The following is a 67,031-nucleotide window of genomic DNA, read 5'->3' as shown; positions in this document are numbered from 1 at the left end:
AAACACTAGAAGGAAACACAGTGTCTCTTGGCATGGACACCTCATGACAATGCTCTGGATCCTCCATCGTGCTATTTCATGAGCCACAGCCATAAAAAGTCTTTATCCTTTACTATGTAGCTTTGGGGTCAGACAGTCGTTATGGGTCCTGGTGCCCTCAGATCATCCTGTCTGCTTCTGTATTGCTCATTTGAGGCTGTGAGTAAGCTTTTAGAGCAGAAGCAAGCATGCCTTGCTCCATGGAGCACTTTGACTAGCCCCCAGGCCCCTGCTACCCAATCTGGGCACTGACCTGGGAGGGGGAACAAGGATAAAGCCAAGCGTGACCCCACTTTCCCACCCCACTTTCCCACACCATCAGCTGGGAGACTCCCTTCTCTTGGCGCTCTAGGGAAATGCCAGGCTGACCAGGGATACACAGCCCCTCTGCCTGGGGTGTATTCCACGGGTCTAAAGGCAGAGCCAGGCTTTGTGAAGCGTGGGCGTAGGGGTTCAGGGAAAATCCATAAGTGAATGTGAGCGAGTGGAAGGCACAGTAAGCACAGGAACAGGGGGGTCTGCTCGGGTGGGCTGCCTGCCAGGGAGGAATGCCAGCCTAGGAGGGCTCGGGCAGTAGACAGGCAGGGAACGTGGCTGGTGACATCCTGCAGTAGCAGTTCCAAGCCCAGGAGGCTGGGGAGGGAGTACACGGACTGAGCATGTTCTTGGTGTTTGTCTTTGCCTCTGGCTGGGTCATTTGCCTGTGGTGGGGCATGAGTCGGGAGGCTCACAGGCTCAGAAGGCAGCGGGGTGGGCAGACACGTGGCTCAGCCCCTGAACCCTGTGATTTGGCTCTGAACAAGGCCAGGGCTGTGCACGGGGGGTTAGAAGGAGGGGCCTGGAGAGGCCAAGAGGAAGACCAGGCACCACTCCCCGAGCTGCAGGCCAACCAGTCATTTTTCCAGACTGGCCAAGCAGAACAAAATAAAGGAGAAATAACAAAAAAAGGAGGCTGAGGCTTGTGGGAGAAATGAGGGGAGTGGGCGAGGGTGGGTAACACCTGCTGGAAGAGATAATAATTCTGTTACTTCACTGAAAGCCACAGTCTGTACCAGGCCTCAGGAGAACACCTTTCCAACCCAGTTTAACACCAGAACTAATGTGGGCAAGGACAGAGTCATATCATGTCTTGTTAACATGCACATACACACACACTCACTAGCTCAGAGTCTGCAGATTACCATTCATTCTAAGGGCATTTATCAGGACAGCATAGACAGCGTGAATACTGGAGTCAGGCTGCCTGGGTTCAAATCCCAGCTTCAACACTTACTGTAATACCTTAACACTTACTGACTGTATGATAACACTCTGCTTTAGCTTCCTCACCTGTAAAGTGGGGGTGATAATAATAGCTCCTACTCCTGAGGTTGTTATGAGGATTAAATGAGCTAATGCCCTGTAAAGCACGTGCATGCCACATAGTAAGTGCTCTGTAAGGGCTAGCTATCCTGACCATTATTATTTAATTATTTGCCAGGAGCTGGGTTTCTGCCTTGGAGACCCTTCAATCACATAGGAGGCAGACGTGGAAACAAGAATTAACAGTGCTATGCAGAGCTGTGGCCCAGGGAGGCACAGTCAAGAGTGAGCTCACTCTGCCTGTGGGAACCGAGGAGAGCCACACACAGGAGGTAACATTTGAGTTGGGCCTTGCAGGATGAATAGGAGTTCCCCCAAATGGAGACTAGGAGAAAGAGGGACATCTGAACTCAGATTGGGCAAAGGCATAGAGGCCTAAAAGCCCAGGGAACCAGCCGGGTGTGGTGGCTCATGCCTGTAATCCCAGCATTTAGGAAGGCCGAGGTGGGTGGATCATCTGAGTTCAGGAGTTTGAGACCAGCCTGGCCAACATGGCATAACCCTGTCTCTTCTAAAAATACAAAAAATAGCCAGGCATGGTGGTGTGCACCTATAATCCCAGCTACCTGGGAGGCTGAGGCACGAGAATCGCTTGAACCTGGGAGGTGGAGGTTGCAGTGAGCCAAGATCACGCCACTACAATCCAGCCTTGGCGACAGAACGAGACTGTCTCACAAACAAAACAAAACAAAAAACCCACGGAACCAGGATCCCATGAGTCTGGTTCTCTGGTTCCACAGGAACTATGAAAGGAAATGAGAATGGCAAGGAAGTCAGGTCAGGCTGCAGGGTCTCAAAATGTCATGCCAAGGCATTTGAATTTTATTCTATAAATACCTGAGAGACATTGCAAAATTTTACGCAAGGGAATTACATGATCAGGTTTGTGTTTGGGGAAATAACACACTTGTTCGGTCATGGAAAACAGATTAGAAGATGAGAAGGCTTCAGGAAAAAAATAAAAACAGGAGGATTTTGCAATTACTCAGACAAACACACTAAGAGGAGAAAGTATTCTAGCGCTTCTCGGCTCACTGCCCGATTCCCGCTGGGGCCAGAGTGCAGGATCCTGAGCGCCTACTGTGTGTTAGAACCATGTAGGTCTTGGGACTCCAAGTAGGAATCCGGTTTGGCACAGGCCCACGGGAGCTTGTGGATAAGGCAGACAGGAGAGCAGAGAAGGGCGAGGAAGTGGCACGGTTCCTGGGAGGGCCATCCACTGGGGGACTGCTGCAGCAATCGGAGAGACCAGGGGTCAAAGAGGAGAGTGCTGTCGGGAGAGCATCCTAGAAGATGTAACACCTGGGGGGTAAAGGGCTTTCTTTTTTTCTTTTTTCTTTATTTCTTTATTTCTTTTTTTTTTTTTTTTTTTTTTTTTTTTTTTTTTTTTTGAGATGGAGTCTTACTGTGTCACCCAGGCTGGAGTGCAATGGTGTGGTCTCAGCTCACTGCAACTTCCACCTCCCAGGTTCAAGCCATTCTCCCGTCTCAGCCTCCCGAGTAGCCGGGACTACAGGCACATGCCACCACACCCGGCTAATTTTTGTATTTTTAGTAAAGACAGGGTTTCACTATGTTGATCACGCTGGTCTCGAACTCCTGACCTTGTGATCCACCTGCCTTGGCCTCCCAAAGTGCTGGGATTACAGGTATAAGCGAAGAAGGGCTTTCTACGCAGAAGGAGCAGTGGGCAAAGGCATGCAGAGGTGAAATAGCTTGGAGTACTCTGGCTGCTGTGAGACAGTCACATGCTTGGAATCTAGACTTTGAGAAACAGGGCTGGAAAGGTAAGCAGGAGTCAGACCATGGAGCTTGGACTGCATTCTACAGGTCTAATTATCAGCCAAGGGCACAGATCAGAATCACTCATGACGACAGCCTGGAAAACGCACATGTATTTGAACCAACATCTCTAGGGCTGGGGCCTCAGGCACTTTTTTCAGGAACACTTAGGTGAATCTAACATGTGCTGTGGGCCAAGAACAATGGTCACAGGGACAGGGAACCATGCAAGGTGACCTAGTCAGATCTATGCCTGAGGAAGAGCCAGGTGGAAGGTGTAGGGCAGGGAGACCCATCAGGACACCGTAGCAGTGGGCCAGGGCCTAGAGGAAAACAGTGCCATGACAGGAGAGAGGGGGCCAGCTGTCAGGCCATTGAGGAAATAGAACTGACTGGACTTGGAGAGTCCGGGGTGTAGGGAGCAGCGTGAAGGGAACAGTTGAAAGCAACTCCGTCTTTTAAGAAGGAGTAACTGAAACCTAGATCAGCGGTTCTTAACAGTTTTAAGTGCAAAGATTTCTTTTCAACTTTAAAAAGAAGTATGTGATGATAGTTGGACTTGTATGAATACGTAATGACACAAAGCTACATGAATTTAAAGATGATTTTAAATAATTTGCATTTTATTCATCACAACAGTATTCATACACACAAACAAGAACATCATAGGAAGACGACCTGGGTTCAAATCTTCTCTCTGCCATTACTAGATTTGTGACCTTTGGAATGTAAACCGTCTGTGCTTCAGTCTCTCGCCTGTTAAATGAGTATTATAGCAGTCCCTGCCTCATTGAGCTATGTGAGGACCAAGGAGCTGGTACACACAGTGGGCTAAAAGGGTGCTTTGCCTATCATAATTCTCAAGAGGCATTATTATTGTTACTGTTATTCAATTTAGAGACATTACTTGGTGCACATATGGATGTGGGGACCCCCAAGGTCATGTGTGGGGGTCCCTGGCAGGGCTGCCTTGCTCCTGCCCTCCTAGACCTTGTGACATGGGGCATAACTGACCACACATGTCCACAGACTGGCGGTCGTCACAGGATGCAGTGGGACTGTGTCTGTATGAGGCAGTGTCATTACCCAATAATCTATTACATGGAGCAGGATGGCATTTGGAAGCTTGCTCAGGATGATACCTGGAACCTGGATATTCGACCCAGGTGCTTGTGACTTGCTGTGACTTGTGACTTTTACAACATAAAATTAAATTAGGCTGGGGTTTCAGGGTGATGTGATTGGGAGATCCCAGAACCTAGAAGGACCTCACCTTGGAAGGCAAAATGCCATCACCACTCACGCGAGCCTGGCTTCTGGGAGACCTAGGGAAGCCCAGAGCAGTGCTTACTGAGCAGCCCCTGGCTAGTGCTGTCTGCTAACACCAGCTGACTGTGTAGCCTTTGCACTTACGCCTAAACACCATGTCTACAGCATTCGTGTATCAGCACCCTCATTCCCACCAGGTGTCAACAGCCCTCTCTCTGCAGGACTGCTCAGATGGTCCACAAGCTGACAACCCCTCAACAGGATCACGGACAATTCACACAGAGGGATTTAGGGGTTCTGCAGTCCGGCTGTGCTCACTGTGTGGCCGACGAATAAGTTTTATTTCTTCCTCCGCTGCCTTTGCCCTGTCCCTTCCTCTCATCGAAACAAGCAGATCAGATCTGTGGGGAGGCAGGAAGCAGAAGCCGCCTGCATGTGCCTTTGGCTTCATTTTCCATAAGCCTAGGTTCTTGGGGGCTTCTGGGCATAGACACAATGCCTTGGTCCGAAGAAAGGGGAACATGGAAACTTCTTTCCCCAGAAAAGGAAAGGGCCCCTGGCTTTAATGTGCATGTAAAAGGAGTTGAGCTGGAGGAGAATGAGAGCCCTGAGAGAGGGAATCAGAGAGCCTGCCCCTGGCAGAGTGCCAGGCAGCCAGCATGTTTCCAGAGAGGAAGAAAGTTCCTGCAGAAAGTTCTTGTCCCCTACATGTAGCCTAGGAAGTGTCAGAGGGCTGCTCGGCCAGAAGGGGCCTGGTGGGATGGGGGGTGTGTCCCGCAGCAGCATCAGCAAGGAGCCATGTACGTCCCCTTCCCACAGACACCCTCCATCCCCACTGGGGCTGCCACTGCATAAAACTGCCTCAAGCTGCTGGGTGGCCCCCCATGGGTACCAAGGACTGAGATAGAGTATTTCACAGTCCCGGTGAAATGAGCACTTGGATCCAGAAATTAGAGAAGTGAAATGACAGGATAAAGGTGTATTTCTGTCACTACTGAGCTGATGGACTGCCTTGAATACCTGACACATAAAAGGAGAAAACTGAGGCTCAGGAAGGGCTGCGTAGTTCAATGCCACCCCGTTAGCATGGAGAGGAGGCAGAGCCAGGCCTGCAACCAAGTTTGTGAGACTCCAACTCCAGCACTGCCTACCTTAAAAATGAGGAGGTCTCCATCCTGGCTAATGTGGTGAAACCCCGTCTCTACTAAAAAATACAAAAAATTAGCCAGGTGTGGTGGCGGGCGCCTGTAGTCCCAGCTACTTGGGAGGCTGAGGCAAGAGAATGGCGTGAACCCGGGAGGCGGAGCTTACAGTGAGCCGAGATTGCGCCACTGCACTCCAGCCTGGGCGACAGAGCGAGACTCCATCTCAAAAAAAAAAAGAAATGAGGAGCCCAGGTCGGGTGAGGTGGCTCACTCCTGTAATGCCAGCACTTTGGGAGGCCAAGGTGGGAAGATTACCTGAGGTCAGGAGTTCAAGACCAAGACCAGCCTGGCCAACATGGTGAAACCCCTTCTCTACTAAAAATACAAAAATTAGTTGGGTTTGGTGGCGGGTGCCTGTAATCCCAGCTACTCGGGAGGCTGAGACAGGAGAATCACTTGAACCTGGGAGGCAGAGATTGTAGTGAGCCAAGATCGCACCATTGCACACCAGCCTGGCGACAAGAGGGAGACTCTGTCACAAAAAAAAAAAAGAGGAGCCCAAATGTTCACCAAGGGAGACTGCTCAAATAAATAAATATTGGGAGGTGGGGGGCAGAGAAAGAATCACCAAAAGTACCAATATGATCATCTTCAAAATATACCTGTTCCGCTAAGTGAAAATAAAAGTGCATAGCTGCCTATTTGTTACTAGTATGTGCATTAAATAAATCTGTGAGGACACAAGAGACTGGCGCACGGTCTTCTGGGGGAAAGTGAGCGATAAGGGGACAGGCAAGGGAAAAGACTTTTTCCCTGTGCAAGCTCTTATACCTCTTAGATTTTCAATCAAGAGAATGTATTACCTGTTCAAAAAATAATAACCTTTTTTTTAAAAAAAGAGGGTGACAGAGAATCTCCTTGTTCAACCCTCTTAAATTCAATGAAACAGACCCCTACTGAGCACCCAGGGTGTGCCAAGCCGTTGGTGGGTGCTGTGGGTTATACCATGATGAACAGGATGCTGTCTCTGCCCAGCAGGGGCCCGCTCACCCCAGGCAACCCAGGCCCCCCAGGCTGGAGGGTGGGACAGGCTGCCACAGGACTCACACAGCTTCTCCCCTGTTATGCATTTGCCCAGACCCCACCCACCCTGGACTGGGAGCCTCAACTAGTACAGGGTGAGGGTCCGTCCAGGGCCAGCCTCTGTGGGTCCTGATGACCACTGAACAGTTTGAGCCAAACTCTTCAGGCCCACACTGCTCCTTCCCGGCAATGTCTCAGGACCACCACGGGGGAGGTGGGAAGCTTCAGTACCTCCCTCCTGTACTTCTATGGAAAGAGTATTACACAATTGTGTCCTTTCTTCTCTTGCTTTAAGCACTCACTGCTTGTAACCAAGGCAGCGATTACTGTGAGGGTCAAAGAAATGGTAAGACCCCCAGATGGATTTCAGTCTGGATGGGAAGTGTGGGCAGGTCCCGACTCTGCAAATGCAGCTGAAATCCACCAACTTGGAGAGCCCCCTCCCTCTGCTGCCTGGCCCTCCCTGCATTCTGTCTCCTAACCATGCTGCCCCTAGCCCTCTCCTAGGAGCAGGCAGCAGTAGCAGCAGCAATGTGCATATCTGGACTTCTCACCATATGCCCCAGCATTCACATCATGTGCCTGTGACTGTCCTCTGGCTACACCAGCAAGAGATAAATACCTCCCCTGGGTTGAAGACACACCACTGGTGTCCCCGAGACTCTAGGAGAGTAGAGGAGGCTCTTCCTGGAGGATCCGCATAGTCCCAGGGTGCATGAAGCCAGTGAATCAGAAAATACTCCCCTGCCATTGCTGCCAGTGATCCTCATGTTATCTTGGGTGTACCCTGGGAGGGAGATGGGGCAGATGAGAAAACCAAAGCTCGTGTGCTGAGACCTGCTTGCCAGGTAGCTAGAGAACAGCAGAGTTGACATCTTAATCCAGGTTTCCTAACCCCAAACCTTACACTTTCTCTTCACAGTATTGTTGGAAGAGCACTGAGAGGTCATTTGGTACAACCTCGTGTTTTATAAATGGTAAACTGAGGTCAGAGAGGGAGAGGGACATCTTCAAGGCCACACAGCATGCAACGGGGCAAAGCCAAGTCCCAAGAACCTGGACCCCTGTCTCCCAGGATGGCGACTGTGTTGAACTGGGAAGTGCTTGTCCTGCCTAGAGGTGTTCAAATCCTTTTTTTTTTTAACCAATGCTTCAAAATATACCAGTAGGGTTTGTGGGAGTGGGGGACACAGAAGAAACACGATTGACCATGAGTTGGTAATTGTTGAAGCTAGGTATTAGGTAATGGGGATATTAATACTATCCTGTGTAAATATGTATACGTTTTAAAATTTCCACAAAACTTTTAAAAAATTAACGTGCTGTCAAAAAAAATTAGCTACTCAAGCCATATTAGGTCCAGAAGCCACTGATTAGCAAACTCTATTATGGACACTCCTGAATATCCTGCTGGCCATGTCTATACTTCTTTTCAATTCTCTCTGCATAGTGTGGGATGTGGGCGATAGGAGAGGGAGGAAGGGAGATAACTGGCTTAGGCAGGGCTTGGAAGTTGGCCATCCATTCCCAAGAGCATAGACTCTTGGGATTTGGATGGCTCTCATACAAATGGATACAGGCGACACCTCTGCCCCTGCCCATACTCCACACTCCTTCCAGTCTGTCTATCCCCACAGTCACTCTACCCATCCTCCCTGCACCTCACCGTACTTTGCTCACCTTATTACTTTTTGAGACAGGGTCTTGCTCTGTGACCCAGGCTGGAGGGCATTGGCATAATCATAGCTCATTGCAGCCTTGGTCTCCTGGCCTCAAGTAATCCTCTCACCTCAGTCTCCTAAGTACTGGGACCTCAGTTGCACACCACCACACCCAGCTAATTTTTAAATTATTTGTACAAACGGGGTCCCCCTATATGGCCCAGGCTGGTCTCGAACTCCTGGGCTCAATTGATCTTCTGCCTTGATCTCCCATAGTGCTGGGATTACAGACATGAGTTTCCGTGCCCAGCCAGTCGTTTTTGCCCTCTATCATCTACCACCCACCATACCAAGGGAAACAAGCAAATCTGGGATCTGATGTTCCCGGCCTGCAGAAGATGCCATATCCCATCTGGATGAGAAATGAAGCACATGAGCAGCCTGGCAGAGCCACGCTTAATGTGAACCTGGAGAGGAGCCGTGCTGTCTTCCAGCAAGACCTCACCAGCAGGGTGTGAAGCCATGAGATCTGGGGTGGAAGGGGGTTAGAGAAAGGTCTGGGTTTTATTTTTCCTTCTCCTTTTCTTAGGCTGATTACTATTCACCACAATCCCTTTCCTAAACCCTAATATCTTCCCAGTTTATAAAGTGCTCTCACATTTACAATATTTAATCTTCCCAACTCTGTGAGGTCAATATTATCCACATTTTATAAATGAGGAAACCGAGGGTCCTCATGATCAAGTGATTCACCTAAGACCACATAGCTTGTGAGTGGCTGAGCCCAAGGCTGCAGACCCTAATTTTAATGTTCTGTCCTCTACCCCATATTGGGGAGGGCAGGCAGGCAGTCCGCTGTCATGGGGTTCTGCAGCTCTCCATGGAACCAATGATAGAGAAGAAAATTGCATTGCATTTTCTAAGTAGTCAGCTGGGATGGCAGGATCTTCTGTTGTTGTTGTCATTGTTTTTGAGACAGAGTCACGCTCTTGTTGCCCAGGCTGGAGTGCAGTGGCACGATCTTGGCTCACAGCAAGCTTTGCCTCCCGGGTTCAAGCAATTCTCCTGCCTCAGCCTCCCTAGTAGCTGGGACTACAGGTGCCCACCACCACGCCCAGCTAATTTTTTTGTATTTTTAGTAGAGACAGGGTTTCACCATGTTGGCCAGGTTGGTCTCAAACTCCTGACCTCAGGTGATCCGCCTGCCTCTGCCTCCCGAAGTGCTGGGATTACAGGCATGAGCCACCATGCCTGGCCATGGCAGGAAATTTTGATGGGCATCTACTTACCTGCAAGTGTGTTGTGCTTTCTTAACTGAGGGGCATTGGTAGAGGATTGTTAGAGGTAATTGTGTTACTTGAATGGGCCTTCTGGGGTGTTGATGTGCGCAGGGGAAATTTGGATTTCCCATCACTTTGTGTGATGACCACACAGCCCCTAAATCTCACCTAAGTGCGATATGGAGAAGCTGAAAGAAGCCACTACATTGTCCACATGAGCTAGGAACAGTGACTTTAGGTCTTACATTAAATCTTAATTCTGCCTTAACTTTGCTGTGCAACTCAGGCCAGACTTCTCCCTCTCTGGTTCTCAGAACAGCTCTGGCAGCCAAACCGAAGTTATCTCCTATGCCAGCCTGAGACTCCACTCCCTTTGCAACCTCCTGGAGAAGATAACTTAGGGAAAGACTGTCACTGCTCAGAGGAAGCATCCCAAACCCCTCACTGGTTTAGGAATTTAACACCACGGAGCAACGGCCCCAGAAGGCAAGGCGATTGTTAGGAGGAATTAAACAGGCTAGTGCTGGACCCAGCCATCCAGTCCTGGCTTACACAGAGGTTGCTTTTCATGCCTTTTCCCTCTGTTAATTTGGCTTGTTTTCCAAACATGGGTCAAACAACCCCTCTCCAGAAGCGGCAGCAGCAGAAGGAAATGTTATTAAAAATGAGTCTGTTAGTGGGAATGGTGTGTGGATGAAGTCTTTGGGAGTTTTGGCTGCCAAATAAAGACTTTATTGTCATTCCTCCTTTCCCAAGCTCCCTCCTTCTCTCCTCCCCTCCGCTCCCTCCCTCCTCCCTCCTCTCCTCCCCTCCCTCCCTATGATCTGCCCCTCCCTCCCCCTAAGCTAACCTCCCCACCCCAGTAGGATCTGGTGGAAGAAAAGTCAGGCAAACACAAGCACGCACACACCACTGGGAGATCAGATCTTCTAGCTGGCTCTCTGCTGCCACAGCTCCGCCGAAGGGAGGGGGTGGAAGAGGAGGACTAAACTCAGAGCTGAGAGGAGAGGCAGGTGTGTGCAGGTAAGCCCAGTCGGGAGATGGGCAGGAGACTGGGAAGAATCTTTCATCCAGTAAGTTTCCTCCTGATCTGTCCATTTATTGATCTAGTCTCTATCCTCTCACTCCTTCTTTCCTCCCACCTCTTTCTCCTTTCAAATGAGTTCAACTTTAGTCTTCCTAATTTATTTCCTACAGCCTCTTCCTCTTATTTTCATCTCTCAATACCCCTATATTTGCTTGCTGCAAAAGTTAAGCTTTCCTGCTACAGATGCTTGTTGCAGCACAGAGAGCCACGCTGCACAAAGTGTTTCTACAGATCAGGTGTTTCCATAGAAACTGGACTCCAGAACCCATCTCTTTGCACCTTTTGTGTATTGTCACACATTGTGGAAGTCACACACATCACACGGAGGCTGCACTTTCACTACCACCACCCCACACGATCATACAAAATGAAGACATCCTGTCCATTCACCTCTGCCCTCTGCATCTGACATGCAGAGCTAGATCACATCGTCACCAGATACCAGCAGACACACACACACACACACACGCACACATGTTCCCCGCATCTTGTCTCTTGCCCTCTCACACACCTCCCTAGTTGTAAGAGCAAAGATAAAATACGTTTTCCCACTGAGATGGCAGAAGAAAATCTTGCATCCCAAGTCCAGGCCGAATAGGGAGGAGATAAGCAAGAGCAGGAGCTGGAAGGGTTTCTTCATTATTTAGGGCTTGACTGGGTAGGAGGGAGAGAAAAATGGCTTTTTCCAACCTGCACAGTGTCTTCTCAGCAGCTTTGTATTTCTGTCTCACTGGTCCAAACCACTTGGCTTTTGGAAAGAAAGAAAGAAAGCGACCCAGTTCCCAATCCTTGAAGGTCCTAATTCCCAGCTCTGGAGACAGTTCATTTTTTATTTTTTTTCCTGCAGGCAGCCAGAAAAATATTTTTCTTTAAAGCCGTTCTGAAATTATTCCAACCATTCAGGTTGGCAAAAGGTCCTGTGGCAGAGGAGAAAAAAAAAGGCGGCAGTTCCTTAAGCAGTTGGGGAGGGGAAAACTGAAGGGTGGCCCCTCTCCTGCTCCCCTGCTCATTCCTCTCCATTAATAGACGGTCTGTCCCAAGGCAGGCTGGGTGTAGGGAGATCAGGGGTCCCACACACAGCTGATCTTCACAGTCACCTAAGGGCAGGAGAGGGAGGAGTGTGGAGGGCTTACTAAAAATACAGATGTCAGCTCTCACTACAGATCTACTGAATCAAGACCCAGGAATCTTGTTTTAATACTTCAGGAGATTCTGATGGTCCACCAGGGCTTGAGAATCAGGGGCCTGAGAGAGAGCTTTGCTGTAATTTTTAAGCCCAAGGCTCTGGCAGTGTTAGCTGGGCAGAAGGACCGTGTCCTGGAAAAGGAGCTCCAGAGTGTCCCAAATAGGCCATCTCTCTTTTGGGGAGTGGGAGTAAACAGGGAAGAGCTGTCTCCCTCTCTCCTCCTTGCAAGCACAAGCAGCCATATATACCACAGAGGAACATTCCAGTAAGAAAGTTCCCCCAAGAGGGCTCCACAGAGCTTCTGTTTCCCCTCTCCTGCTAATCTGCCTGCCCCAGGACCCCAGGAGCATGTGCTGGGCCCTTCCCCTGACCCTTCTAGGTCCCTGCTCCTCCTGCCCAGCAGCCACCTGTCTGGTCTCTCACAGAGGGTGGGCTGAACACTTTCTTCATGCCCCCTCCACCTCCCTAGTGGGCAATCCCATTTATTGGGCATGTGAGTGAAGCATTTCAAGGCTGGAAGGGGCAAAAACCTGGGTGCAAAAGGTTGAGAGAAGTCACAAATCACAGTGGAACTCCACGGCCCGCTGAGGAAGGCAGACTTGCACCTTCTCTGGCCAGTGTCCCCTCACCTGTTGCAGAAAGCATCAGTGAGAAGTTGGTGAATTAGAAAGACAGAACAAGCTTTCCCTAGGTGGCTGGGGACTTCCAGAGTCTCCTCAGTTAGTTGTTTCTGAGACCCAAGTGTGATCTCACAAGCCACAAAGGGGAGGAAGTTGCTCTGTGTGGAAAAGCTGGTACCCCACCCACAAGGATCCCTGCCTTCGAGCAGCGCATGGGGGCTACCCACTAGCCAGGCTGGAGAGAAAGAGACCCCATTACTTTGAAATAATATCAACAAGACCTTAACATTCACGAAACACTCACTTTGCATGTATTAACTCATTTAACCCTCAAAACAGAAAAGAAAGTGTTAGTATCCCCATTTTATAGAGCAGAAAAGCAATTGCTTTGCCTAAGCCTACCCAGCTAAGCATCTGAATGAAGAACTGCAGGGTTTGGTCTCAGATCTATAACCACTCAAGGCATCTTCTAGGCTTTCTGCAAGGGTTGGAGATGCTGGGGGAACAGGGCAGAGAAGGATATGGTAGGCGGCGGGCTGTAAGAGAAGAGTCGTCTCACCCTGGTTTCTTCCCCACTGCTCGGAATGGAAAACTTTCTCTTCTAGACTAGTGGCCTGAGGCCAGAAAATCTTCATTCTGTTTACACTTTGCCTTGTGGTAGACACTGGGGAGACAGATGGTCCCTCCATAATAGAGTTATTTTTATTTTTGGCACTTTTTGATCTGTAGTGCATTTTAAAGCTGCTAACCACACTTGCTTTTGACAACTGGGTAAAGAATATAGGTATAGGGAAGATTTTTTTATTCCCATTTTACAGATAAGAAAACTGAGGCCCAGAACAGGGTTCGCATCACTAGGTAGTGGTGGAGGGGTGAGAATCTTCTCTCCTAACTAGTATGCACCACAGGCTCTCCTCCCACTGCCCCAGGCAAGCTCATCCTTGTATCTTTTCACCTTCCTAGAAAGGGGCATCTTGAAGTCATCATGCCCCCAAAAGGCTCCTTTCTTATCTCAGGACCACATCAGCCCTAATGGGGGCCTTGAAAGGGCCTCAGGCTCACTCCTCTGCTAACTCTGCTCATAAATTGGCAAAGACTGCTTGATTCTCCCTGCTTCCAACACCCTTCTGGACTACAGGAAGAGATAAAGAGAGCAGGATGGCTTTCGGACTCCTAGGTTAAGAACAGAAAGAAGGGAAAAAAGAGAGAGGGGTGTTCTGATGTTCACGGCACAGCGCTGGGTCAGAAGCAGCCCCATTCTCCACTGCAGGGTAGCTCTGGGTCAAGGCATGGAGGCTTAGGGGTGACCAATCAGACAGGAGATCTGACAAGTAAGAAGAATGCCAGCTCAGAGTGCAGCGTAACCCTGCTGCTAACCCTGCCTAGCCCTGGGAGACAAACCCAACCTCATTCCCAGCCCAACCTCAACCTCTCCACACAAAGCCAATTAGCCTTAAATAGGTGCTCTTAATGACTTGACCAACCCATCAGGACTTCCACCCATCCCTGCCCTGAGCAGAAACATTCCACCACTCCTGGGTTTTAACATTAAATTAATGAGAGAGATAGGGAAGGGGGCTATCTCACTTTAAAAATCAAGGAGTCAGTGGGGCGCTGTGGCTCATACCTGTAATCCCAGCACTTTGGGAGACTGAGGTGGGCAGATCACTTGAGCTCAGGGGTTTGAGACCATCCTGGGCAACATGGTAAAACCCCATCTCTACAAAAAAGACAAAAATTAGCCAGGTGTGGTAGCGCATGCCTGTAGTACCAGCTACTCAGGATGCTGAGATGGGAGGATCACCTGAGCCCAGGGAGGTTAAGGCTGCAGTGAGCTGTGATTGCACTAGTGCACTCTAGCCTGGTCAACAAAGGGAGACCCTGTATCACCAAAAAAAAAAAAAAAAATCAAGAAGTCTCCCTAGAGAATCTGCTCTTTATAAACAAATAAATGAGTAAGTAAGCCTCTGCCACTTGCAGAGATTTGGCACTTTATAACATGCCTTCAAATGCATGATCTCGTTTGATCCTCACACAGATGAGGAGCCTGGTTGGAGAGTCAGAGCCAGGAGTCAAGCCCAGATCCACAATAGTTGGAATTGAAATTAGAATTTAAAACTCTCTTAGAGGCTGGGCACAGTGGCTCACACCTGTAACCTCAGGAATTTGAACGGCCGAGGTGGGAGGATCGCTTGAGCTTAGGAGTTCAAGACCAGCCTGAGCAATATAGTGAGACCCCCCCATCTCATTTTTGTTTAAAGTGAAAAAAGAAAAAAAAATTAAGATTCTCTTGGGAACCATTCTTTAATGTGGAGAGTGAATGTTGGGTTGGGCAAAGCAATTGCCTTTCTCTTCTGTGAAGCAGCAGCTTTTCCAGAACCGATGGTGGACAGCAGAACTGCATGCTGTTGTAGGTGGTCAACAAACCTTCACTGATTGAGCAATGAGCAGAGCCCAGTAGAAAGCTGTGGGTGGAGAGGTGCACTTGTGAAAGCATAAGAAAAATTTAAAAACAGACACATGGACCCATCCTAAGGAATTTTATGATTGGACAGAAGTTTCTAGAAGGCAGGAGCATAGAGTGTGGGTCTGAGGCTTTGTAGGAGGGACTATGACTACCCATGGAGTCTAGGTACCCTCAGTCTGTCACACGGATTCTGGTTTCAGAGACCTAGGACATCACGGAGCACTGCCAGAGAGAATGACTGTGCTGTCAGCTGTCAGAACTTCTCATCCTGCCTCATGGCAAAGCTCCAGCAGGAAGGGGCATCACCCCATGAGAAAAGCCTTAGAAATGAATGCTATTTCCTTAAGAGAGAAGCATCCCTGCACTTGGAATGGTTCTGATTCAGCCCTGGGGCTGAGGGAAGGGGAGGAGAGCAGGCTCAGCTTCCCCACATAACTTGCTCCTGGGAGCATTTCCTGGGGAACCTCCTGTTGGCTCTGGGAGAGGCTTGGCTAGGCCCAGAGGTTTGGAATGTAAACGGGTCAGAGGACTAGTGAAAAGATAAGTTCCCAAAGGGTCTGGTGCTGCATGTGGGGATGAGGAAGGCCTGTGTTTACTGTGGATGAGAAGGCGTGCGCGGCCAGCCTGCTGGGTGGAGCTGTGAGTGACCTGCCTGTTCCTCTCACCCCTGACCATGAAGACCAGGGCTGCCCTGGCACTGAGCCAAGGAAACCCACCCCCAGCACAGGTCACAGCCATGGTGCCTCACTGCTTTTGCTGGAAGCCCTGGGCAAATTGGTGCCCAGTCCCTGGCATATGCCTTCAGTTACAAAGGCAAGGAAGGGATATAGAAAAACTGCCGCCAGTGCTGGGAGCCCCCTTGGGACAGGGCTTCTCACAGTATGAAAGATTTCTAGGCTTCTGGGTGATTAGAAAATAATTTCTTAAAAAAATCAGAGTCACTTCGGCCGGGCACGGTGGCTCACGCCTGTAATTCCAGCACTTTGGGAGGACGAGGCGAGTGGATCACGAGGTCAGGAGATCGAGACCATCCTGGCCAACATGGTGAAACCTGTCTCTACTAAAAATACAAAAAAATTAGCCAGGCATGGTGGTGGGTGCCTGTAGTCCCAGCTACTTGGGAGGCTGAGGCAGGAGAATGGCATGAACCCGGGAGGCAGAGCTTGCAGTGAGCCGAGATCACGCCACTGCACTCCAGCCTGAGCGACAGAGTGAGACTCCATCTCAAAAAAAAAAAAAAAAAAAAAAAAAAAAAAAAAAAAAAAATCAGGATCACAAAAATTGAGGCTTTAGAAATGGTTTTTTTAGAATAGTAATGCTTTAACCACCTCCTTAATTTATATGCAAGATGACTGTTCTGTTTTCCAGAAAATTACAGAACTTCCCACAACGTTAATTCGTAGTTCACCAATTACAAGTGAAGTGGGGTTCAGCCAACAAGACTCAAGCTTAAAGTTTTGCAATTAATGCCTTCTCTTTTTAATCCTTGCAATGTATCTCTGAGAATGTTATATCCTTAACAGGAGATCAAACCAAAAACCTAACTGCAAGGTCCTTTGTGATAGGAGGCCAGGAAAAATGGCCTTCTAGACCTCCTTGGAGAGGCCTGCCTTGGAAGAGACCACCTTAGAGGGAGGTGGAGAAGGACAGTCTCTGACCTCCTTCCCTTCCACCTTCCTTCTTTCCTTCCAATACTCAGTGTACTGCATATGGGCTCATATACGCACACAGAGGATAAGTGAGTGAATTTGCTTATGTGCATGGGACCTGAAGAGGTGTGCATGTGAGAGTGTGCAGACTGGGGGGTCAAGGGCATGTGTGTGTGTGTCCATGCACATAAGCTGCGGTGAGACACCCTCCACTCATCCATGGCTAAGTGCTTCTCTTTCTAGTTTCTTGTCACATTCAGCTTCTCCTGAGCATTTGTCCTACAATTTAGCAGCTGGTGAGTGGCTTCTGTTGTCTTTCTTTGATCAAAGCCAGCAAGGAGCCAGGCACTGGGTCAAGCAAGAAAAGTCTAAGCTGACATGGGTTCAAAGGGAAGGTGGGAGAGGCAGGGTGTCTGAATCAGCACAGTGATCACAGGGTCCAGACACATGCTGGGGACATACTCCAGCCCACCCTATCTCAGAGAAGCCTGCATCCCCAGTGTGTCCAGACCTCGAGGTAGTGGAAGGGGCACCCCAATTTTGAGGAAGAGGCAAAGAAGGCCAGTTGAAGCAATGTGGGAACAGGGATCCTGGCTGGGGGTGTCATAGGAATGATATCCTTGGAGAGGGGAAAGTACAGGGCATCCCCTCCGGGGACCCTTCCTAGCCTAGGCCGGGGGGATGCCTGTGGGAGCTGCCTCTTTCTGTCTGCAGCCATGAATCTGTTGTTATTTCCCCAGTTTCAATTCAACTCAAACCACATGGCCCTATCTGGAGGGTCATCGGGGCCAATGGGAAGGAGGGCAACACCAAAACATCCTTCAGCTCCGTATTTCAATGTCATTGAGGCTAACAGGAGGTTCTTCTTGATATCCCACCTCAATACCACTAACTCCAAAGGATATAGGAGCAGCAATATGTGATCAAAAGAAAGGAAAGTGTTTTCTCCACATCTTTCAATCCCTTCCCTGTTTATTTTCCCGGGAGCCTCCACATCTGGGGAGACATTCTTGGCGTATCTCCCAAAGGCAAAGACCAGTGTTCTCTGAGCCAAGTGCCGGGAGTAGGGAGATGGGTGGGAAGGCCCAGAGCATCTGTGAGCCAGGGTGGATGCAAAGGTGTCAGCAGCACTTCCCTCCCTTCCCAGGATCCCACTAGCTCTCCTCTGGAAGGGAGGAGGCCTTGGTTCTTGTCCTGAGTCTGCTGTTAAACAGCATCTTGGCCTTGGCAAGCCACTTCTTCCCTCCAGTCCTCAGTTTTTGTAAACGGTGGGGTCTGGAGTTGATTGGTGGATTTCAAGCCATTTTTAGCAAAGAAACGTGTCCCCCACCCCCCAACAAATGAATGCTTTGGCTAAACCTCAATATATATAATAGGTTTTTTTCAAGAGAGCTGCTGAGGTTGGCATAGGGATGGCTTGAGGGTACCCCAGGGCCATCTCCTCAGTCTCCTCCCCACAGGGGCGTGCCACAGAAATGAAGGCAGAGTTGGAAAACCACTATGTTATGGGATCTTTAAGGATTTTTCTGGATTTAACCAGGACTCTATGGTTCATACATCCTAACATCCCTCTCATGGGGAAGACACTGATGATTTTCTCATGCTGTGAATGGGAGGACTGAGGGCCAGAGTGGTTAAGGGTCTTCTCTGACAAGCCCCAGGACTCCTGACTCGGAGTCCAGTGTGCTTGCTTGCTTGCTTTCTTTCTTTCTTTCTTTCTTTCTTTCTTTTTTTTTTTTTTTTTTTTTTTGAGAAAGAGTTTTGCTCTTGTTGCCTAGGCTGGAGTGCATTGGTGCAATCTCGGCTCACTGCAACCTCCTCCTCCTGAGTTCAAGCGATTCTCCTGCCTCAGCCTCCCAAGTAGCTGAGATTACAGGTGTCCACCACCACACCCTGCTAATTTTTTGTATTTAGTAGAGAACAGGGTTTCTCCATGTTGGTCAGGCTGATCTGGAACTCCTGACCTGAAGTGAGCCACACGCTTTGGCCTCCCGAAGTGCTGGGATTATAGGCTTGTATGCCACCACCCTGGCCCCAGTGTGCTTTCTTTCTTTCTTTTTTTGAGATGGAGTCTCACTCTGTCACCCAGGCTGGAGTGCAGTGGTGCAATCTCGGCTCACTGCAAACTCCACCTCCCAGGTTCATGCCATTCTCCTGCCTCAGCCTCCCGAGTAGCTGGGACTACAGATGCCTGCCACCACGCCTGGCTAATTTTTTGTATTTTTAGTAGAGACAAGATTTCACCATGTTAGCCAGGATGGTCTCGATCTCCTGACCTCGTGATCTGCCCACCTCGGCCTCCCAAAGTGCTGGATTACAGGCGTGAGCCACTGCGCCCGGCCCCCAATGTGCTTTCTACTAGCATGCCCCCTGCCCTCTTCAGAGCAGGCTCAACACATCGAGTGGCTAAGCCAATGGCCAGGGAATCCAGAGCCTCAAGCCCTTGTTATTCCTTTACCTGCTGGGTACGAGCAAACAAGGAGATGCTTCTACAGCTCCCTGAGCTCTGCCCATCTTCCCTGGAGCTCTAGTTCTGCCCAGTTCCGGCTTCAAAAACATGACAACCAGTTACTGAGGGCCCAAGGATAATGACCTCCTGTGTCTTCTCCCTGCAGGTGCATCACCTGGATCATGAGGTCACCCCTCTGCTGGCTCCTCCCACTTCTCATCTTGGCCTCAGTGGCCCAAGGCCAGCCAACAAGACGACCAAGACCCGGCACTGGGCCCGGGCGCAGACCCAGGCCCAGGCCCAGGCCCACACCCAGCTTTCCTCAGCCTCATGAACCAGCAGAGCCAACAGACCTGCCTCCTCCCCTCCCTCCAGGCCCTCCATCTGTCTTCCCTGACTGTCCCCGCGAATGCTACTGCCCCCCTGATTTCCCATCTGCCCTCTACTGTGATAGCCGCAACCTGCGAAAGGTCCCTATCATCCCGCCCCGCATCCATTATCTCTATCTCCAGAACAACTTCATCACTGAGCTCCCGGTGGAGTCCTTCCAGAATGCCACAGGCCTGCGATGGATTAACCTGGACAACAACCGAATCCGCAAGATAGACCAGAGGGTGCTGGAGAAACTGCCCGGCCTGGTGTTCCTCTACATGGAGAAGAACCAGTTGGAAGAGGTCCCCTCGGCCCTGCCCCGGAACCTGGAGCAGCTGAGGCTGAGCCAGAACCACATCTCCAGAATCCCGCCCGGTGTCTTCAGCAAGCTGGAGAACCTGCTGCTCCTGGATCTCCAGCACAACAGGCTGAGCGACGGCGTCTTCAAGCCTGACACCTTCCAGGGCCTCAAGAACCTCATGCAGCTCAACCTGGCCCACAACATCCTGAGAAAGATGCCGCCCAGGGTCCCCACCGCCATTCACCAACTCTACCTGGACAGTAACAAGATTGAGACCATCCCTAACGGATACTTCAAGAGCTTTCCCAATCTTGCCTTCATTCGGCTTAACTACAACAAGCTGACAGACAGGGGACTCCCCAAGAACTCCTTTAATATCTCCAACCTGCTCGTGCTCCATCTGTCGCACAACAGGATCAGCAGTGTGCCCGCCATCAACAACAGGCTGGAACACCTGTACCTCAACAACAATAGCATCGAGAGTGAGTGGGGTGGGCCAGGGCGGGGCCAAAGGCAAGGAGGTTGCCTTGTGTAGCGCCTCTACCCTCTCTAGGGAGACTCAGGGTGGGGTGGTATAAAAAGCATCCACTTTGGCACTGGACTTCAATTTATGGCCTTGCCACTTGCTATCTGGGTGACCTTGAAAAGATATTTGACCAGTCTGGGCAGTTTCCTCATCTGTAAAGTGAGAATGGTAATAATACCTTTTATCACAAAAGTGATATGACGATGTAATAGTTTAATATGGAGAAAGTGCCCAGAATACCATACTTGGAGGGTCATAGGTTTTCTTCCTCAGCCCCAGTTCCTTGGCAACTGGATCTATAGGTAGGGTAGACATGGAATATACTCCTGGACATTCTGCTAAAAACAGAACAGAGACATTTAAATACCTATCCTGAAATGTCCTGGGCCTGCCCTCTGCAGAAACCTGGCCCCTGTGGGAGGATGCTTCTTCCCAAGCCTGAGCCTGGGTTTTGATTCAGGGTGTGCAACTGGTAAAAATGTGGCAGCCAGGAAAAGAAGGTCTGTATGCTGGTGCTTTCTGAATCTATCTGGAAGGGTGTGATGTTTAGGTGCACTTAAGGGAGAGTTTGCCTAAGTGACATTTACAGGGTTCTGGACTTGGAGTATCAATTGCAGCCCAGGAGAGGAGGTTGGAAGTTGCAGTTTTGCTTCAATCAAAAATTTCAGCTCTGAGCAGAGCATTAGCAGAAAGGTTTAGAAGTGAAATAATATTTTCTGGTCCTTGAACAAAATCAGCCTACATTCACACAAGGGATGCAGCAGCAGAAGGGAAGAGAGGGATTGAGGGAAAAGAGAAGGACCCCTAGAACGATATTTGGGGATCCTTAGGTTCCAAACCAAAGTATGAGAGGGAGATTGTTGGTGTCTCTACCGACACCAACAATGGGCGAATAGATCTGTTCACTCATTTGGGATAATTTCAAGAAGTAGAGGAGGATTTTTTTTTTAATCTTACAAAAAAAAATAGGAAAAGGGGAAGACTGTCTAATTTTACCCTGGAGACAGCACGCTAAAATAAAACACATTTCCCCCAGGAAGCTATAAGGCCAAAATACAGACAGAAAGGATACCTTGATTAATAAATGGCTGATAGGTCTCTACCAGATTATGGAAGAACAGGTTGCTGGAGGATATCCCAGCCTTCTAAGGTTGAAGGCAGAGAACTCACACATGAGCCCACCCCATCCAGCCTGTCTCCTGTGCCTTTCACAGACAGAATGGGCTGAGTGGGGCCTAGGTCAGTGCGATGATTATGTTCTTCACAATGACCGTAATGCCGCCACTGGTACTGTCCTTAAACAGCTTGCAAAATGCCTTTGCCAACATTCTCTCCCCTGATTACAGGGCAGGAACCACTCTTACCATTTCACAGATTGAAGAAGTCAGCGTCAGGGTGGCTAGGCCACAGCCTCAAGCTCATAAGAGAAAACCCCTCTGTCAGAGCCCTTCTGCTACTCCAATGGCGAAGGAGAAAGGAGGAAAAGGAAGAGGAAGACAATTACAATGAAGATGACGCCTACTCTTCCTCCTCCTCCTCCTCCATAAATGATAAGTGAGGCAAGGCTTAGGGGAGAATCAAATAGTTCATTTAAATGCTGGCATGCCTGGTGCCACAGGCATCTAACAAGATGTGATGGAGGAAATGGAATCTCAGGCCATGGACCCTTCAGAATCAGTAGGCTCATCGTGTCCCTGGGGCTCCGGAGCTCTCCCCAGACCCTCTTTCCTCTTCCTGTCATCCCTGTTTCAGTAACCATCTTTTGCCCATCCTCATGTCTCACATCCAATTTAAAGGAAAACCTGCAGAGTAATTTTCACATCCACCTGCTGGCTTCAGATCTCACCTTACTGCATTGCTTCTCCACACTGTAGCCAGATTATCTTTGTACAACATAAACCTGAACATAGGGATCCCTAAGGACCCTTCCAGATTTAACACTCCAGGATGCCATGGTTCAAGTATCCTATTAATAACATCGCTCTCATAAAGACAGTCCTGTTCACTGCCGTTCCTCAGACCAGAGATGAAAAGCCTCTTAGTGAAAGACTGTTTGAGAGCCTAACTACCTTCCCAGCTTACTCTCCTTAGTACATCACATTGCAGTATTACTATTCCCAGATTCGCCCACAAGCAGAATTTTGGCCTCCACAACTTCATTCAGACAGATTCCTCTATCAGAACACCATCCCTCAGGTCTCCACCTGTTGTAATTCTATCTATTCTTGAAGGCCCAGTTCAAAATTTACTTCCAATTTTCTAGAGTGAACTTGCTATAACAGTTGTTGATCAATTCCAACTTAATTCATTTTACAAATGAGTAAACTGAGCCTGGAGGTCAAGGCAGCTCATCTATGATCATACATCCCCCAAAGCTAGCCAGTTTCAGAGAGAAGTCTACAGTCCTTGCTGTCGGGTGTCTTCCCCTTTCCCCTTCCTCGTCTTGGCCGCCAGCCTCCACTCCCTGCTGATTTCTCGTCTTCTTTTTCCGTAGAAATTAACGGAACCCAGATTTGCCCCAACGACCTAGTGGCGTTCCATGACTTCTCCTCGGACCTGGAGAACGTGCCACACCTGCGCTACCTGCGGCTGGATGGAAACTACCTGAAGCCGCCCATCCCGCTGGACCTCATGATGTGCTTCCGCCTCCTGCAGTCCGTGGTCATCTAGGCCCTACTCCGCCATGGGATCTGCTCTGACCGCACTTGAAGGCTGGGGCCCAGGCGCCTGTGCCCGCCATTCGTTTTCTCTTTCTCCCTTTCTTTCTCCCAGCTTTGCCTCCCTTATCCCACCCTTGAGGCAGGGAAAAGCCATCTATTCTTCTGCAGCCTCAGGAGCAAGACTTCCAAGGGTTCAGTTTGGTCCCACCCAGTTGAAAGACACCCAGTGCACACCCAAACTCCTGGCCTTCTGTGGTTTCCCTTTGCTCCAGAAACACAGATGTGTCTAAAGACTTGGTGTCTCCTTCTCTCTCCTCCCCCACCCCCACTCCTGGGTACATCTGGGCCGTGGACTATCTGATCTTGGTCCTGGCCGAGCAAACAGCCTGGAGGTAAGGTTCAGAAAGTTCCCCTGGGGACTCCTCCATCTTGGGCAGCTCTGGCTCAAAGAAGCTGAGAAACCCAGTTCTCCTGGGCCAAGAATCCCTTCTGGCAAAGCTGCTGCTACGCCGCACGGTTCCCCGGCACCAGACATCGCCCTGGCCCTGCTGGCCCGGGTCTCCGGGAAGGAGGAGCGAGGGAATGACGGAGGTGGGGTGCAGGGTCAGGGCTCCCGCAGGGGCCTGCATCTGGCCAGCAGGTCACAGGGATGCGCAGGGGGCTCCCTCCTGTTCCAGGGTGAACATAGCCCACACCCTCCTGGCTGGGCCTCAGGAGGAACAGCCAAGGAGAATGGCCCAAGGAACTAGGAAGCAGCCATGGGAGAGGGGAGGAGTTCAAGCCCAGGATGGGCCTGCGTGGCGTCGATGGGTCCTGCGGCCCCCTTGCCCAACCTCGGGTTTAGGGAGGAGGGTTCACAGTGTTTGTGTGGGGGCGGAGGAAGGAAGAGGCAGCAGCCCCGCCCCCGCCATCTGTTCTCCATCAGTGTGCGCGGCCCCGCCATTTCCACGCTCGGGAGGCGGCTCCTGAGAAACAGGGAGGAAGGGGCGGAGCACCTGGACATCTCCCAGAAGCCCCTCCACGTTTGAAAATGCACCTCCTCCTCGGAGACAGACGCATCGGTGCCACCTAGTGGCTGGTGGGAGTAACGGCTGGTCCCAGTCTTGCGCCTGGCCCTCTTCCTGGGGTGATTTTCCTCGGTGGAGGAGGCCCGTGGGGTCCCAACATGGAAGAGCCATGAGCAGTGTGCATGGTGTCGCTCTCCTCTAGGGTCTAACGGGCACAAACGTCCCCAGGCTGGGCTCATTGCCATCATGAGTGAGCCCAGGTGAGGACATAGTCGGCTCCCATTTGTTGTATGCCCTTTCCGGGTGCCTTCTCAGCTCCCTCATCTGTAAACCGAGGAGGTGGATAAGATGCTCCTGGCCGGGCGCGGTGGCTCACGCCTGTAATCCCAGCACTTTGGGAGGCCGAGGCGGGCGGATTATTCCCTGAGCTCAGCAGTTCGAAACCACCCTGGGCAACGTGGTGAAACCCCCGTCTCTACTAAAATACAAAAAAATTAGCCGGGCGTAGTGGCGCGCGCCTATAATCCCAGCTACTGGAAAGCTGAGGCGGGAGAATCGCTTGAGCCGGGGAAGCGTAGTTTGCAGTGAGGCAAGATTGTGCCACTGCACTCCAGCTTGGGCACAGAGTGAGACTCCGTCTCAAAAAAGAAAAAAAAAAAAGATGCTCCTCTGAGGTCCCTCCAGCGCTCATGTTCCAAGTCCTCCGGCGCTCATGTTCCGAGTACACTTTAAATCATACTCGAATGCAGGACAAGTCCTAAATATTTGCCCCTTCCCTTGCAGTAATTTATTTTCTGTATGGACTGTCCCTCCCCCAGAGGCTTCCCCACCCTCCATGCCTGGTCCAGGTGAGCAGCTTGGCAGGTCTCCAAGTGGAACCCGGTCCAGACAGGGCTGCCTCGACTTCACCTTTCCCCCTAACTTCCTCCAAGGGATGCTGCCCCTTCTCAGCCCCCTGCGTGTGTATATTGGTGGGAGGCGTAGGAGATGGATGTTCTAGAAATGAGTAAGACACAGTGCCCACCCCCAAGTTAGGATGAAAAAAGTTCCAGAGGTTTTTAAGAAATTGGATTAAGCTGGGTCCGTAACTTCAAGAAATTCCCATTATGCTCCTTCTCACCTTTCTCTTTTGCTAATTATGGAAAATAGGGCCTGTTTCATCATAGCCTCCTTCCCCCGTGCTCCACTACAATCGCCGCATTCTTTCTAGCTGCAGCTGGTTTCTTCAAGGCTCCTGCTTAAAGTCCATACGTTATTATGGCCAAAAGCAACCTGGTGCTTTGGCCTGGATAAGAGCCCCTTCTGCATCTTATTTACAGCTTGCAACCTCAGCCCCTTTGATGAGGCCCTCAGGGGAGAGGTCATTACCTTGATCCTGCAAACCCAGACTCGTTTAGCAGCAACGCAATCACCATCATCCCACTGCCCGATCTAGAATATGTCTGCTCTCCATCGCTCTCTGCAGCTGTAAGCCAGAGGGGATTCAAGGTAAATAGGCTTTACAGGCTCCCGTCCCCCAAACACACACACAATGGGCTGGTTCCTTTCACGTTTAAAAAGAGCCCCCTTCTCCATGCACTAGTTCATTCCCTCCATGCTGTCATCATCAACATATACAGGTGTGTACATAGGTGTATGTGTGTACTCTGCACATATATCTCTTCTCTCTTGAAGACCATGTTAACTTTGTGAAATAACTTCCACATTTCAACATACTTCACGGTACAGGAAATAAAGTAATATGAAAAACACCCTGCGTGAACTCAACGGTGTGAACAGGTCAAGAATAACACTTTAAAGTCATCTTGCCGGCTGGGCATGGTGGATCACGCCTGTAATCCCAGCACTTTGGGAGGCCAAGGCTGGCAGATCACCTGAGGTCAGGAGTTCAAGACCAGCCTGGCCAACATAGTGAAACCCCTTCTCTACTCAAAATACAAAAATTGGCTGGGTGTGGTGATGCATGCCTGTAGTCCCAGCTACTTGGGGGGCTGAGGCAGGAGAATTGCTTGAACCCGGGAGGCAGAAGTTGCAGTGAGCCGAGATTGCACCACTGCGCTCCAGCCTAGGAGACAAAACGAGACTTCATTTCAAAAAAATAAATAAATAAAAATAAAATAAAGTCATCTTGCCAGCCACCCCCTACCGTTGAGCCACCATGCCCAGCCCCAAAGCCTCTTACTTGCTCTAACAAGATGAGTGGAGAAAAGATTATATTCTTAAGAAATTCCTATGAAAGCTATCCAAAAGCCTTCTCTTTCCTCTTTTCTTCTTCTCATTATTTTTTAATAGAGGCAGGGTCTCATTATGTTGCCCAGGCTGGTCTGGAACTCCTGGCCTCAAGTGATCCTCCCACCTTAGCCTCCCCAAAGTGCTGGGATTACAGGTGTGAGTCACCATGCCCAGCCCCAAAGCCTTTTCTTGAAGAATTGCTCCCAAACTCACAACCCTCATGAAAAATTAATCCTCAATTCCACAAGACTGCCCACCCACAGACAAAAAAATATATATATTCCTAAAGTCAGACCAGAAATCTGACAGCTGCATTTGAAACCCAAAGCCTCAGGTTCTTTCAAGCTACATGTACTAAATTGTCGAATATCTCCCAGGAGCTCTGTACTGAGGCAGACACAGAAAGACACAAAATGGTCATCTTTCCTGCCCAAGTAAAGCTTACAGACTAACTGGGGAGATGTAGTGTGCATACAAAACAGTAAAAGAGCCATCTCAAGGGCAGAAAGCATACAGCCAAGTCATCTGGAATGGTCTACATGCCATGCGGAAGTCCACAGAAGGGTTAGAACAGGGTGTCCCAGAATTTCTCTTCTGAGGGAAGGTTGGTTGCAAAAGTAGGGTTCATGACTCTCCCAGGCTACACCATCTTCTTTAGAATGAGAACTGCCAGGTGACGCCCTCGCTGCTCCTACCTGGCTACTAAACATCTACTTCAGTTCACTTCACTGATGTTCAGTGGATATCGGTCACATGCCAGGTCCCCAGCTAAGCATTCAAGGATGGGTAATATACACAGCAGCACACCCTTGAGGAACTCATACCTTGGTAAAGGGAAAGAAATCCATGAATGGATACCTCTGTGTCCTAAGTGTTTGTAATAATGCTGTGTGTCAGGCCTCTGAGCCCAAGCTAAGCCATCATATCCCCTGTGACCTGCACATGCACATCCAGACGGCTGGTTCCTACCTTAACTGATGACATTCCACCACAAAAGAAGTGAAAATGGCTGGTCCCTGCCTTAACCGATGACACTACCTTGTGAAATTCCTTCTCCTGGCTCATCCTGGCTCAAAAGCTCCCCCACTGAGCACCTTGCAACCCCCACCCCTGCCTGCCAGCAAACAACCCCCTTTGACAGTAATTTTCCATTACCTACCCAAATCTTATAAAACGGCCCCACCCCTATCTCCCTTCGCTGACTCTCTTTTCGGACTTAGCCCGCCTGCACCAGGTGAAATAAACAGCCTTGTTGCTCACGCAAAGCCTGTTTGGTGGTCTCTTCACACAGACATGAGTGAAACTGTGTATGAACAGCATAGAGGAAAGGGCTTTTACCTCTACCTGAGGAAAACCAGAAAGGCCCCTACCATGTGAGCTGGCTCTTAAGGGATAAATCAGATTTTTCCAGGTGGATGAAAGAAAAAAAGATGCCACCTGGACAGCAAACAGCATGAGTACAAAGGTAGGAAGGTGCGGAGTTTACCCTGTGGGGCTTGTGTGTCTGAAAAAGAGGAGAGGGTCATGTTCCGGTCATGGAGTGGAGTTATGTGGCTACAAGCCCTCAGCAGGGGATACACCCCTGTCCTCCAAAACACAGGAGGGTTCCTGAACTTCCCTGCCTCTCTCTCCCTATCCATGAAAAGGGCAACAACAGGGTTGGCTGGTCAAACTTCTGTCCATACCACCTGCCACCTCTGATTCATCAACACGCCTTGTGCCTCTCCTAATGAGAGATTAGGATTAGGACGCCTCCCCCGCCTCCTGCTTCCTTTGCCAGGCTCTCGGGGAGCTGGGCTGCCTGGAACAGCAGTCTGCGGGGTTAGCCGTTTCCCCCACCAGGTCACACGTACACATCCATGGACAGCCCCTTATATTCATGAGAACAAGAGTGTGTGACCTGTGAGCTCGGGAAAGCAGGAGGAGAAGTTGGGAGAGGGTCTAGGATGCGAACCTGAGTCTGGATGTGGCTCCTGCAGGGAGTGGGGGGAGCAGGTGTGTATGCACTGGGGAGGAACGATGGTGGGGGTGCGGCAACCAAGCAGGGATGGCAGGACCGTATGTCACTGGGAAAGCAGGGAGGGAGAGTGGGAGCAGGCGGCAGGGAGAGTGAATGAACACTTGCATTTGCATTTCTCCCAGGAATAAATGTGTGGGGTGGGAGGGGGGAGATCACCTAGCCTGGCTGTGGGGGCGGAGGGCCTCTGGCTGCAAAGCCCAGGCTGTGGAGAGAAGATGGAGGCATACAGCCCGCCAAATGTGCCATCTGCCTCCTGGGTGCCCTCCAGGATACAGGGCTATCTTTCCCTCCACCCAGCAGAGCCTCCAATGGTGTCTTTTCCCAGGTAGGGGGCTGCCAGGGGTACAAGAACATGCTCTTCTCTGGTGACCAGGCTCTTGGGCTGAGGGAAGCCCACTCTCGGACCAGCTGGTGCCCAGGAACACAGCAAGCCAAATGCTGCCCTCGAAGGCCAGGCTATTAGATCTGCCTCTTCACCTGGTGTGCCAGGGCAGAGATGAGTTCTGCCAAGCCATCTGCTCTGAGGGCCTGGAAACACATGGACTCAGGACTCCTGGGGAAGAAGGTGGAAATGGGGAGGGTCATATGAACTAAAGAAAACTCTCTGACCCGAGAGTCAAAAAATCTAGGTATTGGCCCTGGCTCTGTGTGACCTAGGGCAAGTCACGTCACCTCTTTGGGCCTCACTCTCCTCATCTATACACAAGGATTTGGACTAGATCTTTAGGGGCCCTCACAGCTGGAATTCAGTATCTGGTTGGTGGAAAGGAGTAGGGAACAAGGAGAGTCACTGAGAAACCTGGGTGGACGCCGGGGCACAGGCTGGCAGAAGCTGGGGGAAGACTCCTTAGCCACCCCACCTCTGCCTTCAGCAAGGACTTGCTCGGCAGCCTGCTGGAGGCACCAAGGAAAGGGGAGTGTTTCCAGATAAATGCCGTTGGCCCTCTGTATTGGTGGGTTCCACATCCGTGGATTCAACCAAGCACAGATTGAAAATATTCAGAAAAAAAAATTTCACAATGTTCCAAAAAGGAAAACTTGAATTTGCTGTGTGCCAGTACTATGTGGAATCCATGTGAATGGACTGAGGTGTAAGCATTGTGTTTGGTGTTATAGGTAATCTAGAGATGATTTGAAGTACACAGGAGGATGTGCATAGGTTATATGCAAATTCACCATTTTATATAAAAGACCTCAGCATATGTGGATTTGGTATCCACGGGACGTGCAGAACCAATCCCCCATGGTTACTGAGGGACGACTGTACATCTCTGAGTGTGGGGGAGAGGATACTTCCCAGGCCCCCAAGGACCCTACACAATGTCTACTGGTGTTTATGATCCTTTCTAGGGCCCACCTCCCAATTTCCATTTGGTTTACTCCTAGCAGATTTAGAGGATTTCCTGTATCCTCATGATCATCATCTGTGAACTTGAAGTTGGCTTTCAAATCCTATCTCATCCCCCATACACCTTCTCTTTGAACCACCTAGGCCTGCAGCTCCTGCCTCTGGTGATTTTGTTCAATTATGGTCTCTGTGCTGGCCCTCCAGGTGAGAGTGAAGTGCCTCAGTTCCACCTCTTTTTATCTTTGGATTCTGGCTATGAAGCCGAAGCCTTGTCACTCTCTGGCTGGAGAAAGAAGCTGCAAAGACAAGCTTTATCTCTCCATATCCCCCCACTCCAGCCTTCTCTGAGGGCTCAGAATCTGAGGGATGGGGCCCCTTCCTTGCAAGGGATGGCACTGCCTGTTCCTCAAAGATGTGGCCTTACCAGGAGGGTGGACGAGGAAAAGAAAGAAGGAGCTGACAGAGTAAGAGGAGAGACACAGCAGGAGCTGGAGGTGGGGGGTGAAGCGGAAGGTGGGGGGAGAATTCCCTTTTGTCAAACACAGGAATGGGGCAGGGGACCCCCTGAGGAAAGAGGAGGGGAAACAGCTGGACATCAGAAGGAATGAGAAGTCTGATTGGTCACAGACCTGGCCAACTCCTTGCCCTCCCCCGGGCACCACTGTTTAACCCAAGCCCCAGTTCAGACAGCCTCCACCATAGTCCCCACCTTTCTGGAAGCTGCAGGGCTCTCCATCCAGGATCCAGAAGCATTGAAAGGGTAAGGTTCAAGCTTTGAGGCCTCTAGCCATCAGTGTGCAAATGAGGGCAAAGTGTTTGGCTGGGGCAGGGGATTGGGCAGGGAAAAAGAAGAGAGTTTAGGCCTCTGGCCAAAGAAGTTGGACAAGACTTCTGGGTGGACACTAAACTGTCTTAAAAAAATTTTTTTTGAGATTATGTAATTTGTTTGGGGTAAGGTATGTGAGGTAAGGTGAAGAAACACCTCTTGCAACTGCTCGGGGGCTTGCCCCCTTGCCCTGCTGAAATTAAGACAGGGGGGAGTTTAACTGGGCATGGTAACACGTGCCTGTTGTCCCAGCTCACCGGGAGGCTTAGGCACAAGGACTGCCTGAGCCCTAAAGGTTAAGGCTTCAGTGAGCTGAGATCATGCCATAACACTCCAGCCTGGGCAACAGAGTGACACCCTGTCTTAAAAATAGAAAATAAAATAGAAATTAAAAGATAAAATTTTAAAAGAAAGAAAGGGGGAGAGACTACTAGAAACTTGTGCAGCTAGCTTTGGGAAGGGCTGTGTTAAGCCTACACTGGGTATGACTATTGTATACACGTATGCCTGGATACAACACCACACCACATGCATTTCCTGACCTGTCTATACATATACGAACTACATGAACATTTGTACTCACATGCATATCACATACATACGCAGGCATCTGTGCGCACATGCACACAAATATACACAGGTATCTAAGGAACTTTCCAGATGCGTACACATTCATGCAATCACACACAAAGAACTCTTGTATCGGTAATAATCTGTTTCTAAAAAGCTGCATTTACAAGTATATTTCATAAACTAACATTCTTTTTCACATTGTGTGTTGCATTGTAAGTCTATGTCTCCTAAAGAGACTAGGTGCTCTTACGAGGGGCTATGCCTCATTCATTCTGTACCCACAGAGACAAGTCCTGTGCCTGGAACTCAATAGACACCCATAAATGTTTGTTGAGGAAATGCATGAATGGATGATCTTTATAAAAAAACCACAAGAGTCAACTGGGCGCGGTGGCTCACACCTGTAACTCCAGCACTTTGGAAAGCCAGTGTGGGTGGATCACCTGAGGTCAGGAGTTCGAGACCAGCCTGGCCAACATGGTGAAACCCCTTCTCTACTAAAAATACAAAAATTAGCCAGGCATGGTGGGTGCCTGTAATCCCAGCTACTCAGGAGGCTGAGGCAGGAGATTTGCTTGAACCCGGAAGGCAGAGGTTGCAGTGAGCCAAGATCGCGCCACTGCACTCCAGCCTGGGCAACAAGAATGAAACTCCATCTCAAAAAAACAAACAAAAAGACCCCATAAGATTCGTTGATGTTGACATTCTCTAAATCGAGCTTAGTGACTAGCAGTCATGTTCTGAGCATGGGGTTGTTTACGAGAAGACATCTGTGTGCATGCACCAGTGTGTGCCTCGTTTGTAGACAAGGGGACTCTTGTGAATGTGTCTGTGTTGAGATGTGTCTGCACATGCCTCTGTGAGTGAATATCGGTGTTTGAGTGAGCGTGTAAAAACACTGAAGTGGGGTGGTGGAGGGAGGGGGCTGCTAGAAGATATCCCCCAAGACATAGTCCCAGCTGGTAGGGAGTTTGTGCATGTGATGAGAGCACTGAGTCTGCAAGTGTGGGGGCGGGAAGTGGAGTAAATCTGCGAGCCATTCCCACAACCCTCTGGAGAGCCTGTCCCTCAGATTGCTGCCCTTCCTCCTGCCCACTTGCCAGGACTGGCCACTGAAAGGATTCTCATTCCCATCCGACTCTCCATGAGGCTCCTGGCTTTCCTGAGTCTGCTGGCCTTGGTGCTGCAGGAGACGGGGACAGCTTCTCTCCCGAGGAAGGAGAGGAAGAGGAGAGAGGAGCAGATGCCTAGGGAAGGCGATTCCTTTGAAGTTCTGCCTCCGGGGAACGACGTCCTGAAACCAGACAACTATGGTGAAGTCGTTGATCTGAGCAACTACGAGGAGCTCACAGATTATGGGGACCAACTCCCCGAGGTGAGGGACACAGCAGACCGACTGCATTCCCTGCATGACACTGGGAGTCAGAGGCCAGGGCCCTCCCACCTGCCCGAAGTGCGGGTGTCTCCAGCCCCAACCTCTTTCTCTATGAGGTGGAAATTCTTATCCCTCCACAGGGACTTGTCACTTAGATGATACTAAGAAACAAGACACAAACCTGGGACTTCTCCTTCTCCAAAAGTCATACATCCTTCCCCCTGCCGTCAAGTAGGACCCAAAGCTATGTCTCACTGGGGGAGGGGTTCGCAATGCCCTCATCATATTCTCTAGGAAATAAAAGTGCCACATCCCCCGTCTCTTTTCTGAAACTGTCCTCCAGTCTGAAGTTCATTTCCAGGCCCTCTTGGCCTTCACTGCAGCAGCGTGGGGTGCAAGCCCAGAAGACCCTACTCGATTGTGCGTGAGCCTGGTCGGTGTGGAGCAGGGGAAGAGTGCCAGCCTGGGAAATCGGGAGAGCAGGTTCCACCTCTGCCTTGACCACGTGCTGGCTCTTTGATCCTCATCCCTCTCCTCTCTGGGCCCCAGTTTCTTTATCCATAGGATGGACATGCTGGACCTGATGCTCTCTCAGTTCCCCTTTTTGCACAGTCTTTCTGCTATCCCTCCCTCCTCCTCCTCCACAGTGACTCTTTGCTGGTTTGAAATCCATCACTAAGGTTCCCAGGGTCCAAAGTTAAGTCCCTTTTGTGCAAAAGCTGGGCTACTGTGTACTCTGTGCTACATCTCCAGGTTAAGGTGACTAGCCTCGCTCCTGCAACCAGCATCAGTCCTGCCAAGAGCACTACGGCTCCAGGGACACCCTCGTCAAACCCCACGATGACCAGACCTACTACAGCAGGGCTGCTACTGAGTTCCCAGCCCAACCATGGTAAGTGCACAGTCACATGATCACAACATCCCTAGGTCATAGGCCAAGCAGCTATGACCCAGCACCAGGGGGTACCAAAGTGGAACGTGGTTGGGGTTGGGGCGTGGAGGGTCAGGGCTACCCTTACTAGCAGGGAGAAGGGGGGGAATAGCCACAGTAAGAACAGGAAAAAAGAAATCAAAGACAGGCACTGGCTGTCCCTAATACTTTTGCCTGAATGTACAAGCTGAGTAAGAAGCAAAGAAATGCAAGAACTCCCTTATGCCCTAGCAAAGCCACCCTGCCTTAATTAATAGCATGACGGGGGAAGCAGGTTGAGTGGTAATTAGATTAGAGACAATTAAAAGCCTGTAGAGAAGAATAACTAACTTTGTGGCTGTCACTTGGCATAGGAGCAAATGAAGCAGTCACACTTCTTTTCAACTTCAAAGTCTCTCCTGAGTGGCTCTCTTTCCTTCCTCGATGCCCTCCTGGAGGCTGGGGCTGGCATCCCTGGCAGTGAGGCCTCGGCAATCTGCTGGAAATCAGAAGTGGGCAGAGGAGGGGTGAAGTTCATTCTGGACCGGCTTGTCCGCAGCTGCCCTGTTCTCTTCTTGGGATGTTTGCCTTGGGTGGACCTGGGGTATTGGGGCATCGGCAGGAAAACCATTTAGTCAGGAATCCATGACCTCTCAGAGCTACAGTCTCAGGCTTAAAGAGGCCATAAAGGGCCTCAGATGAACCCACCATTCAAAGCCTCAGGATAAGAAAGATGCTGGGGCCCCTCTGCTCCACCCACTCCTCCTGGTCACTGCTGGCAGAGAAGAGCTCCTTAATCTTGGGGCTGTGTCACTGCTACCAGAGTTCTTCCCTGAGTTGAGCTAAACTGGTCTCTCAGTAATCACTGTGCCTTGTGATAGCAAGTGACAGAAACCACCTGCGCTATTCAGTTGTATGATCCAATAAAGTCTCCCCAACTACTTGGAGTGGGTGACCTGGCCTAACCTCATGACCCGTGGGTACAGAGACAGGGTCATGGACAGAACAGGAGAGGGCTGCTTCCCAAAGAAAAATTGGCATGCGGATACCATCAGAAGGGGAAGTGGTTGCTGGGTAGGCACTGTAGTCCACCTTGGTTCTATTGTGCTTCTTGGAGCCACACAGAACATATCTAATTTCTCTTCCCCAAGGCAGATGGCAGAGCCAGCAACCACTGGCCATCCCACTTAATTCTGGCTTTACTTTTGGGGACCAGAGAGGAATCCTGTGGAAAAGAGACCAGTGGATTTCCTAGAAACACTCACATAGGCCCAGGAAAATGTACACAGAACCAGGGTCTGCTGAAAGTATAAATGGGCTTAGGCTGGGTAGTAACTGAGGATGGACCTGCCTCTCCGGGGTAGAGGACAGAGTGACAGAGGAGCAGCCAACAGCACTGTGTACATGGTGCCCGTCAGTTCTGGGCAGCAACCCATAGGCTATCAGAAAGGCGCAGATGGCCATGGTTCAGGCACTCCCTGGGGCGAAGGCCATTGGCCCCAGAGGCTAAAGGGATCTCCCTTTGTTCTGTCTTCCACCTGGGCCAGGTCTGCCCACCTGCCTGGTCTGCGTGTGCCTCGGTTCCTCTGTGTATTGCGATGACATTGACCTAGAGGACATTCCTCCTCTTCCCCGGAGGACTGCCTACCTGTATGCCCGCTTCAACCGCATCAGCCGTATCAGGGCCGAAGACTTCAAAGGGCTGAGTATGTAATGCCCTGGGAAAAGAGGAGTGGGGGCAGGCATACGCAGCCACCCTGCCACTAGGACAGTCACCAACACTGTGTTAGCGCCCCCCGTGTTAGCTCTTCCCTGTTGGCTCTCAGTCCCTCCAGCTGTCAAAGGGAAATAGCCCGAAGTCTCTAGACGTCCCTTCCTTGAAGCATTTAGATGGTGGAAGGGACCTGTTTTTATTTGTTCTCCAAAAAGGTCTGGGAAGCTGGGAGGGGAAGGTATGATCTGCCAACATCTTCAGGATGTCCCAGCAGTGACAGCTGTGTGATCAGCTGGCCTCTGGGCAGGACTGTCTTAAATCTACTCTCTATGGCACTGATGCTGTTTACATGGTTGTTTGTGTGCTTTTAGCTTCTTTATGCCTTATGCCCTGCTTGAGACAGGAGACCTGGGCTCCGATCCAGATTCTACCACTAATTACCCAGAGCCTTTCTGGGCCTCAGTGCCCTTTTGTGTAGACTCACAAGAGGAGGTGAGGTGGATCCAGGGATTCCTGGGCCTGTTGGTTCTTGCTCTCAAGAGGCTTCTTCTAAAGGATCCAAGGTGGGCGGCCACTGCACAGGACAAAACTCCAGGGAGGGGCACTGAGGCAACCGACGGCTTTTCCAAGGAGTCCTGGTTTATGTTATTTCCTCTGGTTTGGGCCTAGTGCAGGTGGAGAGCTGGTTAGAATCCCCTCATCTTGAGAGGGATGGAGCAAGGTGTGGAGACAGCTCCAACCTCCACAAGGAAAGACAGTGTGTTCTGGTTTCTCTCTTTGTTCTCCCCTAACCTCTCTCAGCAAAGTTGAAGAGGATTGACCTCTCCAGCAACCTCATTTCCTCCATCGATAATGATGCCTTCCGCCTGCTACATGCCCTCCAGGACCTCATCCTCCCAGAGAACCAGTTGGAAGCTCTGCCCGTGCTGCCCAGTGGCATTGAGATCCTGGACGTCCGCCTAAATCGGCTCCAGAGCTCGGGGATACAGCCTGCGGCCTTCAGAGTGAGTCGAGCCTTAGGTCCATTATCTATCACCTCCACCACCCACCTCCACCACCACCCACCTCCACCACTCACCTCCACCACCACCCACCTCCACCACCACCCACCTCCACCACCCACCTCCACCACCACCCACCTCCACCACCCACCTCCACCACCACCCACCTCCACCACCCACCTCCACCACCACCCACCTCCACCACCACCGACCTCCACCACCACCCACCTCCACCACCACCCCCTCCACCACCCACCTCCACCACCCACCTCCACCACCACCCACCTCCACCACCACCCACCTCCACCTCCATCACCCACCTCCACGCACCATCCACCTCCACCACCACCCACCTCCACCACCCACCTCCACCTCTACCACCCACCTTCACCCCTACCACCACAACCACCACCCACTTTCACCACCCACCTGCACTCCCACCACACACCTCCACCACCACCACCCACTGTTTTCATTCTTTTAAATTTGCTATTTATTGATTCTTTCAGTTGCAAGAAACTGATTCTGACCCAAGAAAAGGCCATCCCAAGAACCTCCATGAATGGAAACAGTACTATCAGGTCTCATGGGCCTGTTACTGGCTGAGCATCCCTAACCTGAAATCCAGAATCCAAAAGGCTCCAATAAGCATTTCCTTTGAGCACTTTGTTGATGTTCAAAAAGTTTTGGGTTTTGAAGCATTTCAGATTTTGGATATTCAGATTTGGGATACTCAACCTGTACTGGGAATGGGGGTTCAGAAGTCAAGGTGGACAACTCTCTCTCCCTCTTTGGGACACACGGCCTCTTGTCTTGGCTTCTTTCTGTGCATCTGCTCAATTCACCTGTCTGCTCACCAACATCCTCTGCACACTCACAGGTTCTGCTCCCTGAAAACTTACACATGAGTTTGGCTTGGAATAATGCTGATTCTGGCCCTAACTCTACGTATCCTTTTATTTCCAAAACCTGCCAGTAAGTGACTGATGAATCATTGTCTTTCTATGATCAAATGCTCAAGAGAGAGTTTTTTTGTTGCTGTTTTGAGGCAGATCTTGCTCTGTCGCCCAGGCTGGAGTGCAGTGGCATGATCTCAGCTCACTGCAACCTCTGCCTCCCGTGTTCAAGCAATTCTCCTGCCTCGACCTCCTGAGTAGCTAGGATTACAGGCATGCACCACCACGCCTGGCTAGTTTTTGTATTTTTAGTAGAGATGGGGTTTCGCCATGTTGGCCAGGCTGGTCTCGAACTCCTGACCTCAGGTGATCTGCCCACCTCGGCCTCCCGAAGAGCTGGGATGGCAGGCTTGAGCCACTGTGCCTGTCCAAGAGAGACTATTTGATTGGTCATTGACTGGCCAGTTTTGATGGGAAGGGCTAAGTTGTATGACACAAATATGCCCACTGGGGCGGCCCATTCAATAGGGCTAGGAACAGCCCCAGGTGTGTTCACCCATGTGCCCTCTCTCTCTCTTTCTCTCTCTGTCTCTCAAGTAGTGGAATCTTTTACGTAATCTAATTCCTATTTAGAAGCATCAAATAAACCAAATTAGACTTGCATTTTTGAAATAGGATGAGAGGACAGAGGCACACCTGCTTGCTCTCTTGCCCCACCCTCCCAGTGCCTTCCACCCTCTCAGCCTTCTCCTGTCTGCAGTGGTCTTTGAGGGAGTTTTACAGAACGGCGTCACTACCACTGTTGTGGTGGAAGAGCACTAGACTGGGAATCAGAAGCCTGCCACGTGACCCTGGGCCTCAGTTTTTCGGTCTCCAAGAACGGGATTGCATGATCCCTGAAGTTCCCCACTGCTCAGCCTCAGCAACATCCCAGCTGTCTCCATATTAGGAGGCGCTGCTTTGCCTTGACTCAGAGCTGTTTTCCCAGCCCAGGATAAGGCCTGGGCTTTGGAGCCACAGAGACCTGGGTTTGTGCGAGAGTCACCCGACCTCTCTGACCTTGTTTTCTCATCTGCAAAATGAGGGTAATAATACCTGCTTGACACAGCTGCTGGAGGGTTAAGTAAGATAGCATTTTACAAAGAAAACAGGAGGGTTAGATATGCATAGTAGATGCTCCATAAATGGTAGCTATCATTTTTCTCTGCTCCCTGAGCCCTGCTGAAGGCTTGTCTCTTCCCAAACCCTTCTCTGATGAACACTGTCTGATTCTGAGAGCGCGGTCCCATGCACACACTGTGTACCTTTCTGTGCCTGCGGTTCTCAGTCTGCTGGTCTGGCTGTCTCCCGAGTGTCTGCTCTGTACCTTCTCCTCACCCAGAGCATGGACGATAAACAGAACATGGAGGACGGAAGTTAGATACCAGGGAGCAGGTCATGCCAGTGAAAGGCATGAGGCTTAGGCAGCTGTGGGGTCTCCTTTATTGGGGGGTTTATTAGAGACATTGATTGGGAGGTCTTGTCTAGATAATTGTCCATGGCCCCATGGTTTAGCATTTGGAGACTTGTCAATGGGGAAAGTCCCTTCTGATAGCAGGGAAGTTGAGGCAGAGCAGAAATGTCCCCTGGTCCTCCCTTCTACCCTGTCCCTGCCCCTCCCCTGCACCACCCGGTGTCATTACCAGCTGATTAGCTCTTTCCTACTTCAGCGGCTGGCACCTCAATGGTAGCAGCTTTCCTCCTGAATCCAGTTGGAGTTAGTGTCTGTAAGATCCTTAAAAACCTGGGCAACCCCTGTGGCACCCAGCACAGAGCCTGGCGCATGACTGAGGCTAAGTGAGCCCCGAGTGAACAAATGGGGCCACCTGTCTCTGGCCTCATAGCCCTCCTCACTGCCAGTGTCCAACAGGACCCACCAGCCTCCTACACTCTTTGCTTTCTCCACAGGCAATGGAGAAGCTGCAGTTCCTTTACCTGTCAGACAACCTGCTGGATTCTATCCCAGGGCCTTTGCCCCTGAGCCTGCGCTCTGTACACCTGCAGGTAAGGAGCCTCACCCAGAGCAAGGGTGATAAGCAGCATGGAAGTTAGATACCAGGAGCAGGTCATGGCAGTGAGAGGCATGAGGCTTAGGCAGCTGTGGGGTCTCCTTGATTGGAGGGTTTATTGGAGACAAGGATTGGGAGGTCTTGTCTAAACAGTTGTCCATGGCCCCAGTTTGATTTTCTCCATTTTTTCTTTTTAAAACACTTTCTCTCCCTCCACTGTTTTATTTTATCTCACCCAACTGCTTTTCCTTCTCTCTTTTTCCTACCCTCTGTCTCTTTCCTTCCCTTCAGTCCTTCCCTCCTTCGTCTCTCCCCTTCTCTTCATCTGTGCCCTCTGTCTCCATCCATCCCCCCTGGGGCTCCTTTTCTCACCCTTGTTGTGTGGCTTTGGCCCTAGATGCTTCAGTTTCTCCAGTTGTACCAGAGCAGGCAGAGCTGGTAGGGACAGCTGATGTGAGCCTTTGGTGCTACTTAAGGGGCAGAGCCTCTTGGTGAGGCTCAGCTGGTATGTGTTCTTCCCAGAATAACTTGATAGAGACCATGCAGAGAGATGTCTTCTGTGACCCTGAGGAGCACAAACACACCCGCAGGCAGCTAGAAGACATCCGCCTGGACGGCAACCCCATCAACCTCAGCCTCTTCCCCAGCGCCTACTTCTGCCTGCCTCGGCTCCCCATCGGCCGCTTCACCTAGCTCGGAGCCTTTCCATTCCTCCCAGGTAAGAGCCCTCCAAGGACCATGCAGGCATGGGCCTCCAGCCATAAAGCCCAATTCCTTATCTTTAAACAGTGATCTTTAGCCCAGGCATTAATCGTCCTCTCGATCCCTTGCAAAAATCACACACACGCACACGCATGCATGCACACACACACTCATGTACTGAAATGTCTTTCAGTGGCCAAATTTGCATTTCTCCATCTTCTTTCCTTGACACTTATGGCTCCTGGCTCAGAAAATAGCAATGTCTGCAGTGGAGCTCTTTTCCATATTCCCCATATCTCGTACCCGCACAGAATGCCAAGAAAGCCGTGGGAGAGGAAGAGGGGGAGGAGGAAGAGAAGGAAGAAATGGGGAAGAGGAGAGCAGTGATGTGCTGGAGCCAGCTCTTACTACTTGCGGGAACCGATTATTAAATTTTCCAGAATTTTGCAAGTCAGTTGTTAAACACAGCCATTATGAAAAATTAAATTATATAAACTCACAATTAAATATATTATATTGAAAACAAATGTAATAATTATTCAAAAATCATCATTTTTCAATTAGTTTACTATATTTCACTATTAACCGTGCCCTTGAAGTTATTTCTGTCCGTGGTGTCTGTATGGGGGAAACTCTAGATAATGGTGGGCAACTGGGCATCTCTTCCAGCTCCTCATTCAGTGACATCATATTGGTGGTTTCAAATGGGCCATGGTAGGGGTATTTACACTACAGAAATTGGTAAACACTACAAATTGGGATTTCCTTTTTTGAGAGCTGACTATAAAATGTTTGGCTGCATACCACTGAGGAGAAAGAAGAGCCACTTAAACCAGCTCCCCCTACTGCACAGCATCCTACTGGGGCTGAGGAAGGTAGGATTTCTGTAGGGCATTCTTTCATTTCCTGCTCTTCTGAGGCCAGGGCCTCCTGTTAGATTTGGAGGGAGCCATTCATAAGGATGGAGAACTGACACGAATCTTCACCCAGATGCGCTTCTTGTAGCACTTACCTACTCCCTGGCTCGCTGGCCAGTCTCTTGAGCGTGGTTGGCTCAGCCAGCTGGTTCCTGGCCACTGGGGTTTCCATCCTTCCCATTCGCTGCTGCATGTTCAACCACCAGAGGGCAGCCTTGTGCAAAGATAAATAAAAATAGCAATTACCTTCTGCCTTTGGATCCTGGGCAGGGGCTGCTATGCTGGGAGGATGGGAAGAAGGGCAACTATCATGTAGCCAGTGATTTGTTCCTTGAGTTAGAAGGGAGAGGAGGAGATGCCACCCTTCTCCTGACCCTTATAAGGAGGCTTTGGGCAAGGGGGATGTGATGGATGGGCTCTTGGCCTCAGGCCTCATGCTAAGGCATGAAAGAGGGATGAGGCAGGCAATTCACTTACTCATGCAGGAGGATCTTATGGAGCACCCACTGCTACGTGGTGATAAGATGGTGCGCAACAGAAACATATTCCTTTTCCTCACAGAGCTTAGAATTTAGTGCAAAAGACAGGTGTGAAACAAATAAGCACACCAATAACCATGCTATTCAACTCATAAAAGTGCTATAAAGGGTATGTAGAGAATGCTATGAATGCTTACAAGAGGAGGACCCAGCTTAGGGGTCCAGAAGATCTTGCAGAACCCAAAGGAGTGGGAGTTAGCCAGGCAATGACTTGCCAAGGCAACTATTCAAGGTCCCTGGTGGTCCCCGAGTCTGGAGGGACAGGTGTTTCTTATGGGCCACATGGAAAGGAATCCACGTATCTGCCTCCCCCCACCTCACTGTGCACTTGGATCCTCACGGCGGTCCTGTAAACAGCCAAGTCAGAAATTATTATTCACATTCTTCAGATGGAGACATGGAGAACTAGAGACCAATCACTGACCCCAGCTCACACGGGTGACTCAGGGTTGGACCAGGACTCAACACACAGGCTACAGACTGGCAGTGGGAAGTCTTGAAGGTGGTGGGAGGTGCCTTCATGCCATCATGGCACCTACTCTCACTCCCAGGGAACCTAGGATTCCAGCACACCTGGCCCCAGGGAAGGACGGGGAAGGCAGTGAGCCGAGGGCCCCTTGCCTTTCAGAGCAGCAGAGCTGTCACTGGCCCTTCCTCTCCTTTGCCTCCTCTTTCTGTCTTCCAAGAGTTTGTTACAGCGGAATCTCTCTCTGTCTCTCTCTCTCTCTCTCTGTGTGTGTGTATGTGTTTTCTGTCTCTCGTTCCCTTTCTCTGTTTCATCCACCAATCCTATCCCCTTCCATATCCAATATCCCGTTCCATATCCTGCTTTATTGGATTACGACAAGGCCTAGGCATGCAACAGCTGAAAGCCTAAAGTTCTCCAAATGCAAGAGATCCTGAATTGAGGATTCTTTTTTTTTTTTTTTTTTTTTTGAGATGGAGTTTCACTCTTGTTGCCCCGGCTGGAGTGCAATGGCGTGATCTCAGCTCACCACAACCTCTGCCTCCTGGGTGCAAGCAGTTCTCCTGCCTCAGCCTCCTGAGTAGCTGGGATTACAGGCATGTGCCACCACGCCTGGCTAATTTTGTATTTTAAGTAGAGACAGGGTTTCTCCATGTTGGTCAGGCTGGTTTTGAACTCCTGACCTCAGGTCATCTGCCTGCCTCGGCCTCCCAAAGTGCTGGAATTACAGGTGTGAGCCACCACTCCTGGCCGAGGAATCCAATTTTTTAAAAAATCTAATTAAAAAAAAAAAGGTTTTCCAGAACTGGGGCTTTTGGATACTGGAAGCCACATCATTCCCACATGCCTCTCAGTTACTCTTTGCTGAATACAGAAAGTCACCTGGCTCCTGCTCTATTGTGGGACAGGGGAATCTAACAATCCCTGGACTCCTGGAGTTTGCCAGACCTATAATAGAAGCTTTTCTGTGCATCAACTCATTTAATTCCAGCAACAACCCTAGTGAGTAGGGATGCTCATCTTCAGACTGCAGATGAAGAAACAGGCTTCTGAAAGGGGAGAGGCCCAAGCCCAAACAGCGAGAGAGTGGCAGAGCTAGGATTCGATCCTGGGTCCATCCAGCCAGAGTCTGAAGTCCTGCTCTCTGCCACACTCCGATGCAGACACCACTTTCAAGTTCCAATTAAAGGAGGCCGGCTCCAGACAGTTTCTTTCCCGAGGCCATTGCTGCTACTCCAGGAGGGGTTCCCCAAGGGCCGCTGCCTCTGCAGCTGTCTCTCGGCTAATCCCCCATTTTTGGCTAGGGAAGCCCAAGGAATAGAAAGAATGCCCTTGTTAGCTGTCTCCCTGAAGAAATTCTAAACAGAGCATCTGTCCCTCTGCACCAGGGAGGGAAGGAGGAAGAGAGAGATGGGGAGAGACAGAGAGAGAGAAACCCCACAGCTGTGCTTCTCAATCTTGATGTGAACAGCTAGGCCTCCTGTTTCTCAGGGACCTAAAGGGGTTAGGGTTGGGCAACTGGCAGGGAAGGCAGAGAGCATCTCTTTAGCCAGAGTGACGCCCTCCTATCCTGCAGAATGGTAAAGATGGAGAGAATGACACAGGGCAGATGCAAGCCAGCCCTGAGGGAGTACAAAGGAAGGGAGAGAGAGGAGGGGCTGTGGGGTCCAGCCAGGCATGGAAGCCAGCTTGAGGGCCTCATGCCTGCCAGCAGTCTAGGTTTGCATCAAATCCACCTCCTCCAACACCAGACTTTCCTAACCTCACTCATCCAGGTCCTTCGTGGCCCAGCAGCACTCATATTTGACCTTGGCAAGGGCACTTGCTATGGGAGGCACCCTGGTGACTATTCTGCCAGCTCTGTGTGAAGGGGCGTGCCTCCCTCCTCTGGGGCACCCCATGGCCTTCAGGAGGGTCCTGACCTAACCTGTCCTATGAGTATCAGCGGGAGGAGGTCAAGGGGAAGAGGCCAGGGCCCCTCCTCTCTGTGAGAGAAAGGATGAGTTTGCAATGACCTCCCCCTCAGCCTGCCCCATTCTCAGCTCCAGGGTCCTGTTTTTCCAAAGGTTGCCCAGCAAGGCCCAGGGCCAGAGGAGTCTCATGGAGAAGGGAGGGTGGGAGGGGATGCTGGAGGGGCTGGAGCTAAGTCTGTTTTAGGAGCCAAGGCCATTTCCCCACACTGACCTTGCCTGGACTCCCTTCCTGCTTCCTTTTCTCTTTTGTCTCTTTCCTGGGAGTAGTAATCTCTTACATTTGTGCTGTCAGTTTGCACTTCAGCAAGCCCTTTTACATATGAGACCTAATTTGACAGTCCTAACAACTCTGTGAGGAAGGAATTATTATCCCTCCTTTTACTGATAGAAAATGAGAGGCTAAGTACTTTGTCCCAGAGAAAGATGATTTAACATAAACAATCTATAACAGAAAAAGAAAGATGGGCATGGTGTGGAGCTGCAGTGACAGCCATCACTTCTTCCCAATTCTTGTCAGAGAAATGGTAAATCCCATCTCCAGCTCCTGGAGCAGAGGATGGGTGCCCCCACCACGTCCCCCGGAAATGCTTTGAAAAGCAAGGACTCGGGAGGGCATCGCCCAGGCTAGAAAAAGGGGGGCTGCCTATGGAGCTTGAGTCCAGGGCCTGCCCCCAGCAGGATCAAGGCCTGTATCCTTAGGAAGCACATGAGGTAATGAAGGTCTCAGCTCAGGAGAACCTAGGGGCTCAAAGACACATGGCCCCCCATCTCTGCCGCACCCCCACATGCCTGTGTCTGTGTCCTCCTTCCTTCTGGCCAGGACAGAGGCAGACAGACCAGACGGGGAGGTGGCCCCGGCTCGCCCCGCCCCCTCCCTGTCTAGCTCCCTCTCAGCTTTCTCCTCCCACCTCACCTGCCCCTCCCCTCTCCCCCACACTAGACACCAGCTCAATTTTGTCTCTCCTCTCTCTCAAGGTCATCTCTTGGACCAGCGGGCATCACATTCTCCAGCAGCCGCCATCTCGCACGCCTCCCTCCTGTGGCCGCCGGCAGCATGGACAAAGGTCTCCATGCAAGGGGAGGATGCCTGCTGCTTTCCCCACAGCCCTCACGTCTCCCTTCTCCCTGCGGGTGACAAAGAAGCCCCAAGGACCACCTCCTTCCTGCCTCATTGTAATAAAATTCCCCACACTGAAGCCTTCTTGTCTTCAACCTGGCCTGTCCAGCCCTTCCAGGCATGGCCAAACCCATGGCCTGGATGTGCTTGTGTACTTCCTTTCAAACGAGCCCACACAGAACGCCTGCTCTCCCCTTCCTCCCCTCTGCACTCCTTCTGCCTCCTTTTTCTCTATTCTCCTTCTGTGCTCAGGCACCAGAGCAAATAGCTTTTTGTTTCCTCCTGGCACTACCAGTCCCAGCCCTGCCTTCAGGAATTCTTTTTTTTCTCTCTCTCTCTCTCTTTTTAAAAGACTGGGTCTCACTAGGTTGCCTAGGCTAGTTTTGAACTCTTGGGCTCAAACGTTCACCTGCCTGAGCCTCCTGAGTCGCTGGGATTACAGATGTGCCCCATTGTACCAACTCCAGAATTCTTTTCTTTTGTGTCTAACACAGTTCAGACACAGGAGGGAGTGGAAATGTTTCTTGTTATGGCATCTGTAAAGGAACTGTGATGCAAGGGAGTGAGCACTGGAATGAGAGTCTGCAGACCTGAGTTTGACTACCCTATATCCTGATCACACCAGCACCTCACTCTGTCCTGGCCCCTTGGAGTTCCCTCACTCCAAATCTGTTGCTCAAAGCATATCCAAGCCCAAGGGGTGTGGTGCCTATCCCTATCTTATTACATTTCTAGTCTAAGAACAAAGACCCAACCCTCTCCTACCGTTCCCAGTAGCACAGACTACCATTGACAAAGAGGTATCAAATGGTAAAGGAGAAAAGGAAGGAAGTACAGAAAATACAGACACACAATCAGTCTAGTCTCACAAGCTGAGCTTTCTGAGCCCAAATCAACTATACCACGGCTTTAAAGCTTGCTTAGCTGCAGGCCTTCCTGACCCTTCTCTAGTCCATGCAGAAGAGAGAATAATCCAAGCTTTTCACGCCCTTTCTGACCCATCCTGAAACCAAAGGTAACGACCTTTGAATTACACGTTGTCCATGATCAGTGCCCTCCCAGGTTCACTGGGCAGTCTTAGGAGAGGTGCTTCCTCCCACAGAGAGGCCCCCTGCCTCCCAGGACAGGCTCCTGGAGCCCAACACCTGTGAGAGCTGTAGCACCTGTCTTGGAGATCTAAGAAATCCCTGAAGGAGGCTGGGCACAGTGGCTCACGTCTGTAATCCCAGCACTTTGGGAGGCCGAGCAGGCAGATCACAAGGTCAGGAGTTCAAGATCAGCCTGACCAACATGGTGAAACCCCGTCTCACTAAAAATACAAAAAATAGCGGGGTGTGGTGGTGTGCACCTATAGTCCCAGCTACTCAGGAGGCTGAGGCAGGAGAATGGCTTGAACCCGGGAGGCGGAGGTTGCAGTGAGCCGAGATCGCACCACTGCACTCCAGCCTGGTGACAGAGCGAGACTGTGTCTCAAAAAAAAAAAAAAAAAAAAAAAAAGAAAGAAATCCCTGAAGGAGCCATGTCCTGGGAGACAGGCAAGATGGCAAGTTTAACCCTGTGCACATAGAGCAGAAGATGAGCCTCTGCCCTTGAGGGAGTGTTGGAGGTGGAAGTGGGGGCATGAGAAATGGGGTGGGCAGAGAAGAGCAGGACCTCCCACAGTGCATGAGGTCCTTGGCTCTAAATAATCCTGAAAAATACTAGCCCAGAAAGATGCAAACGGCCCCCATGCTGGGAATGTTCTGCAAAATAGGAAGGTGTTAAGCAGTAACCCAGATGTTTCAAGCTAAAGCATCCTGCAGAGGAGGGGGCAAAAAGGTCGTCTTTTGGGACTAAAGTCTTCCAAATCAGCCATGTGCTTGGGTTGTAATCACCTTGCCAATGTAGATGCTGCTCCTTTGAAGAAGACAGTCTGAAAATAGGGTCCTTCTCAATGTCAGCAGATCAGTACACTATTCCTGCAGAGACGATAGGAAATAAAGACAGGAAGCTGTCAGAAAGTCAATATTTCAAAGGACCAAAGAGTCCTCAGGGTCCTTTGGTCCACGCACCTGTGTCTAGGCAGGGCTTTACCTAGTGCAGATGGTGATCTTCTCTGGTTTATGCCAGGGCCAGAGGTGCAGGCTGCAGAAAGCACCTGCCACCATCTGTAGGACATCATGCTAGCCCTGCACATTACACACATCGTCACGTTTCATCTCCATCGTAGCCTGATGAGGTGGGCGCTGCACCAATTTTATAGAAGGTTGACTTTGGGAGGCTGAGGCAGGCAGATCACCTAAGGTCAGGAGTTCGAGACCAGCCTGGCCAACATGGTGAAACCCTGTCTCTACTAAAAATACAAAAATTAGGCAGGTGTAGTGGTGGGCACCTGTAATCCCAGCTACTCGGAAGGCTGAGGCAGGAGAATTGCTTGAACCCGGAACGCGGAGCTTGCAATGAGCCCTGATCGCGCCACTGCACTCCAGCCTGGGCAACAGAGTGAGACTCCATCTCAAAAAAAAAGAAGGCAGAGAGGTTAACTTTTGGTCCAAGGTCACACAGTGAGGAGTAAGAGGCAGACTAGATATTCAAATGTGACCTAAGTGCAAAGCCTGCTGGCCCTCTGGCCTTGGAACTGCATGTCTGACACACCTGCTGAATCCCATCTTGCCTCACTCACACTTCCTTGCTCATAGAACATACCCAATAAACCTTGTGCCAAGCCAGCTCGCTCCACGGCACGGTGGGGAGGCGGACCTGCTACAGAAATCTGACCATGTAAATGGCTCCTTTTCTGCCCCTCCTCTCCTGATGTTCCTAAGTGGTGGCCCCTGCACACCTGGCTTTCTCTTCTAAGCCTCACCAGGTTGGATCTCCCTTCCTACACCCCCTCCCTTCCTATCTATTGTCTCTGAGCCCAACTTCTTGGCTCCTGTGCTCCTATTCATGGGATTTCTTTCCGCTTCTGCAACCCTGAGGACAATAGGCTCCTTCCTGCTTATTGGTAAACAGAGTCACAACAAGCCCGAGTGTGTTCTAGGCCAGGTTTGAGCTTTTGATCGAACCTCTCTCTCAGCCTTTTGTTCCAGTTTTTTTTTTTTTTTTTCCTAATGGGGACATGAACTCCTAGAGAGGTGGCCTGGCACGCCCCTGCCTCTCTGCTGCTCCTCTCCATTCTAGAGCATTACAGTTTGAGTGGGTACAGCAAGTGGGTACAGCACCAAACTTACTGCCTCATTCCTTCCATGAAGTCCAGGAACTGCCCACTTACCTCCTGCCTGGAATACTGGAAGAGAAGGGGAAAGCGTTTGTTTGTTTGTTGCCATCACCAAGCAAGTTCCCGCCACCCCACTCCTCAGGGGTGGGTGGTGTTGTCCAAGTAACTTCTATGACAGCCTGCAAAGAAGGAGAAATAGACAAGGTGGGGACATCAACACCCCAGAAGCAAGAGCACACACCCCACCCGGAACACAGCAGGCAGCCACCGCTCCTACATCTCAGGGCCTGATGGGGATGTCCTAACTCTTAACCAAAGAGGTCCCCGGTCTCCCGTGAATCCTGAGTCTCAGTTTCCTGAGCAGGGTAGAGAAGGAAGCCTTGAGTGTGCAAGGCCCCATCGACAAAGAGATTTACACAGATCCAGGCCCTGCCTCAATCTTACCCACCTTTAGTGTCCTTCATTCATTTTGTTTTAATGATTCTTTATTAAGTGCTGAGCACCAGGGTCAGCATAGTAACAAAGACAGACAAGGTCCCTGGCCTCAGGGAGACAGGCAGGAACAGAATAAACAAATAATAACAGATAAATGATACAATTCAGACAGGGACAGGTGCTAGATGACAACAAAAGGAAGCGAACGTGGCAGTGACGGGTAGTGGAGGACAGTGACAGGAGATAGGGCAGTCAAGGAAGGCCTCCTGGGGGTGGTGATGGTTGACCTGAGACCTCCGTGATGAAAAGGCAGCAGCCATGCAAAATGTGAGGGGAACGTTTTCCAGGCAGTGGGAACAGAAGGCAAAAAGCACAAAGGACAGAGGAGGCCCATGTGAGCAGCAGAGAAGGCTTGGGGTGCGGTCAGAGGCAGCAGGGCCCTAGACAGGAAAGCCTCCGAGGAGTCTATTGTGAGTGCACGGGATCCTTCTCTGAGAAACGCACACCCCTCGCCGCCTTCTCTGCCTGTTAGTCATGCTGAAAACACGAGGCAGGAGGGAAAGTCAGCATGATTCACAGACTGGAGGGTGACAGTGACCAGAGCAAGTTTAACCTTTTAAAGAGGAAGGATCTGTTGCTTGGCTACCAGGCAACAAGGTAATGAGTGGAAATGGGGAACAGAAGTGGAGAAAGAAGAGATACCTAGAAGTGGGGCGGTGGGGAAAGGGCAGGAACCCCTCCTGGGCTGGAGCCTGCAGAGGGAGGGAGAATGTGAGCAGCTTCCAGGAGGTGTGGGGCTTTGAGGAAAGGGGACAGAGAGCATTTGAAGGAAGCACAGGGGTAATGCAGGCCACCATCTCCAGAAGACTCAGGCAGGTGCTTCACTGTGTCTTAAAGCTTTTAGAGTCAGATACTGGGTTCTTTAGGGTGTGTCTCCAGCTCGAAGTGCGCCTCACAGTAGATGCAGGAAGGCCTTGTTTGATTTGGGTTACAGGAGAAGCAGAGGCGCCTGTTTGGGGCTGCACTGTGGAGATTGGAATTGGGGTAGAGGGGGCTACTGCTCCCGCTTGGACACTAACCAGCTGTGTGGCCTCAGGCATGTCTGCTTTCTTCTATTCCCTCCTCTGGCCAAAAGAAAAGAAGATTCAGTGATCTCCAAGGTGCAGTCTGCAGCTCTGTGATCTCACATATTCTTTTGTTTTCTTAACAGGAAGGCTACACAGAGAGGGGTCCCCCCAAGGGATGAGGGACAAGTTGCCTAACCCTGTGGCAGACGGCTCTGCTTCTCTTCATGGTAAGAGAGGAAAGTTACAAGGGTATGCCTCCTGGCTCCCGGGCATCTACACACTGCTCAGACCCAGCCACCCCAAAGACACCACCCCTCCCTCGGGGACGGGGACTCCCAGGAGCCTCCCTCAGTTTCCATCTTTAGGTGCCAGGAGTGCGGCTGGGTTTCCCCCACCCCCCAGAAAGGTAGAGAAAGGAGCCAAGTGACCCTGTAAACACGTCCCCAAGGAAGGAGGCTGTGACCTCGGCGGATGAAGCAGCCCCCTGGAAAAAGAAGAGCCCCAGGTGACTGTGGCCCTGAGAGCCAAGAGTTCAGCGGCTCTGTCCCTCTTCATGATGTGGCTTGGGGCAGAGCCAAGCCCCAGGCCCTGCCCGGCCCTCTCCTTCCCCATCTCCTTCCCTCTAGCTTGGCGGTGGGGGCCTATGGATAGCTTCTGAAAGACACTGCCTGCTTTCTCATGCAGGATAAATGCCTCCCTCCAGAACCTGCCCAGCCCGGCTTTTCCGCCGCATTAGTAATCAGCGCACAGAACAAGTGCTTTCTCTCCCTCTCCTCCCCCGCCTCTGTCTCTCTCTCTCTTTTTTTCTCTCCCCCAGCCCCCACTTCCTTTACCTACTCCTGCCTCCTCCCCCCCATCAGAGTCACTGCCACCTCCCGGGAAGCTGAGAGGGTTTATCATCAAATCAGGCTTTGTCATAAGGAAAACAGATTTATTTTCCTCGCTTTGAGAAGGTGATGACAGGAGCAGCGAGGGAAGGGGTGTTTTGTATATTCAATGCCTTTCTCCCCCTGCGGCTAAATCTGGCACTATTTTCTAATTTATCTCAAATGCTGTTCCTCCAACCTGCCTCTCCATTCGCCCACGCTTTCAACCCCTACCTGTGAGCCTTTGCCCACTGGACCGGCTCACTCCTAGTCATTCCTTCATTCAATATATTTCCCTCGTTCAGGATGTAGAGGCCTTTCTTACATGCCAGGGACTGCAGGTGCTGGAGATGTGAGACATACAGCAGGGCAAGGAGGTGGGGAAGGAGTTGCACAGGTACAGGAATAGAACATTAAAACACAAAGCAGTGGCCTGGAGCGGTGGCTCACGCCTGTAATCCCAGCACTTTGGGAGGCCAAGGCAGATGGATCACCTGAGGTCAGGAGTTTGAGACCAGCCTGTCCAACATGGTGAAACCCCGTCTCTACTAAAAATACAAAAATTAGCTGGGCTTGGTGGCAAGCACCTGTAATCCCAGCTACTCAGAAGACTGAGGTGGAAGAATCACTTGGACCTGAGAGGCAGAGGTTGCAGTGAGCCGAGAAAACACCACTGCACTCCAGCCTGGGCAACAGAGCGAGACTCTGTCTCAAAAAATAAAATAAAATAGAAACAAAGCAGTAAGTGGGGACAGAGGCACGCACATGGCCAATGGCAGCACCAATGTGGAACAGCCAGTTCATGAGGAGGCAAAGAACAAAGAAGGATCCTGAAGGCAGGGACGCTGGACCAGGACACCTAGGACTGGTGGAAGCTCCTGGGCATAGGGTGGGGGAAGGAAGGCACATGGGGGCCCTCAACAGAGGGAGCACTGTGCAGGCAGCAGCTGGCGTGTGTGGTGTGAGCAGAGGTGGGGGTCGAGAGGGCAGGAGAGGCGGCTTCAGGGGGCAGAGCATGAAAGGAGCTCCTGCTGGAGTTTCATGGAGGGGTGATTGGTCAGAAGGCTCAGGCGGAGATTTGGGAAGTTCTGTGAAAGGTGGCTGTGACTGATGGGGACAAGCCTGGAGTCTGAGGAATTGGTGAGGAGGCTGATGCATGTAGATTAGAGAAAGATGTGAGTACTGTGTGAGAACAGAGGTAGCAGAGTTGGATGGGAGAAGGGCTCAGAGGTGTCCAAGGAGCCATTCACGGTAAGAGCCTAAAATCATTCCACAGAGGTGGGACTCTGGCAGAGGGAACAGCTGAATCCAGGGGAGGGCATGAGGGGGCTAACTGAGCACGTGGGCATGTGGCAGGGGAGAAAGGTGGAGGTGGGGTCGGGCAGAGGGAACACTGCTTGGGAGAGCACCTGCCTGGGACAGGCCTGGGGATGCAAGCAGAGTGGGGTGGGGCAGCAGAAGGAGAGGCCAGCGACCCCAAAGGAAGGAAGGGGTGGGGGTAAAGGAGGAAAGAGTTGGGGCAACCCTTGTTCCGAGCACAGTGAAATGCTGTTTGCTGGGGGGAGGAAATTGGTCCCAGTGGCCACTTTGTGCACCATCTGGCCTCACTGCTGCCTTCATAGACTCCTGGAGCCACTCTTCATTCTTTGTAAGGCTAGGTGACTGCATGACACTGAGCACCTAAGTGTGGCTGGCAGCGCGGCCCTCTAGCCAGGCACTAGCCATGGAAGAGGAACAGCCCTCATGCTCAGAGGTCCCAGTTGATTAGGGAGGGTGTGCACATAACCCCCGTCCATTAAACAAAGCAACCAACAAGTAACATCAACACAGGAAGGCGACTAATATGAAATGAGCACATGCTAAAGGGATGCCAGAGAGAAGAGGCCAACAAGGAAGGAAGGCAGGGATACCCTCTCTGGCTCTGGAGCATTGGGACTGGCGGATGCGACATCCATAATTCATAGCCCATCAATCCTGGAGGGTCCAGCGCTCTGACCCCTTTGGAAACGGCCCTCTTCTCTGACAGCTGAGCCCTTCCCCTTGGAGGCCTAGGGCAGAAAGATTTCTCTGCAAGACATACTCTCGTGCCCTGCAGCCAGCATGATGGATGAGGAGGCCAGAGCTGCTGGGGCCAGTGGGGCTGAGCAGGGAGAGAAATAGGATGCAAAGCAATTTTAAAAGGAGGTTCTTAGGGGCTGGCTGGGGGTGGGGCAGCTGGGTCCCTCTCTCAGCCATCTATCTCACCTGTCTGTCCCTCCAACTAGGTCCTCAGTTCTGTGGCACAGATGACAGGTTGGGGACAGCAGAGAGGGAAAGGTGAAAGATCAAGAGTCCGTGAGATCTTCTCACTTCTCTCTTCAGGGCTATGGATTTGGAAAGCTCCTGGGTGCATTGAGGAGTAGCTCACCTAGCAGCCAAGACCTACTTCCCGCCCCAGTGCCCCAGTGCCCCCAGAAACAGGCCAAGACCCAGACTCTCCTGGCATAGATACCGGCTCCTGTCCAACCTCACGCCATCAGATATGGGAGATGCTGGGACCAGCAGCTAGCAGAGGGAAAATGACATATCCTAGGATTCAATCCAATCAGGATTCCATCCCAGGGACCAAGGTAGAATAGAACAGCAGCCGTTCTCTCTGGGAGCTGAACCCTGCAATTTAAGCTGCCTGGCAGGCTCGGCAGCCCGTAGGTGTGACGGGTAAGGCCTCAGCCCACTCTCTCCCCAGCCCTTGAATTCCATTTGTCCAGGCCTCCAGGCTGTACGGCACCCCTCCCATGTGCACATAAGACAGCAGGGAAGCTGACAGGCGACCACTGTCCTCCCACTCCCCATCAGCTGCTAGGTGAGCGGGGAGCAAAGAAACAGAAAGTCATGGGAACCACCCTCCCTTGCTAAGCAACTAATGTGCTAAGATGCTGAGCCGGGGAGGGGGGACTGGAGCTGGGGGCAGCTGATATTATTGGTCTCACCTGCCTAACAGACAGAAAATGGCTGCATTATTGGTTGGGTAATTGAACTGCCTCTCTTTCCGGAGGTGAGCATGGGGCAGTCAGAATTACAGAGCATCTCTGAGCAGAGGCCTCCACTGCCTGTGGTTCCCTCCCTCCTAGGTATGGGTCCTGGGAAGGTTATACTTGGCGGGCAATAACTGTAGGCAATAATGCTAACAGTGACAGACATGGTGCTTGGGACAGGAAGGGAGCCTTGGGCTGGGGTGGGCTGGAAGGTTCCTCGGAGGAGGCAGCCGGTGAACTGACACTGCCCCTCCTCATTCACTTAGAGAGCCTGCCCTCAGGCCAGGCAGCCGTGGAGGGCGTGCCCACACTGACAGCTGCCTAAGCACAAGCTTGTGCTTGGCAGGAACTGGCCTTGCCCACAGTAAGGGTGCAGTACAAATTTGTAGGAAGAATAAAAGTCTGCGGCAGCGAGTGTGTTTCTGAAAGTGAGAAGCTGGGAGACAGTTCTGCTACTGGCCCTCTCCCACTCCTTCTCTCAGAGGCGGCTTCTTCTTCCTGACCCCTCCCCCTCCTGACCGCCAGGTCTTAGGCAAGTGTGGGAAATCCTCTGGGTACCCCAGGGAAAGAACAGGGGCCCTCCCCTGGGGCTCTTGCACCCATCATGGCTGGTGGTGGTCAGAGAAGCCAGAAGGATGAAGCTGCCCTGGGCGCAGGCAGAATAGCATGTTCTGCCTCCCAGCCCTCTCGGGGGCACAGAGCATCACTGCCACCCTGTCTGTCCCTCAGAAAGCTCCAGAGAGGCCAGGCATGGTAGCTCACACCTGCAATCCCAGCACTTTGGGAGGCCAAGGCTGGAGGATGGCTTGAGCCCAGGAGTTTGAGGCCAACCTGGGCAACACAGGGAGACCTCATCTTTACAAAAAATAAAAATAAAAAGTCAGCCAGGCATGGTGAGGCAAGCCTGTAGTCCCAGCTACTCGGGAGGCTGAAGTAGGAGGATCACTTGAGGCCAGGAGGTCGAAGCCATAATGAGCTGTGAACATGCTGCTGCACTCCAGCTTGGGCAACACGGCAAGACCCTGTCTCAAAGCACACACAAAATAATAACAGAAAGAAAGCTCCAGAGGCTCCCTGTACCCCATCTCCCACTCTCCACCCTGCCCCACCCTGCTCTGCACCCCATACCTGGAGGATTGACTTCTAAGGCTACACCAACCAGGCCTTTGGTAGGGTCAGTTATGGAGACCTGACTGTGAGGATGAAAGGCTGTGGATTGCTCTCCACTCACTCACACACCCTACTGGGCCTGGGGTGACCGTGGTGCTCCCCTGTGAAGGCCACGCTTCTGTGGGGCAGCCCCTCCTCCAGCTGTGCACTCTCCAGGTCCCAAATGACTTTGCTCTGCTGCCTTCAAGATGCTCTGCACTCCCTCGCCAGCTCCCCTTAGCCCAGCCCGGTTACATTTGCCATCTCTTCTGCTGGACTTCCAGTAATACACACCTCGCACCTGCTCCCCTGACCGTAGGAGAAAATAGGGGGAAAAGATGCTTTAGACTGCACTTCCTCCCTAAACAAGGCCTGGTCTGGTTAGTGCATGCAGATGGACCTGGGTTTGAATCTTAGTTCTGCCACTAGGTAAGTTATTTTTCTCCTGTTTTACTTTCTTCATCTGCAAAATGGAAATACTACCCCACTCAGGGCTGTCATGAGGATCGGATTAAATAACGTGCACACACATAGTGCTTACCACTATTTGATACTTAGAGCTCCACAAACAGAAGCCATCGTCCCGCTGTAAGAGAAGTATGACCTGCCCTGAGGTCTCCCACTTTGATCCCCTTTTGTGACCAGCCAGCAGTCCTGGTGACTGAGGTATGGGGCTGCTCTGGGTCTGTGAGAAACCGCCGGACAGTTCCTGGAGCATGTATCTCAGCTCCTCCCTTCTGGAGCTGCCCCTTCTCTCCCTGCACCCTCTGTGAAAGCTTACCTTCCCCGGATACTGTGCCATCAGAACAGCCCAGGAGCAGCAGGTGTGTGTGTTTAGTGGGGCAGGGGAGTTAACAAAGACCCTTTGTATTAGCATCCCATTTGTCAGGGCAGGGACAGAGGCAGCCTGCCTCTCTCATGCATCTCCAGGTTTCCCTGGGAGAAGCTCCTCAAGCTCATTATCATAACCAAGATCACAATGCTGGCTCCTTTCGTCTCTGTGTAACGCTTGCTGTGACTCATTCACCAAGTGTCAGGGCTGATTAGGAGTCATTGGAGTTGTGTGGATCCAGATACGTCACTCCTTGGGAGTGGAAAGCAGGTGACACAGGTGAGGCCAAGGTGACCCAGCAGCAGTACTGCAGCCCCAGCCAACGCCAGGCCTCCCAGGTGCTGAACACCTCCTAGGTCTATCATGTTCCCTGCCCCAACCATATGCTACAGCTAGGACACAACTTAGCCAGAAAGAGGAAAGGGAGACAGGGAGTAGGGCCTATAGGACACCCACTGTGTGCCAGACGTGGGATTAAGCACTGTACAATGGTCTCATTTGATCCACACGTTCAATCAGATCCCATCTGCTTTTTACAGTTAAGAAAGATCTCTAAGGCTCAGGACGGTGGTATTCTTTGCCATATGACGCACAGAGCATTCATCAGGGGGCTGCCAGCCCTGCCTCCCCAAGGCGCTATCTCCTGGAAAGGAATGCATCCTCACTGTGAGCGGGGTTGGGTGTCCACATCTGGGGGTGCAGCCATGGGAATGATGCCGGTCAGTAGACAAAGGATGAAATGGCTGAGCTGGTCAGGCCAGGGGTGGCTGGGCCTGAACTGCAGAGGCTGGGAGCAACACACAGGGTGGGAAGTGGGGTCAGAAACGCCTGGGCTGGGGGCCATTCAACACCAGAGGCCCTTTGGGTGAGGAGCTGGGCCCAGGTGCATCTGCCATCCTCTGAAAGATCCCAGGGGAGCTGGTGCATTGTGGGGTGGGGACAGAGGAAAAGGTACAAAACAGTTTTGCTTTGTGTTTTAAAGGGCTGGCTCTAATGCCTCAGCCTTCGGGGTGGGACACAGCAGGGAAGGCTGGACCAAGACTGTGGCTGGCCAGCCATGCCCCACAGGAGCGACAGGGGAAGTGGGCAATTCTATCAGAGGCCCAGGAGCCAGTCTGCCAAAGTGATCTCAGAGATGACATCATTGTCCACCATTGCGTTAGTCTCTAAGGCGACTCAGACAGAAACAAGGGAAAGGAGAGAAGCCAGGGAGACGGAGGAGAGCAGGGGAGTTCTTGGTGCACCCTGAGGAGGAAAGAAAGCCCTTTTCCTGGGGCGTTCTGGTGTGCAGGGTGCCCAGGAGGCACTCATGTCTGCCTACTCCATCCTGTCTTCTCTTGGAAAGTAGAGGGGCCCAGATGTCAAAACAGCACCAGCTACAGCACTTCTAAGAGATGTTTCAGTACAGACATTCAGCAACAATGTGTCTGGGACATCGCCTGTCCTGGACCCTTTGGAGCAGACAGGTGGGCCCTCATCCGGACCCAGAACTCACCAGTGTCCACCACAAAGGCCTGTGATCATTTTTAACTGTTAACACCTAATCCACATCATATTTTCCGTAGAACTGAAAAATGCTCACATTACACGACCATTTGTGGGTGTATGAAATAGTTAATATTTTTGATTTGTTGCATTTTCACTTGGCTTTTATTGGCCCTCTTCCCCTCTGCATTTGCTGTCAGGGCTTTATGTGCCATGAACTTGTATGAACTCAAGATATAATTGCATCCTGGGCAGTGGGAGGGTGCCACGCCTCAGTCAGCCTCAGAAACCTCCCCCCTACCCCGCCCCCAGTAACCCTGAGGCGGTAACAGACAAAGGCTTCCGCCAGGCAGGGTGGTCTTACCCTCAGCACGTAATGCAGGAGGGTGCCTAGTGGGCACACCAGGAGTCACAGCTGGGGCCACAGGATGTCCCCCCAGTCCAGAGCCATCACTAACTCCAGAGCCCAGGCAGGTGGCTCTCACATGGGGCAGGCTTAGTTCTCTGGTGATTACATGTGGGATGATTCTAGCTTAATCAGGGTGGTTAGAGCCTACAGAGAACAGAGTTGGGCCATGCAGGACTGATACCTACATAGATCTGGAAGATTCTGCCACCAATGATCTGCATTGGGGTTTTTCTCATCTATAAGAGTGTATGACCTGGCCCCAATCCCAGCCCTGCCCCATCCTAGCTGAGTGACCTTGGGCACGCCACTCTGATTCTCTGAGTTTCTGTTTCCTCTGTGAAGTGTGCTGGAAAGTGCGGCAGTGGAAAGGCTGATGTGATAAAGGAGATAACATGGGCGAAGCTCCTGACACACGCCTGAAACCTAGTGTGGGTTCGACAAGCATGAATTCTCTCTCACCCTCACCCCAGCCCCAGATAAATGACCAGCATGTTGTGGCCGCAGCCCAGCTAGGCACTTCCCACTCACCATCACCACTCCTTGCCTCTTCCACAGACACCCAAACAGATTCAGTTCGCCCCTCAGCACCAGCAGGCACAAGGGAGTGGGGAGGACGCTGGGTGGTGGTGGAGGGGGCAGGAAAGAGAATCCTCCCTGGTGTGAGGAGGAGAATTGGTGGTGTACCCAGCAGAGGCAGCCCCAGCTGTGCCCCAGCTGGAAAAAACCACCAGCCGGCCTCCGTGGAGGGAAGCCCAGGGTGGTGCCACTCCCCTCTCCATCCCCACTTCCCTGCCACCAGACAGAGGCAGGGGGTTTGTGGGTTGAGTTCTCTCTATGACTCTAGAACCCTGGGGACCTTGCCTGCCTGGCTGAAAAGGTCCCAATGCCCCACTCTGCACCTGTCCTGCGGCCCTGGAGGCTGGTGTTTCCAACAACAGCTTCCAGCCCTGATTAAAATGCTGCAGCAGGGAGAATCAATAACCATTGGCAGCTGAGCCTCTAATAAGTATAATAATCACCATTAGGGGAAAGAGTGGGGGAGTGAGTGGGGCTGGTAATATAGTGATTATATTAATCTGCCTCCAGCCCAATCTGCATCCGTCTGCTCTTGGCATGCCCTCCTGGAGCCCGGCAGGAGGCACGGCCGCCAGCCAGAGCAGCCAGCCTGGCTTCACCCTGCCCCCAGCCTCTGGAGCTCTGCGGCCCCCATGCCCACTCCTTTCAGCGACCTGAATAAAAGCTCCCTGCCTGGATGGGAGGAGACAAAGGGAATATTAGGAAGGTGGACAGGGAAAGAGAGAGGCGTGAGGAACTCCATGCATGGAGACAAGAGGACAACTGCTGAGGCTGAGTGTGGGGGTTGGTGTTCAGGTTTTGAGAGTGTCTCACTTCCTGAGCAGCATGGGGCTGATAATGTATTGAATCTCATTTAATAGAAATGTACATCATGCTTACCATGTGCCAGGCATTGCTTAAAGCATTTTGCTGCTATAAACTCCTTGAATTCTCATAATAGCCAACAAGGTAGATGTTATCCTCACTTTGCAGATGAGGAAAATGTGTCGCAGAGTTGGTTAAATAATGTACCCAATGTGATGAAACCTTAAGTGGTAGATCCAGGACTTGAACCAGATGGCCCAACTTTACCATCTATGCACTTAATCCCTTTCTATGTGGCTTCTATACCTCCACGGCTGGCACGTAGTAGACATTCAGTAAACAGTATTGACTGCGGGCGCACTAAGCTGCCCCAAGGTCCTCCTCATGCCCTCGCTCCCAGTCCCTGCCAATTATGACATTTAGCACTATCCTGTTCCCCTTTGTATGTAACCCCCCATCCCAGAGTCTGAGAATATTTCAAAATGCGTTTCTAACAAGCATTGGCAAGCGTGGAAGGGTCCTGGGTCTGTAGCAGAGCACCTCTTGTTCCTTCTTCTCCACTTTGTCTAAGTCTTGAATACGGACCAGGCCCTCCTCATGGCTATGGGAACATGACACCAACCCAGAGGTCCTCCAGAGTGCTTTGTCTGGTGACATCCTTGCCTAGCCCTTCCACATGTCTGATCTGCTCTAAAAAGCCTAGAACTAAGTGAGCTGGTCTACTCAGCCACCACCTTTCAGAGGAGGAGTTTGTTTGTCTCCAGAGGAGGAGTTTCATGAGGACGATATTGAGGGATTCATTAGAAATGGCCAGGCAAGGCCCGGCGCGGTGGCTCACGCCTGTAATCTCAGCACTTTGGGAGGCCGAGGTAGGCAGATCACGAGGTCAGGAGATCGAGACCATCCTGGCTAACACAGTGAAACCCCGTCTCTACTAAAAATAAAAAAAAAATTAGCCGGGTGTGATGGCGGGTGCCTGTAGTCCCAGCTATTCAAGAGGCTGAGGCAGGAGAATCGCTTGAACCTGGGAGGCAGAGGTTGCAGTGAGTTGAGATCACACCACTGCACTCCAGCCTGGGCGACAGAGAGAGACTCCGTCTCAAACAAACAAAAAAACAAACAAAAACAACTTCCTGCGCTCTTCTCCCCTAGGCCCAAGCAACCACCATTCTACCTCCTGCCTCTGTGAATTTGACTACTCTAGGTACCTCATAAATTTGAGGAGGTGGCTCTATCATGATTTAGTTAACTGTTCTCTTAGGATTGATTACACAGATTGTTTCTGATTTTTCCATATTATCAGTAATGTGGCAACAAATATATTTGTGCAACAAGTTTCTTTGTGTAGTTAGGATTATTCCCTTGGGATTGTCAGAATCAAGAATTACTGAGAAAAAAATAACCTGAACATTTTTAGGTTTTTGATGCATATTATCAGTTAGCTATCCTAAAGGATTTTAGTGGTTTATATATTGCATCTAAAGCATTATATTAGCAACGTATAAACTTGCCTGTTTCTCTGTAAACTTACCACCACTGGATTGTAAAAAAATGCATTGCTAATTTTTTAGGCAAAAATCTATACATCATTGTTAGACTAAAAATTTGTTGTGGCAACTGGAGTTTAGTGGAAAGAGTGCGGAACTTGGAGTCAGATCTATTTTTGGAAGTGGAGTATAGAGCAAAATGTCCCCGGAACTGAAAGGAGAACAAATAGCCACTCTTTTGAGCAGTTAGGCCCTAAGTGGGCTGGAAGAATGAAAGGAAAGGGAAGGAAAAGAGACTGATCTTTGTATACTGGGCACTGCCTTAGGAGATGGGAACTTAAAGTCAGTAAGGCGGTCCCTTGATCTGTTCACAACTGAATAGACTGTAAAAAACAAACAAACAAATACACCATTTTACAGATGAGAAAACTGAGGATGGGAGCTATAAAATAACTTTTGCAAGATCATACAACTCATCAGTAATGATATGAACTGCTAACAGCAATATATAGACTGCTAACCCCAAGCTAGACACTGTGCTAAGTACTTCATATAGATCATCTCATTTGCTCATTACCTCCCCAAATCCCCATGAAGCTGGTCCTATTTGTTCCCATTGTATAGACTTCCCAGCATCACAGAACCCAAAGCACTCTTGGGCAGCCTGCCTCTGCAATTTGATGCCAAGGCCTATATGCATGCCCTATCGTCTCTCGCAGCACCAGACACCCCATTGCAGACAACACGGGGGCTTCCTCAAAGCCTCCCTCTGTTTGCTCCAGGCTGTTTCCTCTTCTGGGGACACCCTTCCCTATCCCCCACCCTTTTTTGGACTTGGTTAACCCATTTATAAGGATCAGCTCAGAATCAGCCCTGCCCCCTGCACCCCTACCTCACCACACGCATGCCATAGGTGTCCCTTTTATATGCTTTAGTGGGACAAGCAGCATTTGTCCCACTATAGTATCATTGCATATGTGTCTGTCTCCCCAAGGAGATGACTTTCAGATCATAGGCTGTGTTTTATCCCAGTATTCCTTTACCTTAGCACTCCTGGCACACAATAGGCCTCAATGGGTGTTTGTGAATGAATATTGTCCGTCATTCAAGCCCAGATTTGACCCATTCCAGAGACCGAGACTGAGGAATTTCCAGCAAAGCCGAATAAGGCAGAGTGGGAGGATGCACCGAGGCTGGAGCCCTGGGATCTTCTCCTGGGGATAACTCTGCAATCTCTTGAGCCAGCCTGAGATTTTCCATTCTCCACACCTTCATCTTGAGACCAACAGGCCTCATAAAGAACCTGGGGTGCTCAGGAGGGAGACTCTGTGGAGGCACAGAAACTTCAGCCTGGTGGGAGGGCAGTAAATTAAATTTCTCTGCTAACAAGCTCATCCTGGAACAGCCTCCCCTACAGACTGGTCCTCTGGGAATAGAGACCTGGCTGTTTTGTTTTTCTGCTGTCATAGCCAGTTGCTGGCTGAAAGTGCAGGAGGCCCAGGAAGCTGCTGGCACACAAGAGGAAAGAGAATGGGGCTTGGGGATGCGGTGAGGGGTTCAAATGCTGCCTAGAACCTGCCAGTGGCAGGTTCTCCAGGGAGGCTGCGGAAACCCTCTAGACCGCAGACCACCAGGCCCAGGGTGTGAGATTCTAACTTGCCTCAGAAATGGGCCCACACAGGCCAGGTGCACTGGCTCACACCTGTAATTCCAGCGCTTTGGCAGGCTGAGGTGCAAGGATCACCTGAACTGAGGAGAAGGAGGCTGCAGTGAGCCAAGGTCGTACCACTTGTACTCCAGCCTGGGAGACAAAGTGAGACCCTGTCTCTAAAACAAACAAACAAACCAAAACCTATCAGTGACTTACTGCTTGATATCCTAGTCATCATTATGGGAAGAAACAGAACTCTTGGTGTTCCTCACTCTAATTTATCTCCTGTTTAACTTTATGTTCTATGGGGATGTGGGGGCAGTGAGGAAAGCACCAGTATCTTTTTATGGCCCAGGACATCCTAAATACCTTACCCTGGTCCTGGCAAGCTTGCAGGACACGCTAAAGATGGGAGCCTTTAGTTGGCATCACTTACTTGGCCTGGGATGGAGTTTTGACCTCCCACCTGGAGCTAAATGTCTAAGCCGAGGGGCATCTGGGGGTGTGACTGCCCTTTGCCCAGCCACGGCCTTGTGGGCTGATGGCAGACAGTCATGTTCTTAGGAGCCGCTTCTCCCAGTGGCTGACATTCCATCTTTGGAGAGGAAAGCTACCAGAGTCAGGGAGGGAGGCGGGTAAGAGAGGACTAGGCTATACCTTGCACGATTAGTCTTTCAGCAGTAGTGTTTAAGGATCAGGATGAAAAATTAAAAAAGCAAGAAACAAAACCAGCAAGCCAATTCTTCTCAAGAAACTTCCCTGAAAGAAAAGGGAGGAAATCAATATTTAATTCAGACTTCATTGATTTGCAGTTTGGGTACCACACTCAGCACTCGATTGTGTCCCAGTTTCCCAGTGAGAGATTATGGAGTCCCTGGCAAGGGATACTAAGGGCCTGAGGGAAAGGCAGCACCGGGGAAGAGAAGCCGGGAACTTTGTCTTGAGTCAACTTTCCCCAGCTGCTCCCTTCCCCATTGCGGGGCACCTCCCCTCTCTGAGGACTTGGCTGAGCCTGGAGGGATGAACCAGGCCTTCCTTGGCCCACTCTCCTGCCTCCGAGCAGAGCAGCAGCCAAATCCTCCCCAAAGAGCTGTCTGCTCTTGACACAAACACGCACTCTCTCTCTCTCTCTCTCACACACACACACACACACACTCACATACCACTCCTCCACTCACATACCACATCTACACACACTCACATAAGCTCACACACCACATACACTCTCTCACACACACACTCGCACACCACTCATACACTCACATACCCACCTAGGCACACTCACATTAGCTCACAGACCACACACACTCCCCTCACACACACTCTCTCACCACTCACAACACTCTCACACACCACTCCTACACTCACATACCACACCTACACACACTCACATAAACTCACACACCACACCGGCCATGCGCGGTGGCTCATGCCTGTAATCCCAGCACTCTGGGAGGCTGAGGCGGGTGGATCACGAGGTCAGGAGATCGAGACCATCCTGGCTAACACGGTGAAACCCCGTCTCTACTAAAAATACAAAAATTAGCTGGGTGTGGTGGCACGTGCCTGTAGTCCCAGCTACTCGGGAGGCTGAGGCAGGAGAATGGCGAGAACCTGGGAGGCGGAGGTTGCAGTGAGCCGAGATAATGCCACTGCACTCCAGAGTGAGACTCTGTCTCAAAAAAAATAAATAAATAAAAATAAAAATAAACTCACACACACTCTCACACACACTCACACACCACTCCTACACTCACATACCCACCTAGACACACTCACATTAGCTCACAGACCACACACACACTCCCCCCACACACACTCTGACACACCACTCCTATACTCACATACCTAGACATACATTAGCTTACACCACACACACTCACATAAGCTCACACACCACACACACTCACATTAGCTCACACACCACACACATATTAGCTCACACACCACACACTCACATTAGCTTACACAGCACATGCACAGCACACACACTCCCACACACACACCCTCTTACGTACATTCGCATACACTCCATACTACATACACTACACACACATACACCACACACATCAAAAATGCCCTAACTTAACTAGCCTAAAAAAAACCCCTAATTTTTCAAAGATACAAACTGAAGTATCTAGGGATGAAAAATCATACCTGTAACTTACTCTAAAATACTTTGGAAAACAAAAGACCAAAAAAACTTAGCCGAGAAACCTCAAAAGTTCACAGTTCTTTTCTTTTTCATTCCTCCGGCCTTCTAGCTAATCTAAGCTATCTAAAGTCTAATCTAGGCTGGGCACAGTGGCCAGACCTGTAACCCCAGCACTTTGGGAGGCTGAGGCGGGCGGATCACTTTAGCCCAGGAACTGGAGACCAGCCTGGATAATGTGGCGAAAGCCCTACAAAAGATACAAAAATTAGCCAGGCATGGTGGCGCATGCCTGTAATCCCAGCTACTTGTGGGGGGCTGAGGCAGGAGGATTTCTTGAACCCGGGAGGTTGTGGCTGCCGTGAGCTGAGATCATGCCGTGGCACTCTAGCCTGGGTGACAAGGGAGAACCTATTAAAAAAAAAAAAATCTAGCCTAAATCCATGCTGTTGCAAATGAAGCACGTGCCATTCTGTTCCAACACTGGATGGCAGAGAAACTGGCTGCTCACCCCCCCACTCCACCCCCACCCCAATACCCAAACAGATGGGAAGGCAGTGACTACTTGCTGGAAGAAAAATTGGATATCCCCACGAACACATGGCCAAGCTATCAATCAGCCACTCATCAAATTCTGTGGCAGAGCCGCCCTGCTGCTGAGAGGGGCACGTAGGGTGGGACAGTAATGACAGAAATATGGAGAAGTATGATTTGAGCACCTCAGCCTTCTCTGTCAGCATGCAGTCTACATGGGGAAATAAGCTCAGAGCACCCAGGATCAGAGAGCTCCAAGTCAGCAATAAATGGCCTAGCGGGTCAGACCGTGATTTTTAAAAAAATTAATTAAAATAAACGACACATAAAATTCTCTCCTAGCACTTCAGAGCTTATACAATTTCCAGTGCTCTTCTCCATCTGTTACCTTAGTTGGTGCCTGTTGAGAATACTATAAAATGGTTATGGTTGGAATTTTGGGTCTCCATTTTACAGATGAAGACATTGAGTCCCAGGAAGTTGTGTAAATGAGCAGCATAAAGTGGTCAACGGCAGGGCTGGGACCAACGCCCAGGCCACTCCCACATGGCTATTCTTTCTTGCAACTTGAGAGGGCCACCCCACCGCCACCATCGTGAGCCCAGGACTTGGAGCTGGGCAAGCTCTAGGCAATCTTCCTGCGCTTTCTTTCTCTGTCAGCCCAGCAGCAGATGCAGCTAACATCCAACTATCCAATCCTTCTCAATATCTCTGAACCCTCTCAGTGATCTGCCTCTGATGCCCTCCAGCACACAGAGTTTGTGTAGGTGAATTTGTATGGGAATGTATGCAGTAGAGACAAGAGTCTGGAATCCGAAGGCCTGGCTTTTCAGTCTGTCTCTATGTGGGGGATGTTCAGTTGGCTGTTCTACCCTGAAACCCCAAGACCTCTTTTTGGCCCCACTGGTTCCTCTGTTCTTCTCAGGTCTCCTTTCCAGCCTCAGGAATGTGCCAGAAACTCAGTTTTCCTGCTTGTTCTCTGAAAAGCTGCCACCACCCACACATCCCCTGGGGTTCTCCTCTTTCTGTGCAGTAGGATGCTGCCCCCCAGTTCCTGTTTCCCTGCTGCCCCCATGCAGTAGGATGCTGTCCCCCCAGTTCCCTTTTCCTTGCTGTCCCCATGCAGTAGGATGCTGTCCCCCCAGTTCCCTTTTCCTTGCTGTCCCCATGCAGTAGGATGCTGTCCCCCCAGTTCCCTTTTCCTTGCTGTCCCCATGCAGTAGGATGCTGTCCCCCCAGTTCCCTTTTCCTTGCTGTCCCCATGCAGTAGGATGCTGTCCCCCCAGTTCCCTTTTCCTTGCTGTCCCCATGCAGTAGGATGCTGTCCCCCCAGTTCCTGTTTCCTTGCTGTCCCCATGCAGTCGGATGCTGTCCCCCAGTTCCTGTTTCCCTGCTGCCCCCATGCAGTAGGATGCTCTCTTACCATTTCCTGCTTTCTTACGGCCCCAAAAACATGTAGATAGGTGGTTCCCCTCATCAGGAGTTCACTGCTCATTACTCAGGGGAATGGATCGGAGATAAAATTATCAAGCAAGGGGAAATGACAAAGGTTCCAAAATTTGTGACATGTACCTAGTCTTGGTCTCTCTTGTGTAAAGTTCTTTTCTTATTTTTATTTATTTTTTAAGAAAAGATAGGGGTCCCCATTTGCTTTCATCATCTGATTTTGTTCACCCAAGTGGGCTCCGTGACTTCCACCATCTTTTGGCCATCCCTGTGTTAGCAAAGGCCACACTGATTCCTTTCCTCCTGCTCGTCCCGCTTCTTAGCACTTGGGCTTAAAAATTCAGGTAAGGCAGAACAGTTCCTGTCCTTCTAGCTGATATGGGTTCACTAGCTCTCTGTCCCACCCAAAAATGATTCTTTCTCAGCATTTCTGCACTAGCTTGTGGCCTTGGCCAGGGCTCCTCACCATTCTAAGCCCAGGATTCCTAATCTGTGAAAAGAGGCCAAAAATACCTCCTTCCCAGTGTTAAGATAATGGACTGAAAGTGCCTTGGACATTACAAAGGGCAATTCTATCATGAACTATTTATTGTACCTAAATAAAAAAGAAACGATCAATGCCTCTCATTAATAGCTATAATTTATTGAGTGCCAACTAGGTGCTGGTTACTATATTTAGTGCTCTACGTACATTATTGCAAATACTCTCAAGAACAGTAAGGAAGCAATGACCCCATTTTATAAATAAGTGATCTAAAGCATTCGACTAAGTGGTAGAGTTGAAATTTGACCCTAGGTGTGTCTGCTTGCAGTTTGTATTTTTCCCTACCCCAATCTGTGTTTTAAACAAACCCCTATACCACACACAGGCTTCCATTGCTGTATTTATCACATTATATTTGTGATATCACATTGTGTGTGATACATCATTGTATCATGTACACATGTACACATTGTATTATTACACATGTGTGTGATACACATGTGTATCACGTTGTAATTTGCTTGTTTATAGGGTTCTCACCTAGGAGACCACTCCCTTGTGACAGCCCAAGGCTATATATCTTGGTCATTTTTGTAGCATCAGCTCCTATCTCTGTGGCTGTCACATAATAGGCATTCAGTAAGTGTTAGTGACTGATTTTATAAGTATGGCTATTCATCCAATCTGATTTCCTCCTCACTCTCTTCAGAAGCCCAGTTTAGAGGTGAGGAGTGGGAGGCTGAGAAATACAGCATTCAAGCCCTTTGCCATTCTCCACCTAGGGGGCTCTAAATCTAGAAGCAGTCCCCAGAAATCTGCCTCTTTCCAGAGTTCTAAGA

General features: G+C 50.7%; 2 protein-coding genes across 3 annotated transcripts; both read left to right on the top strand.

The window, feature by feature from the left end:
• The first annotated feature begins 10,491 nt into the window (after positions 1-10,491).
• On the top strand, positions 10,492-25,696 carry PRELP (proline and arginine rich end leucine rich repeat protein). Of its 2 annotated transcripts, none has more exons than XM_012502068.2 (3): positions 10,492-10,634; positions 19,246-20,234; positions 22,773-25,696. In XM_012502068.2, exons 2-3 carry the CDS (start codon positions 19,262-19,264, stop codon positions 22,946-22,948), a joined length of 1,149 nt encoding a protein of 382 aa, XP_012357522.1. In that variant the 5' UTR covers positions 10,492-10,634; positions 19,246-19,261; the 3' UTR covers positions 22,949-25,696. The 2 variants fall into 2 exon arrangements, with proteins under 2 accessions (XP_012357522.1, XP_003264632.1); XM_003264584.3 differs by having other exon boundaries at positions 10,494-10,644.
• A 4,534-nt stretch (positions 25,697-30,230) lies between these two features.
• On the top strand, positions 30,231-44,680 carry OPTC (opticin). Its single transcript, XM_003264585.4, has 8 exons — positions 30,231-30,305; positions 32,048-32,319; positions 33,073-33,211; positions 34,777-34,935; positions 35,745-35,947; positions 38,788-38,883; positions 39,411-39,606; positions 44,461-44,680. Exons 2-7 carry the CDS (start codon positions 32,089-32,091, stop codon positions 39,579-39,581), a joined length of 999 nt encoding a protein of 332 aa, XP_003264633.1. The 5' UTR covers positions 30,231-30,305; positions 32,048-32,088; the 3' UTR covers positions 39,582-39,606; positions 44,461-44,680.
• The last annotated feature ends 22,351 nt before the right edge of the window (positions 44,681-67,031 follow it).

Source organism: Nomascus leucogenys, chromosome 9 (assembly GCF_006542625.1).
Source record: "Nomascus leucogenys isolate Asia chromosome 9, Asia_NLE_v1, whole genome shotgun sequence".
Lineage (NCBI taxonomy): Eukaryota > Metazoa > Chordata > Mammalia > Primates > Hylobatidae > Nomascus > Nomascus leucogenys.
Note: the sequence above shows the minus strand (reverse complement) of the source record. Positions and strands in the feature narration are given on the sequence as shown.

Excerpts from the sequence above, each read along its gene's own strand:
- PRELP (XM_012502068.2), top strand. The coding sequence starts at position 19,262 with ATGAGGTCACCCCTCTGCTGGCTCCTCCCACTTCTCATCTTGGCCTCA. Across the intron at positions 20,235-22,772 it reads CAACAACAATAGCATCGAGA|AAATTAACGGAACCCAGATT; the intron begins GTGAGTGGGGTG and ends CTTTTTCCGTAG.
- OPTC (XM_003264585.4), top strand. The coding sequence starts at position 32,089 with ATGAGGCTCCTGGCTTTCCTGAGTCTGCTGGCCTTGGTGCTGCAGGAG. Across the intron at positions 33,212-34,776 it reads GAGTTCCCAGCCCAACCATG|GTCTGCCCACCTGCCTGGTC; the intron begins GTAAGTGCACAG and ends CACCTGGGCCAG. Across the intron at positions 35,948-38,787 it reads TACAGCCTGCGGCCTTCAGA|GCAATGGAGAAGCTGCAGTT; the intron begins GTGAGTCGAGCC and ends CTTTCTCCACAG.